The sequence below is a fragment of the Prionailurus bengalensis genome, chromosome B2 (assembly GCF_016509475.1).
Source record: "Prionailurus bengalensis isolate Pbe53 chromosome B2, Fcat_Pben_1.1_paternal_pri, whole genome shotgun sequence".
NCBI classification, from domain to species: Eukaryota; Metazoa; Chordata; class Mammalia; order Carnivora; family Felidae; genus Prionailurus; species Prionailurus bengalensis.
Window position 1 is genome coordinate 130,030,298 of NC_057349.1, and position 72,089 is coordinate 130,102,386.

General features: G+C 41.8%; 1 protein-coding gene and 2 non-coding genes across 4 annotated transcripts; all 3 read left to right on the top strand.

The window, feature by feature from the left end:
* The first annotated feature begins 582 nt into the window (after window positions 1–582).
* On the top strand, window positions 583–37,483 carry STX11 (syntaxin 11). Of its 2 annotated transcripts, none has more exons than XM_043592528.1 (2): window positions 583–720; window positions 35,443–37,483. In XM_043592528.1, the coding sequence occupies exon 2, from the start codon at window positions 35,448–35,450 to the stop codon at window positions 36,309–36,311; it is 864 nt and encodes a 287-aa protein (XP_043448463.1). In that variant the 5' UTR covers window positions 583–720; window positions 35,443–35,447; the 3' UTR covers window positions 36,312–37,483. The 2 variants fall into 2 exon arrangements, with proteins under 2 accessions (XP_043448463.1, XP_043448462.1); XM_043592527.1 differs by lacking the exon at window positions 583–720 and adding an exon at window positions 874–1,077.
* Window positions 20,639–20,741, top strand: LOC122490718. The gene has a single exon (XR_006299249.1). It is a non-coding gene; the product is annotated as a small nucleolar RNA U13 (small nucleolar RNA).
* A 19,798-nt stretch (window positions 37,484–57,281) lies between the features above and the next one.
* TRNAL-UAA lies at window positions 57,282–57,363 on the top strand. Its single transcript has one exon. It is a non-coding gene; the product is annotated as a tRNA-Leu (tRNA).
* Window positions 57,364–72,089: the final 14,726 nt, after the last annotated feature.

The following is a 72,089-nucleotide window of genomic DNA, read 5'->3' on the forward strand; positions in this document are numbered from 1 at the left end:
TACACTTTATGTGTTTGTCTTTCCCCACTGGAATGCCAGGTCTTCGAAGTCACGGTCTCGGTATTTTTTTTTTTTAATTTTTTTTCAACGTTTATTTATTTTTGGGACAGAGAGAGACAGAGCATGAACGGGGGAGGGGCAGAGAGAGAGAGGGAGACACAGAATGGGAAGCAGGCTCCAAGCCATCAGCCCAGAGCCCGACGCGGGGCTCGAACTCACGGACCGCGAGATCGTGACCTGGCTGAAGTCGGACGCTTAACCGACTGCGCCACCCAGGCGCCCCGACGGTCTCGGTATTTTTAACCACCGTGAGTATCCTCAGCCCTTGGGTGGACGCTCATTTGGTACTGAATGAATGAATGAATGAATGAATGAATGAATGAAGCCGGCTGGGGTTCTAGCTGGGCTTCTGGCCCACTTGAGGCGGGTGAGTCCAAGAGGGATCTGACTTGGCGGTGCTCAGCCTCGCTGTATACGCTCAGGCTCGCGGCCCGCCGCCTCGCGGGTCGCCGCAGGTGCACGGCTGGGGGCCACACCCACACTCAGAAACCAAGCACGCGGCCGCGCCCCACGGAACGCAGCGGCCGGCAAACGTCACCGGCGCGAGGGGGATTCCTGGGGAAAGTCCGGCGCCCCCGGGCCCCTCCCCGCGAGGAGGGTCGGGGAGCAGGTGAGGCGCCTCGGGCCGCCGCGGAGACCGTCCGCGGGCGCACAGGCGAGGTGAGGCTGCAGGAGCGGCGCGGCCCCGGGCTGCCGGACCCCGGCGCTCTCGCACTCCGGGCGGGGCGGGGACGGGCGCGCGGGCGGCCGGCGCCGTCGTCCCGGGGCGGGGCCTGCTCCCCCAGCTGTGGGTGCTGCCGACGCTGCTGGGGGCTGGGTCTGCGGCGCCCTGATGCGGCGGCAGCGGCGCGGTGCTCGCGGGGCCGCGGAGGACCCCGGCCTGGGCCGCGGGAGGCGCCGGGATCCCCGCCGCCAGGAGTCGCGCGACAGGTTTCCTTCCTTCTCACGACGCCCAGCGTGGGACCGGCGCCCGCGCAGGACGTAGCTTCTCGGTTCGCACGCTCGGTCCCGTACCTGGTTCGTTTTTTCCCCTTGTGCCTCTTTTTCCCTCCCTAAGCGCCCCAGGAGGAGCGAGGACGCGCCCCGCTGAGTTCTGCGCCGAGAGCTGCGGGGGGGGGGGGGCGTCGGGGTGGCCTCGCTGGATGGGGCGTCGAGGGATGTCCCGGGGGAGGGATTTCGGGTCTGGCCCCGGTGCTCACGCCGCCTTTTCGCGCCTCGAGAAACACGGCCTTGGGTTTCTTATGCACATCGGAGTGATTTTTTTTTTTTTTTTTCTCCCAGTGGGCAAGGGACTGTGCATTTAGGGCTTCACAGAAATTCTTTCAGATACCTGTTGATAGGCTTCTGGCGCAAAGTCTCTAAGTAAGACTACTTTTGTTTTAAGTCGAAAGGCTGAGGTTGTTTGGAATTACTGGGGACATTACTTCGTTGTGATCGTCTGTTCACTCCCTATTTTAGCTTGCGCTTTCTCAAAAACACCCGAATGGGTGCTTCTTGACTTGAACTTGACATAATGACTCAGGAGCCAGGAAATACGAAGAAATTGATATTGCCTTGAAATAGTTCCTTCCAAGCCCACATAAGGCTTTTTTTTTTTTTTTTTTAGAAGAATGAAGACAAGAAGTAGTAGCAATGTGACTTCAAGAAACACACCGTGCCGGGTGGGAATTCTAGACTTCGCTGACACTAGCTGAGATCTGTTATTACTTCCTGTGGTTCTCATGCACTTGTTTAAGCCGTTTCTCAGCAAAGGGAGGAGTTGTTATTTCCACCCGGGTATCCAAAGATGAGTCACAGGGCTGCTCTTTTAAGTTGAGTCTTTGTTAATGAACTTTTGAAAAGCGAGGTTTGCTCTGGGTGTGTGTAAAGGAAGGTTCAGATGCGAAATGCGAAATGCTCAGTGTTAAACTCGAGCTAGTGGTGTCGGAAGTAACAGTTCAAGTTTTCAGTTTCCTAAAGTGCCTGATGGTACAGCATACCAGCTAGGGTCACTAGGCTGATGTCAGATAACCATTGAAGTCATGTGCTTTGCCACAGAGGCCCAAGAGAAAATGAAGTTCATTATTCAATAACTGTATGTTATTACTTTCAATGGTATGGTATGGTAGAAATAGGCCATTATACAAAGTGATTGAACGTCACTCTCTGAATCCAAATAATTTGGACAGTTTGTCTTTAGTAAGTTAGTGCCCCGTGAAAATTTTTGAAGACGGTGGATACCAGTTGGAGCTGAGAAATTAAAATATTTAAGCTGAGAGGCCCCATGGCTCTTGGGAAGGAACTGTACTGTCTCCGTGCTTAGTAGAGAAGAGGACAGCATCTCTGTTGGAGGCGAGTTGAGCTGAGGTCAGCGCAACAAACAGTTCTCAGGCACCTTCTTTGTGCCACACTCTTCACAGAGCTCTGGTTATGTAATTGTGAATACGACAGGATGTTGCTGAAAAGGGCCATAAAGACTAGTGTGGAGGGGCGCCTGGGTGGCGCAGTCGGTTAAGCGTCCGACTTCAGCCAGGTCACGATCTTGCGGTCCGTGAGTTCGAGCCCCGCGTCGGGCTCTGGGCTGATGGCTCAGAGCCTGGAGCCTGTTTCCAATTCTGTGTCTCCCTCTCTCTCTGCCCCTCCCCCGTTCATGCTCTGTCTCTCTCTGTCCCAAAAATAAATAAATGTTGAAAAAAAAAAATTAAAAAAAAAAAAAAAAAAAAAAAAAAAAAAAAAAAAAAAAGACTAGTGTGGAAGGCTGGAAGAGCCAACGAGGGAGATGGGAGCTATGACCAATCTATGCCCACAGTAGAGCTTCTGTCCCAATACGACTGGTGTTTGTGCAGATCTGAGATTTTGAATGAACAGATTTTTGATGTTTCCTCATTGCTGAAAGAATGAGTGAAGTTTTAAATTTAATCACTTATTTTGTTGACAGTCTGTTGTGCTTATTCAGTAAGCATTTCATTCAGTGAATGATTTAAAAATGTATTCATTGGAAAGGCATGATTTTTAAAGTGTTTGATAACCATATTTCATATTATTTTGTGGGTAAAAAGAAACCCAGCCTGGTATTACCCCTAGACAATCACAGGTACTTATAATTTACTCACCTTTTAAAAATAAAGTAGTGGGGTGCCTAGGTGGCTGAGTTGGTTAAGCATCCAACTTTGGCTCAGGTTGTGATCTCACAGTTTGTGGGTTTGAGCCCCATGTCAGCTCTGTGTTGACAGCTTAGAGGCCTGGAGCCTGCTTTGGATTCTGTGTCTCCCTCTCTCTCTGCCCCTCCCCTGCTCACGCTCTGTTTCTGTATCTCAAAAATAAACGTTAAAAAAATTTTTTTTAAGTGAAAACAGAGTAGCTAATTAATGGCTTATAATTTTATAACACCATATTGAAGCAACCTACTGATCATTGTTTTTTACAGTTCAAATCAATCTTTTCTAACACACTATTGCCGCACAAGTCAAAATGACTAAACCCACTGCGTCACAGTTTACTGTTGAGACTGAAATCTCCTGAGATACTTTTGGACTTGATGCCAAAATCTGTTCAATTTCTACAAGTCTGTAAGGTATGCAGCTAGTGAGGGAAACAATACAAATTTGAGATAACTCTAATTTCCATATTTCTTTTCTCTCTTGAGGGCCTCAAAGTTACTTTATCTATGGGGAAGAAAGGGTTGAGTGTGTTCTTCATCACTGTACTCCCTGGCCTTGGTACAGGCATTACTCGTGGCAGGTGTTAGGAAGTATTTATTAATTGAATAATGAGCCTTAATGTAAAAGGGGGAGTTTTCAGGTGGAGGGAGGGATAGTCAGCCCAGCAGAAGGATCAACATTGTGTTGTCAGGGAACACCAGCCTGGTCAGTGTGGGCACGGGGTGAGAGCTGGGGAGACAGATTGGGCCGCATCACAAAGGCCCATGTGCCATGCTGGACCTGTGACTTTATCCTATGGAAGACTTCAGCAGGTGAATGATATCGTCAGATATGTGTTTTGGAAAGACAATTTAGAATCAAGATGGAGAACAGATTGGATGAACACAACTCTAGCCTTAGGGCACACACAGGAGATTACTATAATATTTGAGAAGAGAAATTGGAGAAGGCTTGAGTCAGGCAGTGATGGTGAGGAGTGGAAAAGAGGGAAGGAGCTGACGTGTTTAATAGGCAGAACTTGGCTACATCTTTAGAGGTGGGCAGTGAGGGGAAGGAGTTTAGGATGACTCCTACATTCCTAGTTAATGACTAAGAGTGGGATGTAAGTGAAAGAATAGGTGTGCTAAATGAGGGCCTCATTCAGTGCTTGACACATAATCAGCGCTCATTAACTTTTTGAATGAATTAATTAATAACAAAAACAACAACAACAATAGCTAAAATGCTTATCGGTGCCAGGCACAATTCTAGGCTCATTACATGAACTCAGTCTTTTCCTCCTCACTGAAATCCTGTGAGATGGGTGCTATAATTGACTGCTTTTGACAGGTGAATGAAGTGTAATGCTAGTAATTGATAGAGGTAGGAATTGATCCCAAGCGCTTAGCTCCAGAACTTACATTCTGAACCACACTGCTTTGCTATGGTATCTCCAAGAATGAATGAATGAATGAGTGAACGAATGAAGTCTCAGACACTGTGGCAAACTCAAACTGGAGTCACTGTCTTGACACCAACAATTGTTCCTCATTCAGGGTTAGCCCGATATATAAGATGGGCCCTCAGAGGCTCTGTTGTGCTGCATGGCACCCCTCCCCCTTGGTTCACCCCAAGGAGTATCTGGTTGATCTAGGAATAGACCTAGAATAATCAGAAAATTTCTCCTGGGAATTAAAACACTTTTATGAAGACTCACTCTCGCTGAAAGTTCCCAGAGCTTCCACAACTACGTCTTCCGAGCTGCCTTGGTTACTACTCTCCCTAGACACTGAATGTTCACTGCTTTGTGTTTCTTAGAGGCAGTCAATGATCTGTTGCTAAAATCTGTAGTATTCCTCTGGGGATACTAGAAAGGCTGAAATAGAAAGGGGAAATAGAAAGGCTGGCCCGGGGGTATTAATCTACAGAGCAGGGTCCAATGGTACAAGAATTACTAACAAATTCAGGCAGGTGCATAACTCAAGTCTTACACTCCTGTTTTGTGGTCTGCCTTCTAGGGCCTGTTTTGTTCTGGTTTCACCCTGAAGCTTACCTGCCCCTCTTGTCTCTAACTTCCAGAATCTTATTAAGTGAAGCTGGCCGGCAGTGTCCCTGTCCTCTTGACTTTAACTGAGCAAAATAGCTCGTACCTCTAGGGATTAGGGCCTGTTTTCTTTCTTTTTATTTTTAATGTTTATTAATTTTTGAGAGAGAGAGAGAGACAGAGCACAGGCAGGGGAGGGGCAGAGAGAAGGAGACACAGAATCCGAAGCAGACTCCAGGCTTCTAGCTGTTAGCACAGAGCCCTACGTGGGGCCTAAACTTACAAACTGTGAGATCATGACCTGAGCCAAAGTTGGACACTTAACCGCCTGAGCCACCAAGTGCCCCACAGGGCTTGTGTTCTGTTTTCAGCATTCAGGTAGATTCCTTTGGTCTTGATAAGGGTATTTTTGATAAACAACCCCAACTCCCTCCTTCCCCTCAAAACCTGGCCTCAGCTCTTCACCATTCCCATTGTTTCACAAGTTGGATCAAGACTATGATTTTTGTTCAGGAATCAAGGTCTAATTATCTGCTCCTCACAAGCCTCACTTTGGACTATTTAAAGATTGTAAACACTGAATTATTATTCTACCTAAACTGAATCAGCAAACTCTAAGTTTGAAGTTTTAAAATATTTTCTCCATGCATGAAGGAAATGTTTCATGCAGCATTTCTTCAGATTTAACAGGAAATCAAGGTATTTATAGCTTCTCATTATATGAGACTGACATGAAGCCTTCTGGATTGATCTAGCCCACGTGTTTACCCCTTGGTCTGAATCCCTGTATACCTGTCTGTAATTCATTCAGTGCTCAAATAATAAGAAAGGGAAGAGTTTGGGTTAATATTTTACGTGGGTCTGTCTTGCTTCTTCTTTTTGATTGTGGTTTCTCTGCGAGCAGAGAATCACTGGGGCTGGGGGCTTTCATAGGTCTGTCAGCTTCCTTCCAGTTTTAACCATTCCGTGACTTTTGCTGATAATAAAACCATCTGTCAGATGAAGTCATTTGTTAACCACGCCTTCTACATCTGTAAATACTAGACGTTATTTGTATATCTCATGTAAGTTCTTGGTAACATTCAATAATTTGGTAACTTTTAACATAAAGCATAGTTTTAGAATTGGTAATTTCTTATTATCCTCCTTGAGCTAACTCAATGTTTTCAACTTGATTTGTGTACTGTTTTGTTTTGTTGTTTCTTTTCAGTGGCTACAGTATCCAGGTAATGCAGAAAATACTAAGTGGCCTGGAAAAGTATTCCTCATTTTGTATACCCAGCTGTTTTACTTGTTTCTCTGCTCAAGGATGTAAAGTGATACTCCATTACTCATTGCGTAACTTATTGGGCAAAAATGTGAATTCCGACTTTACAGAGTAGTGGAAATTGCTCTGTTGCTATCTTCATATGGAAACACTCTGTTTCCAATAAACAGAGTATTATTCTGTCTTCTGTTTCAGTTTCAGGATTGCAGCAACGCATGTGTCACCTGGTTTTACTTCTAATTTTTTTTATTACGTGCCCAGGTGTATTGATTAGTGACACAGATCTGTTGATTTGAGAAAGTAGGACACAGTGTGTAAGCTGAATCATATCATGTCGGTAAATCCCTCCTGCCTTCCCTGATTACTGCATGGTAAACCAGGGCCTAGCTGATAATACATACAGCTCTTCATTAGTTACAAAATACTCTCATATATATTTCCTCTTTTCCTTCTCATAAAAGCCTGGCAAAAAATATTATTGTTGTTATCTGTATTTGAGGTCTATACATGAGGAGGGACACTCTTGGAGAAATTAAGTGACCACCTGATTTCTCTAGAAGTAAGGTACAGACGCCCACTCCCCTGTGCTGTCGCTACCTGACTGAAAAGGCAACTTCACTCTCTTAGTTCACGTTTCCTGAAAATAGACTGTGAGATTTGCGTACAGGGGGTTTACTGAGAGGTGCTGTGGGAACAGCACTTGTCAGGGAGAGAGCGCAGCAGGATTATGCAGAGGGAGGAACTGAACCGCCGTGCAGGTACAGTGGTGGGCCCAGCCTTGGAGCTGGAATGGCCCTTCAGAATTGCTCTGCCTGCACACGAGCTGGTCATCTGAATTCCCTGCCTCAACAGGTTGCAGGCCACACCAGGCAGAAGGTGCCGTCTTGGAGCGAGCAGCTTTCCTTCAGTCAGGGCAGTTCCTAGAGCTGTGAGCCTTCGGTAGTCAACATTTCTGGCAACTGGGAGAATGAGGGCCTTGGTCCTAAAGGGATCAGAGTATCACATCGTCCACAACTGTTGTACGGAAGGGAATGTTTTTCTCTGCAAGGGCCTCGCTTGTGTCTTTCTGGCCCAGACGGTTGCCCTGCTGAGTGGAGCCCAGAAAGTTGGCATTTTTTCCAAGGCCCTTAAAGATTTAGAATGGCTGACCGGGCAGCAGGAAGGTAAAGTAGCCTTAATCCCAGGAAGGTTAGGAGCCTGGTGAAGGAGGGCCGGGATGGGCGGAGTGGTGGTACCTGGTAGAGAAGTAACCTCTGACGCCACAGCTAACGGGAAGCCCTTGTCTGTCTGGACCCAGAACAGAAGTGGAATGCATGCTAGTCTTTGCTGTAATTCAGGGCTGTAACATTGTTGAATGGATATTAAGCTACGTTTTCTCTCTTTTTTCTTCCTTCTTCCCTTTCTCATTTTTCTGTGCCTTTGAAAAACCCCAGAACAGTCCAGTGACTCTCAACATGTAGCCTGTAGATGATAATCACCAGAATTACCTGGGATCTCTAAAAACAACACCCCCCCCCAACCAAACAACAAAATAGAAGACAGAGAGTCCAGGCCCACATTTGATATCTATTGGAACAGAATATTTAAGAGTGGAGCCTATGAATTGATATTTTCAAAAAACTCCCCCACCTGATTTTTATACATGTTATAGTTTGAGAACCATAGACCCAAACTCTTATGCTTTTGCTGGTGACCAAGCCTATTGAGATGTTTCAAATTAGCAAGAAGTTAATGAAAACCAGGGGGCCGCCTGGCAGGCTTCATATAATGACACTCACCCCCAATCTTTCATAGCAAAATCCTGGTGTGGCCAAGAGAGCCTGCCCCAAATTCTTTGGCTGGCGTCTGCCCCAGATTGCTGGAAAGAGAGTGATGATTCTGACTTGGCCTTTTACTAGCTGGGTGAGAGATGCCAAATTCCTTGAATAGTCACAGGGGGGAAATCAGTGAATTTATAGGAATCAGAAAACTTTCTAGGAGAATAAGAAGGTTCCAAGAAGTTTTAGGTCAGATAAAGCTTTGAGGTACTGTCTGCTAACTTTAAATGACCATACAGGGGCACCTGGGTGGCTCAGCGCGTTGAGCATCTGACTCTTGATTTCGGCGCAGGTCATGATCCCAGGGTTGTGGAATCAAGCCCCACATTGGACTCTATGCTGAGCATGGAGCCTGCCTAAGATTCTCTCTCTTTCTCTCTCTCGGTACCTGGATGACTCAGTTGGTTAAGTGTCTGACTGGCTCAGGTTATGATTTCATGATTCATGGGTTCAAGCCCCCCGTTGGGCTCTGTGCTGACAGCTCAGAGCCTGGAACCTGCTTGGCATTCTGTGTCTCCCTCTCTTTCTGTCCCTCCCCTGCTCATGTTCTGTTTCTCTCCATCTCTCAAAAATAAATAAACATTTATAAAATTAAAAGGAAAAAAGATTCTCTCTCTCTCAATCCCTCTGCTCCCTCTGCCCCTCTCCCACTCTTGCATGGGCATGCACACATGCTCTCTTAAAAAAAATTTTTTTTAAATTAAATGACCATACAAAAGGATGAGAGAGAGAGAACTATGAACAGGAAAATATATTATCTTATTCATTGAAATTGGGAATAATTATTGTTCTTCAAAGGGAAAAGCACTTTTAAACCTACTGATTCTGAGTCCGGTCATTGCAGGAAGTATTAGTCACCTAAAGAAGAGTCTGATAAATTCCTAGGACAATATGATGCTATATGCTGGGCACTTGGGGGTACATGGCAAACACAGCAGGCATAGCCCCTGACCCCCTGGAACTTATGGGCGAGCAGACAGGATAGGCAGTAAAACAATTAACAATAGAATACAGTAAATATCAGGAAAGAGGAAGTGCCACAAAGTGTGAGATCATAGAATCAGTCCTCCAGCTTAGTCTAAGGTCACAGAGTTTCCCATTCTTGTGAAACATACAAGAATAGAAGCTATGAGGCTGGCTTTGGTGATAAGACAAAGGACCTCTTTTTAACAAAGGAAAATCTTTCGGTCTGTCTAATTCAAAATCGGCCGATCCTTCACACATGTGTGTGTGTGTGTGTGTGTGTGTATGTATGTGTGTGCGTGTGCGCGTGTGTGTCTGTGTCTTTCTGCCTGTCCAGTGTGTAAGCACACGTGTTGACGAAGAGAGATCAAGAAAATCACTCCTTCATTTAATGACTAAAATAGATAGCAAAGAACAGAGAAGGAAGTCGGTTTGCATTTCATTCGATGTGCCATTGCCCAAAGTTAACTAATATTTTAATATGTAGTAAAAGAAAATAAATTTAGAGCTCTGAAAATCATGAGCTTTATATCACAACTTTTTAAAAGTTAATTTTAAGATTCTGAGGATTCTGGCCCAGGAGGGTGCTTGACAGATTTGTCTTGGGTTCTGTTACAGACCCAGTTTGAGGCACATTTGCTCAGTGGTCAGTGTCTGTTCTTCTCTTCTTCCTGCAACAGTGGTTTTTGTAGTATGTGGCCTCTGCCTGGTGTGGGAGCTCCTACTGGGCTCTTCTGCCTTTTTCTGGCCCATTCTTTCCCTTGTATTATTTCTGTACCTGCTTGTTTTTCCCCATAACTTACAGACTTAGTTGAGGGCAGGGATTGTGATTTCTGGATTTTTCAATCTTTGAATCTCCTGCAGCTCTTCTATTATAATTTATTTACATTAATTACATTTAATAAACAACCTTGAATGTGGTATCTGAGTTAAGAGGGGATCCTTGGGTTGAGAAAGTAACCAGATTGGTTCTCTATTGAGAACATATTTCTTGTTTAACCTGACATCGCAAAGCAAAGACACCAAGGGCTAACATGGGCATATTTATCTTGTGAATGTCTACTTTAAGTACTAAAAATGCCAGTCACTTGACTAACGGCAGGGAGGGGAGGATTAAGTCATCATGAAGCAGCACTTACTAGATGTAGACAAAAGTGTAGAATGTTCTGCTGGGTCTCACCTAAGTCAACTTAAACACATGTCTACACCATCCAACATCTTAGAATAACATTGATACTAAAAATCAGAATTAAAAATCATTGTGCAAGTGACAACATAATTCAGGCTCAAAATATGACTCTGACGGCATGTGATGTCCTGTGATGACCATTTACCATGTTTTCTTATGTCTTTCTTCCCATGCCTTGGCATGTTCCTTGGTTTATTTCAAGTATGACTTAATTTATGTTCTAATTTTTTGTCTTGCTTTTACAGTGAATATTATATATAGGGAGTGTCTGAGTGGCTGGAAATAATTCTTGACATTCGTTCTTTTGCTTCTATTTTGTATAGTTCAAACTTAGTTTATTGCTGAAGTATAGGTTATAAGTTAGGCCAGTATGAATTTTGTGGAATACTTTGTTAACTGTAAATTCGTTCAACTTTGATATTTTCCTTAAGAATTGGAATTTTTAAATAAAAGGTTAGGGTGGTGAAATGAAATATTTTTCTCCTTTAGAAAATGGAGAACTCTAGAAGATGAAACTCTTTACAACTTGTTTCCTAAAGAATCAAAATTATAATAGTGTCAACTCATCTGAAAAGAGGAACATTCCATCCTGTCAGTGTATATTTATTGTTGTTTAGTTGGAAAATTTGTCAAGTTATTAATTGCCCTTTGCCGAAACTTAGAGTGCTATAGACATTTTCTCCTTTTTGTTGATATCTAGATACCTATACATACCATGGATAACAGCGTGAGCACAGCATAAGGGTTTTTAAATTTTTATTTTTAATTGAACCATAGTACGTGAAATATCATATTCGTTTCAGGTGTGCAACATAGTGACTTGACATTTATATACATTACAGTGCTCACCACAATAAGTGTAGTTACCATCCGTCACTGTACAATGTTATTACAGTGTTATTGACTCCATCCTCTATGCTGTTCTTTACATTCCTGTGGCTTATTTATTTCATAACTAGAAGTTTGTAGATCTTAATCCCCTTCACCCACGTCTTCCATCCCAGCACCTCCCAGGCTTCTGGCACCACCAGTTTGCTCTCTGTATTTATGAGCATGTTTCTGTTTTGTTTTTGTTTTTTCATCTGTTTGGTTTTCTAGATTCCACATGCAAGTGAAATCATGTGCTATTTGTCTTTCTGTGTTTGACTTATTTCGCTTAATATACTGCCTGCTAGGGCCATCCACGAACACAATATGTTTTTTCATTTGTATTCTTTCCATCTAGTCCTAGTAGCTAAAGCATAGATAAATCTTATATTCTGATTTTCCCACTCATTTCTGGCTAAATTAATAAGTCTAATGTATTATTTTTAATGTGCATATATTTTCCAAATAGCAGATAATAAATATTTCATATTTTTATTGAGAATATTTTATCTCCTGTGAAATGTCTTTCTATATACTTTACTCGATAATTTATTTGCCATGTTATTTTACCAGTTGGGGTGTCTCCGCATACAATGCCGAGTACCTACACAATGTCTGTTATGTTTTGTGCAAATATTTTCTTCCAATCTCTTGCTTTAATCCTTAGTATTTGTTACTCCTTTTTGTTGCAGAGAGATTTCACATTTTATTTAGTCAAATTTGGTTATCTTTTTCTCTGAGATTTCTTCCATAGCCTCACATCTCATGGAAAGTTATCATTTTCAGGGCGCCTGGGTGGCTCAGTCGGTTGAGCATCCGACTCTTGATTTGGGCTCAGGCCATGATCTCACAATTTGTGAGACTGAGCTTCGAGTCAGTCTCTGTGCTGACAGTGCAGAACCTGCTTGGGATTTTCTCTCTCTCTCTCTCTCTCTCTCTCTCTCTCTCTGCCTCTCCCTTGCATGTATGTTCTCTCTGCTCTCTCCCTCTCTCTCTCTCAAAATAAATAAATAAAATAAACTTAAAAAAAAAGAAATTTAAAAAAAAAGAAAATTATCATTTTCCCAGAGTACTGATATTCAACTTCACTTTCTGTTAGTGTTTCTGTTATTGATTTTGCATTTTTAATTCTTTAATGTCCCTAAGGTGTATCGTAGGGTCTCCAGTAAGTATTAGAGAGGAATAAATTCTTTTTTTGTATGAATATAATTTATTGTCAAGTTAGCTTACATATAACACCCAGTGCTCATCCCAACAAGTGCTCTCCTCAATGACCATCACCCAATTAAGAGAGGAATCAATTCTTACTAGTCAATTATACCAGCCTAGTTGCTTATTTTTTTTCCTCCACTATTACTTCTTGATGGCTTCTTTCCATATACTAAGATTTTGTATAAAATTGGTCTATTTCTTAGTGTTGTATTCATGTCCATTAATCTAATTTTTATGTTTGCAAAATTATTATGCTTTTAACTATGGTCTTATTCAAGTGGTAATATCAGCAAGAGCTTTCCTCTTTTTACCAGTGCTATATTCTTTTCAATTTATAAAAAACTTTAATCATTTATTATTTGAACTTTATTTAAGGATCATTTTATTTTTTAGAATTTTTTTTAAACCTTGGTCAGAATTTTGGATTTAGTGCAATCAAAAAATTAACTTGGGGAGAATTCCAGATTCCACTAATACATGTGTCTAAGTGCTCATTCTCAAGTGGAATCTGTAAAGAGGTGGTTGTGTGAGAAAGACAGGAAGAAAGAAGTACGCAGGCAGGATGGAGAGCTCCTGGTTACCTGCTCAGGGCACAGCATTGCCCTGTAGGTGGTGTTTTGGATTTCCAGAAAGCCTATATCGTTCTTTTTTCCTGCTTGCTTCCCTTCCTTCCTTCCTTCCTTCCTTCCTTCCTTCCTTCCTTCCTTCTTTCCTTTCTCTAGTTTTTAATTGTATCAAACATGCACACATAATTGAAGAGTAATGAAAAATGAAAGTCTGATAAAAAAAAAAAAAGTCTGTCCCTTTCTATTTCGTTTATTTCCCTCTCCCCAAAGGCAACCACTTTCAACTACATTTACTTATTCTTTTGGTGTTTATATTTGTATCTCTAAATAATATGCTTCTATTACTATTTCTTGATTTTTCCATTTTGGGCATCATCCATTGATTTCATTGTGCAGAAGGTGATGATTTAGCTCATTTTCAGCCCTTGCTGCCAGAGACAGGCACCACTCTTGTTCCTTCAAGAACTGTATTCATCCTCCCAGTACAGCTGAATCCTAATTTGAGTTACATCAATATGTAACGATTATATGCTTGTGGTTATGGAAATACCAATTACAGCAGATCCATGTTTTATATCAGGATTACTCTCCTATAACTACATAATTGTTTGGGGTTGTTGTTGTTAGTTTAATTTATACTTACAACCTATTCAATCCCAAATTGTCTAAATCTCCTCCCAAGAAATTTGGACCCATCAGGAATTCTGAGTTTCATGTTTCTGAAGAAATCTGTCCTATAGCCTACTATACCTAGTCTAGACAGATGGCCTCCCAGTCCAGTGCACAGCTGTCATCACAGAATTTCCCTTTGCTGTTATTCGGGGGTGCTCTCTGCCTCTCCCCTCTGTTGAATTTCAGGTTAGGATTCTAGAGTCTGTATCTTTTTCGCTTGACTTCCTTGTTTTGTTGTAAGGCATTTCCCTGTCTCTTTCTGAGAAAGATTATAGGAAATATTTTTTTTTTAACTTTTATTTATTTTTGAGACAGAGAGAGACAGAGCATGAACGGGGGAGGGGCAGAGAGAGAGGGAGACACAGAATGGGAAGCAGGCTCCAGGCTCTGAGCCATCAGCCCAGAGCCTGACGCGGGGCTCGAACTCACAGACCGCGAGATCGTGACCTGAGCTGAAGTCGGCCGCTCAACTGACTGAGCCACCCAGGCGCCCCAATATAGGAAAATTTTTTTAAGACTTTGTATATCCAAAAAAATGTCTTTATTCTGCCTCATATTTGATTGATGATTTGGCTTGAGTATAGAATTCTGGGTTGAAAATACATTTTCCCCAAAAGTTTAAAGGTACTGTTCCGTTATTTTTTAGTTTCCAGTGTTGCTGTTTAGAAGTCCAAAGCTTTTTTGACCTTAGATACTTTGTAGATGATCTGTTTCTATTACCCCTACCCCCAACCACCACAGTATGATGTCTTCTCTCTGAAATTTCTGTTATTCAGAATTTGAATTTAAAGTACTGGACTTCCAAATTCCTTTTTAAAATTGTTTTTCACCTCTTTCTTTCTTCTTTAAAAAAAAAAATGTTTGTTTATTTTTTCAGGCAGTGGGGAGAGTGGCAGAGATAGAGACAGAGAGAGAGAGAGAGAGAGAGAGAGAGAGAGAGAGCGCCCCAAGCAGGCTCCACGCTCAGTGTGAAGCCCGACATAGGGCTTGAACTCATGACCATGAGATCATGACCTGAGCCAAAATCAAGAGTCAGATGCTTAACTGACTGAGTCACCCAGGCACCCCTGTTTCTTCTTTTGTACTTTATGGAAAAAGGTTTTTCATCCTCCTGCCTATGATATGGGTCCGTGTGCTGGACAGTAGGTGAAGGAAGAGGACTTGGAGGTCCACATTCCATATAAAAACATTAATCTCATCCTCCTCTTTACAGATAAAGTACCTCTCACCTGGTATAGATTCAGAGTCTAGCCTGTCTAATGACCTGCTAAGGAAGGACAAAGGATGATAGGTCCTCTCCCTTCTTAAAAAGGCTTTAACCAAACTCTGTTTTTAGCCCCTACCATCACCTCCTTTTTCACAGGTACTCAGGCTTTAATTCTGATTCCTGGGTATTTATCAAATGGTGTAATTTAGGTTGTTTCTTGGCATTCTCTACTGTTAGCTTAAGATTCGATGTTTTAACTCCTTGCTAGGTTAGTAATCCCTTGTCCACTTGCTTTACAATTTCCAGAATTGTATTGTTGCTCTGTTCTCTCTGATCTTCTTCCTTGTCAGTGTATGCCTTTGTGTAAGTTCTTTGGGTAGGATTTTGGAAAGGAGCAGAAATGATGTTTACTTTGCCATTTTGTCCAGAATATAGGGGTCATCTTTGAAAACAGAAATGTGTTTTCTGGAATAAGTGGTAGATTAAGCTAAAAGCACGTAACAGCAGATATATTCATCAAAATAGCTACCTTTGCCTTAAAAAATAGAGACTGGAACATAAGACTGGGCTGTTTAAGCGGGCAAGTTTGGATTTGCATAGGGGAAGGGGGGGGGCAAGGGTCATCTCTGATTGGAGAGCATGTCTAGAAGGAGGACAGGATAAAATGGCCATAGTGTAGTTTCTTTAGGCCGCAATAAGTTAAAAGCAAACATCTCAGTTCTCATCTACAAATGTTCCTATTGATGTTCACGGAAAGCATGTATGTTCCCCACCAGGAGTAAAAGCCTAAGCATTGCCTTGGTTGAGCATTCACTCACTGTGTGTCAGACATCTTACCGAGTGCTCCTTGAGATTGCTGGTGTTATTCCAATTTGCTTAGAGCTGGGAGTCCAGTGCAGGCTTATTTGACTTTGCAACCTCTTTTAAATGTACAGCTATTATATCTTTGTGTCATAGTTGATACCAAGTGTTGAAACTAAGAAAATTTTTGTCATCGCACAGAAAACTGAAGACGTGTCTCCCTTATCATCTTCATAGTCCTGTCTTTAAATGTGTCAAAAATCAGGAAGTTGCCTAAGTCAGTTTTGGTTTCAGCTTTAAATATTTCAGGGGTCTATTTCACATGTCTGGATTTTCATGTCTTTCTTTAAAAGTGCTTTCTATAAGCTTTTTATGTTGCCGTTGTTGCTTATCTTAAAAAATACTTTTAAGGAACTGAGACCACGTCTCTTTTGCTCATTGGGCTAACCTTGTCCTCTCATATTGCCTGGCACATAGTAGGTGCTCACTAAACACTTGTTGAAGAAACGTGTAAGTCTGTCACAGTAGCCCATGCAAACGCACGTGTCTTGATTGATGTGCACAAGAACAGCAATCATAGCCTATTTTATGAATGTTACTTCAAAGCTAGCTAACAGGATGCCCGACTTGTTTCACACAAATAAAATAAGCCTAACGTGCCATCATTTGTATGCTGACATATGTATTTTAGCTAATAAGATTGAGATATTTTATTATAATGTTAAAATCGAATTATCATGAATGCTCAACAGAAAGTTAGGATATTTAAAATTCTACGCATTTTATGGTTGTTGAAATTATTCTACGTGGGTATTGACAGTCTCTGCATAGGAGAATAGACCCAGTTATTCTTCAGTATAGAATTTTCTGCAATTTTGGACAGGTAGGAGTTTATCTCTTGATTCCAATTATGACTGTTACCAATATCACTGTAAAGATTCAACTTTCCTTTTATCCAAAATAGAAGCTCTGAAATAAGGGGAACTTTAAATTCTGTTAATATTAAAAGGTCAACACCTTTAGCTGTTGATTCTTCATAGCAATAAGCAGCATGGCTTTTTTGTGGAAGAGTTTATATTGGGGTAAATGTGTAAGAAATTTGATCAGATCCTGCTTTTTATTTTGTTAGTTTTGTTTTGCAAGGAGCCGCTGTTTGTCTTCTTTGATAGGCAAAATGTAAGATACTCACCATGAAATAAAAACTTTCATTGTAAATGAGTTTGTTTCCTTGGCCCTCCTTCATACAGTGAATGAAAAACATCTGGGGTGCCTGGGTGGCTCAGTTGTTTAAGCGTCTGACTTCAGCTCAGGTCATGATCTCTCAGTCTGTGAGTTCGAGCCCCAGGTCAGGCACTGTGCTGACAGCTCAGAGCCAGGAGCCTGCTTGGATTCTGTGTGTCCCTTGCTCTCTCTGCCCCTCCCTTGCTTGTGCTCTGCCACTCTCTCTCTCTCTCTCTCTCTTTCTCAAAAATAAATATTAAAAATAAAAAAGAAAAACATCTAATTCATACTTTCTTGTGGTTCTGAGTAAAATTAGGGCATTAATATTCTATCTCCTGAGTAATCAGAATAATACAGAAACTGGTGATAGAATAGTTGTGTGGTTTTATAGGATGGTTTTAGATCACGTGGTCTGTATATGTTTTCTAAGGAGGAGTACTTATAGTATTTTGAATAAATAATCTGGTGAAATAAACTATGCATGGCAATGGTGCAAAATAATAATGTCTAATACCATGTTTGTAAAATAGTTAAAAAATTTATAGAGTGATTTTGCATGTATTATTTACATCATTTAATGATCCCCCCACAAAGACCCTTATGAGGCAGGTAGTGTCATAACCATTTTATAGGTGAGGAACCTGACACTGGGAGTCATGAGATGTTTTGCTCAACTTTGTACAGCTGGGGATGGATGTTGGCATAAGTCCTCTGACAGTTGGCTGAGTACCCTCTCTCCCACACCACATTTGCCGTCAGGACTCATATCAGTGAGCTGAAGAGCCAGACTTTTCCCTACATGTTCCTGTATCCAACTGAAAGCCAAAACAAAGCCCACCACTACTAAGAACAAAATTTTACTAGTGGGGTGGGGAATAGGGCTTACCTTTCTGAGACATACATGAGGGAGATGTTCCATGGATGTTTACTGAATTAAAATTGTTAATCTGGAACACCTGTGTGGCTCAGTCAGTTAAGCGTCCAACATTGGCTCAAGTCATGATCTCCCGATTCACGAGTTTGAGCCCCATGTCAGGCTCTGTGTTGACAGCTCAGAGCCTGGAGCCTTCTTCAGATCTGTGTCTCCCGCTGTGATTCTGCCCCTCCCCTGGTCATGCTCTGTATGTGTGTGTCTCTCTCTCAAAATAAATAAACAAATAAATACATTAAAAAAATTTTTTAATTGGTAATCTGCTCCCAAAAGAAAACCTGGTCACTGACTTTATAAACACTAAATCTTGAAGATGTCAGTCCTCAGACCGACTTAGTCACCTCTAGACTCTTTCACAATCTCTGGGGTATGTGAAGTTGGGGAAACCATTTTGAGACTCTTAAATGTGAAAGCAAAACAGGAGGATTCTCTTTCTTTTTAGAACTTCCTTCCTGTTTCCAAGTTGTCTTCATTGTTCCTGATTTCACCTGCACAGAAGTGGTGGTGGTACAGAGTATAGCAGGACCTTCTTGTGGGCCTGTATCCCTGAGGGAGGCCCCAGGTGGGAAGAAACCCCAGGCGCTCCTATGGTTTAGCAAGAAGCCATTGCATATGCCACAGGGTCAGGGTCAGTGCTGAAGCCTGCATCTTAAGTATTTACGACTCTAAATAGAGAAGAGTCTGGAAGAAAATGTTTTAGACTTATCCCTGGTTATTTTATAGAGTTACATATAGTAGCATTAGAGGATATGAATTCTTAAATTTCCATTCTGTATCATTTGACTTCTCTTCCTCCTCCTCCTTTAAAAGAAAGAGCATGTGTTGCTTTCATACTCAGAAAAAAGAGATTTTACAGTGAAAGAATCGCAACAAAAATTATTTAACACCCTAAATAACACAGTAATGCACAGATATTAATGTTTACTTACGACTGTAGGTGAGATGGGTAATAAACTATTGATAGTGTATCAGTAAATGCACTGTTTATACTAATGGTTGCTGAACATCCTTTGGGTTTTTGAGTGAATTAAAAATCACAGAAGAGACAATAGCAAGTAGCATATGCAGAGAGCTTACTCGACCTGGCACTCTTTGAAGAGCTTTATGTGGATTGTCTCGTTTAATTCTGTCCACCATCCCATGCAGAAGATATTTCTACCTGGGGAAGATAAGGTGGAGAGAATAAATGTGACATAAGCGGAGGTTTGAAAAGCACTCATCTATTAGGTGTTGCCCTCTCTCACTGCTGGGAATCCTGAAGGCAGTGAGGCAGTCCAGGCTAGACCCAGGGGCGGATTGCCAGTCTCCTACATTTCCCTGAGTGTCTGTGGAATTCGGAGCAGATTCTACAACTCTGAAAAGAAATAAACTGATTGCCTTTAACACGCTGAGAGATTAATAGGGTCATCATCAGTTTCCGATGCTCCTTAGAAACCTCGCGCACTAATTTTTATTCTTTGTAGCATGATAGCCAGAAACGTCTCCGGTCCCAGATGACAAAGGAAGGTGTGGGAAATGGCAGTAAAGTCATGTTTGGAAGGTGCATTTTGTCTGCCCAGTGTTCTTTATGTTGGCATTCTGAACGGCAGACTTGTGATACACTTGAAACCATCTACCTCCATTTCAGAACTGGCTCTTCAAGTTCTCAGAATCTCTTATCAGACTGAAACTCAGCCAAGGTTAAAAGTGCCTGGTCTCTTTGCACTGTCCTACCCCACTGTTCAAGAACTCCTACTTAGCACCCTTCATTACTAAACGGTTTCTGCAGGCCCTTTCTTGCAGAGGCTGCTTGTGTGTGAGATAACCTTTTTTTAGCATCTTTTTTTTCTCTCTCTCTTTACTATGATTATGACCACAGTCTTCAAAAGGAAAGAAAGGCTGTCCTCAGACATGGTAAGAGACACATGCTCCTTTCTGAGTATGCTTTATATTAATGTCTGTGTACAATATGAACAGAATATTGTAAATGTGCACTGCATTAAAATCCAAGTAGGCAAGGGAGCCACGATCACCAAGTAGGGGACATACACTATCAGGACAGTCCGTTGGTCCATGCTACTTATGTTTGTATTTTATTTTATTTTTTTTTAATTTTTTTTCAACGTTTTTATTTATTTTTGGGACAGAGAGAGACAGAGCATGAACGAGGGAGGGGCAGAGAGAGAGGGAGACACAGAATCGGAAAGAGGCTCCAGGCTCCGAGCCATCAGCCCAGAGCCTGACGCGGGGCTTGAACTCACAGACCGCGAGATCGTGACCTGGCTGAAGTCGGACGCTTAACCGACTGCGCCACCCAGGCGCCCCTTATGTTTGTATTTTAAAACTCAGAGCAACAAACTTTCATTTTATTTTATTTTATTTTATTTTATTTTATTTTATTTTTAAATTTTTGTTTAATGTTTATTTATTTTTGAGATAGAGAGAGACAGAGCATGAGCAGGGAAGGGGCAGAGAGAGAGGGAGACACAGAATCCGAAGCAGGCTCCAGGCTCTGAGCTGTCAGCGCAGAGCCAGACGCGGGGCTAGAACTCACGAACTGTGAGATCATGACCTGAGCTGAAGTCGGACGCTTAACCTACTGAGCCACCCAGGCACCCCCAAACTTTCATTTTAATGCCTGAACATTTGCTTTTTAAAAATTATGATTTATCCAGGATTCATGTCATTCTCTTAGGTTCTCTTTAGAGGAGAGGTGGTTTGAAATCCTCTTGTAGGTCATAAGCATGATGATTGGGTGCTCACGCTGTTTTGTGACATGCACCACCTTAAACCTTGTTACGACGTCAGCACATTACCTGTCTGATGTGAAAAGAAAGAAGAGATGGTTTGTCAGTATAACGAACCACCCCCCAAATCATACTGTGATTTCTTATAGTCATAGGATTAGATGAGATAATTCATATAAAGCTTCCAGAGTACTGTGTGGCAGAGAGTAAGTACTGGGTGTTTCTCTCACTCGGGTCACCTGAGCTCAGTCATATAGAGGCAGTGGTGTGTGAGCTGGGGGCTGCCTCTCTCTCCGTGTGGTCCTCATCCTCCAGGAGGCTGGCCTGAGCCTCCACGTGGCGGCTTCCATGTTCCCCACAGCAAGAGAGGGCAAGCCCCAGTGTGCTATGCTCTTCAAGCCTCTGTTTGCATCATGATTTCTACTGTTCTACTGTCCTCTTTCTTTCTTTCTTTCTTTCTTTCTTTCTTTCTTTCTTTCTTTCTTTCTTTTTCTTTTTTTATTTTTTCAATATATGAAATTTATTCTCAAATTGGCTTCCATACAACACCCAGTGCTCATCCCAAAAGGTGCCCTCTTCAATACCCATCACACACCCTCCCCTCCCTCCCACCCCCCATCAACCCTCAGTTTGTTCTCAGTTTTTAAGAGTCTCTTATGCTTTGACTCTCTCCCACTCTAACCTTTTTATTTCCTTCCCCTCCCCCATGGGTTTCTGTTAAGTTTCTCAGGATCCACATAAGAGTGAAAACATATGGTATCTGTCTTTCTCTGTATGGCTTATTTCACTTAGCATCACACTCTCCAGTTCCATCCACGTTGCTACAAAGGGCCATATTTCATTCTTTCTCTTTGCCACATTCTACTGTCTTTTTTTTTTTATTCTTTTTTTTAATTTTTTTTATTTTTGGGGACAGAGAGACACAGAGCATGAACGGGGGAGGGGCAGAGAGAGAAGGAGACACAGAATCGGAAACAGGTTCCAGGCTCTGAGCCATCAGCCCAGAGCCCGACGCGGGGCTCGAACCCATGGACCGCGAGATCGTGACCTGGCTGAAGTCGGACGCCTAACCGACTGCGCCACCCAGGCGCCCCTACTGTCTTCTTGATCAGAGCAAGTCTCATGGCCAAGTCCACATTCAAAAGGTAGAGAAATAGACACAACTTCTTGCTGAGAAGTACAGCTAAGAATCTGTGGCCCTTTTTGTACAATCATGTGTAGTCTGCCTCTGGCAAAGTTTGTTCACGTTTCTCCTATGCTCCCCTTCACCCTGGGATTCCCAGGAGTCTCCTATTATGGCACCAGCTTCTAAGTCGAGGCTTATCCATGATCTGCGTTAATCTGGACACAGATGGGACCCCTGCAGGTACAGCTCTTTCAATGTTTCCCCATACACACCTAACCTATAGTGATGAAATAGGGAAAGGACAACCAAAATACGTAATCTATTAAAACAAAACCAGAAGCACATTAACAGGATACACAACACTCGCAGTTTCACGGCAATTCTGTCCGGGTCCATGTTGCTAGGTCCCTCCATTGCTGGGCCAGGGGGTGGTTGATTAAGACCCAGTTCTGCTTCTCAGGACTAGTTCACTGGTCTCTATTTTCTCCCCTGCTCTCGGCTCCACCTTCTGAAACATTCCTCTTTTCCCATGAGAAATGGCTTATTTCTGCTTCTAAATAGATTCTTTAGCCTACTTTCTGCTCATAGAAAAGCAGGCACCCAGAGGCCTCTTTCCTCTGAATGATCTCTGTCTTGTTTCTGTATTTATCAGTAAAACTCTCTTTAAAACCTGGATTTCCCATGGGGCGCCTGGGTGGCTCAGTCGGTTAAGCGTCTGACTTTGGCTCAGGTCATGATCTCGCGGTCTGTGAGTTTGAGTCCCGCATCGGGCTCTGGGCTGACAGCTCAGAGCCTGGAGCCTGTTTTACATTCTGTGTCTCCCTCTCTCTCTCTGACCCTCCCCCACTCATGCTCTGTCTCAAAAGTAAATTAACGTTAAAAAAAAAAAAAAAAAAAACAAACCTGGATTTCCCAAGAATCCCATAGAGTCCATGCCCCTAAAACCACTTCCCCATTTGTTTTCAAGACAGATCTCTGTTTACTTTGGGCTGAGTGTCAGGCTGCCATGAGGTAATAACACCTTTGGGAGTCTCAGAGCCCTTCTCTTGCCCAGCTGAGAAGGCCTTCTAGGCACCACATTAAATTTTACAAAGGTCTTTACTCTGAAGCCACTTCTTACTATAAAAATCTTTTCTTCCAGCTGAAGAGACTAGAGGTAAACGGTTTTATTTTCCAAACTCATGAATTCTGGCTCTTCTCTGTTTGCTCTACATAATGCTTACTAATTAGATCACTCTGTTTTCTTGGTTTTTTGTTTTTTTAAGCTCATGTCTCCCTTGCAGAACCTTATATGCAGCTAGAAGCACTCAACGAACATTTTCAGCCTTCTGCCTGGAGAGCTTTGCAGCTGGATCCAACATTCACTGTGTGCATTTTCGATCTTTTGTGCTGCCACAGACAGTGGCTTTGCCTATTGTCTTGCTGCTACGTCGTAATGTGTGCTGTCTTTCCCCTGACTGCTGCAGTTTCCTCATCACCTTCCCCACCTCCACTAACATTTTGCATGCCATTTTCCCAGTTTTTGCTAAATGCTACCTCACTGCTTTTCACCCACTGTCTGGTCCCAAAGCCATTGCTGAATGTTTTAGGTTTTTGTTATCGCAGTGTGCTACTTCTAGGTACCAGTTTCTGTATCAGGTAGTTATTGCTGTGTTGCACTGGGGCTCCCCATGGCAAAGCCCTTTTGCACAATGCTTTCCAAGACGCTACTTACATCATCATATTTGCTCATGTCCCAGTGGCCAAAGCAAGTCCCATAGCCACAAATTTGAGGAGTTGAGAAATAGTCTATACGTCTTGACTGGAAGAGCTGCACAGAATGTGCAGTGAATTTTTGTTTCAATCTTCCACAAAGAATATGTACAAATTTGGAGAAAGAGAATGGGGCACTTGGGAGGTGGGGTCAGGAAAACAGCATGTGAACGGACAGTCATCACATCATAGAAATGATGACTATGTGGTGTTAGTAAAATTAATAGCAATTATTTATCAAGTTTCCTTTATTGAGGTTCCAGTGTATGCCAGGCTCATGAAAATGCTTTATATATGGTAGAATCTTTTTGCTATCAGTGGAAATGTCTATTCCATAAGAGTTTCCCCCCACCCCCCCCCTTGCTAACAGCCATCTCTTCACCATTATTTGTAGGTTACTTAAATACAATGAGCGTTTCTTTCCTTATCTTTAAAACTAAGGTGTGGTGCAAGATAGTCACTAAAGTCTTTTTCTGCTTCTCTGATTTTATCTGACATAATTATGGGGTTGATTGAGGAGGAAACACAAATCACTTCCCTTTATCCATCTGATTTCCATACCAGTGGAAATAGAAGGAAAAAGCACCCAGAGGCCAAAGTGTTACTTCTGTTATCAATAAAGACCAGGTTGGAGGAAGTGGCTTCATTGGTGGGGAACTCTGCTGTATGTCCTTGAATCTAGAATTAGATGGACTTGCCCTCCGCAGCAGCTGACCTCTGCACTCCCACCCAGGAGCAGAGCAAAAGAGGACACCAGTTCTCGGTTCTCGGTGGTAAGCCGACTTTCAAAAGGAAGAAGGAAGAAAAGCTTGGGCTACCATGGGCAGCTTCTCCTTCCAGATTCACCAACTGGATAAGCAACTCTGTGCCTCTTGGCTGGCGGAGTTGGAGAGAGATGTCTACAGGGAGGGAAATGTCCAAGTGATGACACATGTTTCTTCTTAACAACACTTATACCACATACCCTCCCTCAACCCCTTTTTATTTATTTATTTAAATTCAAGTTAGTTAACATACAGTGTAGTCTTGGCCTCAGGAGTAGAACCCAGTGATGCATCCCTTACGTATGATACCCAGCTCTCATCCTTAATGCCCATCACCCATTTAACCACCCCCCTCCGCCTTCAGGAACCCTCAGGTTGTTCTCTGTATTAAGAGTCTCTTATGGTTTGCCTCCCTCTCTGTTTTTATCTTATTTTTCCTTCCCTTCCTTTATTTTCACACAGCTTCAGCACAGGATTGAGTGGACAGAACATGAACATAGGATCTGGACAGATGTGGGCTTAAATCCCAGCCTTCTTAACTTACCGATGGGCTGAATTGGATAAGGAACTTAACTTTTCTGGGATCCAGTTCCTAGTCAACTGAAAATTTTGTTACCTTCTTCACAAAGTTATTGTGAAGATTGTTGATGGACTGCGTATCAGTTGTCTGGTACGCAGACTGACTCATATTGGACACTCAGTTTGTCACTGACATTAGTTTTTCCTTCCTTCCTTTCTTTACTTAGTAGGTTTGCTTCCAGAGGGCTGCTGACCCACGTGTAGCTTACCGTTGCTAAATGCTTGGCTTTTATCTAATTTCTTACCAAATTTCTGCTATAACCTGTAAAGGGAATGAGAGGAATATCAGTGGCAGTATATATATGGAAATACCTGAGGAAAGGTTTGACATTTTAACCCTGAGGCAAGAGAAACATTTGGAAACAAATGAAAGTGTATCACCACAGAGTTCAAAGATGTTAATAATGACAATCTGAGTCATCAATAAATTGTATCCAGTATCCTCTCTTTAAGGAATGAAATACATCAATGCATTTTTTACAAATGTATATTTATTTTTGAGAGAGTGCGCACACGCGAGCACACATGCGAGCAAGTAGAGGAGGGGTAGGGAGACAGGAGACACAGAATCCCAAACAGGCTCCAGGCTCTGAGACATCAGCAAAGAGCCAGACGTGGGGCTTGAACCCACAAACTGAGATCATGACCTCATGACCCAAGCCCAAGTCAGATGCTCAGTGGACTGAACCACCTAGACACCCCTATCAATGCATGTTAGAAGAGGATTTCCAACAAAAAAATGAGTGAGCACCTTTCACATTTGAGGGGAGAGTTTCAATTAAGTAAATGTCACTTACGTGGAAAAACCTGCATTGATGATGTTGGATAACTGAGATTTTTCTGTGCGGGTGTAAAAACTGTCAACTAAAAATAACGATTTGTTTCCTTGAAGAATTGAAGAGGAGTAGACAGCCAACAGGATTAGAATCAGTGGCTCATAGGACTTTGTCTACGAGAAAGAGAATATGAAAGAAACATGTAAAAATTCTGTGAGCTTGTCCTTTAACCATCATTATGAGTTGGGAAAGAAAAGGTCATTAATGATTCTCAAAAACTCGGTCGGTTTTCCTTTTTTAAAAAATACCCCATGGAATAGCTATAAAATATGAAAGTTTAATCAAAGATATATTGGACTCAGCATTTATTCCCCTTGATGTTTTCTTTGGTCTTTCCTAAAGGCACAAGTTTGGTTCACATTCCAGGGCCAAAGCCAAATCAGTCATAGGATACAGCAGCTGTTTTTGTTTGTAAATGCTAATACAGATAAGACTGGAAAAACGTGTATCGGTGATTTGAACCTTGATCCTGGAGTGCTCTTCTCTTCACTCCCTCCCTTACCAAACTCATTCGTTAGCTTTTCCTCTGTTATCACTTTCATGCTCCTGACTGTAAAACTCGTATTTCCAAGTATCAGTGCTTTGTTATTTCAAGCACTTATGTCAGCCCTAACTACAGTGAATCAGTTATAAGAGAATTATCTACGAATGTTAATTCTGTGGACTTTTGGCAAGTTGTGATGAGTTACTCCTGCCTGATAGAGTAACAGAGGCTCTAACAGCCAAAACATTGCAGTGTTGTTGGGGAAACTCTTGATGTAAGGACATTATTATGAGAAAGAAGGTGATGGTTCTAATGGTGAAAAGATTTTCATGTGTTCATTCAGATCTAGGTTATTAGATGCGGATAATTGTTGCAGCTACAAAACCTCAACTAGGGAAGGGGATACGGTCTGAATGCTCGTGTCCTTCAAAATTCACCTGTTGAAATCCTAATCCCCAGTGGGACTTTGGAAGGCAGTTAGGTCATGAGGATGAGGTCTTAATGAATGGGATTAATGCCCTTTTAAAATTAGCCCCAGAGAGTTTGCTTGGCCCTACTGTATTGTGAGGACTCAGCGAGAAGACAGCCATTTATGAACCGGGAAGCAGGCCACACCAGGAGCCTTGCTGGCCCCCTGATCTCAGACTTCCAGCCTCCAAAGCTGTGAGAAATAAATTTCTGTTGTTTATAAGCCACCCTGTTTGTGGTATGTGATAGCAGTTCAAACGCACTAAGACAGGAAACAGTTCCCAGAAGATTAAAGATTTCAAAGCGTTCACTATAAGTCTCTGGAAAAAGAAGCTAGTGTAGCTTTTGTGGTCACATTTTCTGGATTCAGGCCTCAGCTCCACATTTATGAAATTTGTGATTTTAAGCAAGTTGTTTAACTCATTAGGCCTCAAGTTTCCTCCTCACCTGTAAAAACAGGGATGACAATAGGGCCTCACAGGGATTGCACGGTGCTTGGTGCTGTGTTGGGCACTCTACAAATACCTGATAAATGTTAGCCATAGAGCAGAATGCAGATGCAGATTTGAACACAGGAGTGGCTGCTTTGATGTACAGTGTGTATCTGCAGAATGCATTCAAAAGCATATTGCAGTAAGTAAAATCCCCACTGGCTGTTTATTGGCCATGCATATCAGACTGCCCTCGCTTCAGACACTGGCCAAAAAGTATGATTGAGGGAACTGAAAAGCAAAGATTTCAGGGAGCATCAAATGAGTAGAGTGATTGAAAAGTAGAGACTATCTGCTCTTTTAGATTACATTCTCCCAAAATGCTTTGGAAAAACTCTTGGCTTTGCTTTAGAGAGGAAACACGACATTTATTATTATTTCTTCTAGCCTCAGAGTTTTATAATTGTAATCCATCTTGACTCCCACTCCCCAGACTCTGAAATTGTGCTTTGAGTGAACCCCAAGAAATTAAATAATTGTGTTCTTGCCAATGCACTTTGGATCCAACGCAACTTTTTGTTTTAGAGCAGCAGCAAAAAGATAAGACCTTTTAGGAACTCTTTCTATTTTAGCCTATAATTTTCAGAAGTTCAAAGAATGATCTTTACCTCTTAGATGTGCCATTTTTTTTAAAAATCAGGAAACAGAGCAGAATACCAGGTTTTACTCGTTTGAGTGAAATTATTTGTGGATCTGAATCCACCTGTTTGGGAAAGTACACTTGTTGCTGGTTAAGGGTTGTGTTCTTATGGTGTGTCTGGAAAGGTGACTGCTAATTTACTGTGACATAGGACCTATGGGACTCCTGGCCCCACCAGATGTCTGTGGTGCCGCTTAGACAGGAGGGACTGGACAAGGTGGCCAAGAAAGGAGTGTTCAAGGCAACCATACAGGGCTGTGCAGATTGCACCCCATACCCAGATGATTCGCCACAGAGAGAGACTAGAAATCCATCCCATGCCCAGTTTGCCAGATGCTGTGCCCTGGTATAGGGCTGCATCACTCAGAGAAGGGGCACTCTTCTAGCATTCACAAGGATGTCATATGGTCCCTCCGCAAAGGCTCATGAAGGTGCCATATGGAGCAGTGGTGGGCCTAGGCATAAAGACACATTCTGATTTGTAATCATCACTTTATGTTTACAAGACTTAAAAAATTGCTCTAAAACCAGGACTTAGGAGCTATAGATTGTACAATCTGAAAATAAGACCATGGGCACTTCATTATTGCAGTAAGGAGTCATTACTCAAAAGTCCTCATTTGGAACATCTATCTTGGGGCAGGATCTTTTTAGTTTCATTAATAGCTATAACTGTATACAAAGCCTAGGTGTGCGTATGTCTCTCTCTCTCTCTAAATGTGTTTTATTTAGTTCCTATTGAAACAAGAATCCTAAACTTTCTGAACTCAAGTAAAGAGAAATAAAGTCTCTAAAACATTTCTTTGTCATAAATACAGAAAGGATGGCCCTTCTGTGCTTTTGGATTTGTTCCTCTCCTGAAATCTACAAGTTGAGTTTCATAATAAACCTCACATGGTCGGTACATTGCCCTGCATGGAATTGTGTATCCCCATGTCTGAAGTTTCTCACTGCTTGCAAAGATACTTTAACATATTGCTGTGAAACAAAGAAAGGTTTTGTTTTTTGGTAATAGGCGAAATTTGCTTAATGTATGTATTGCTTAATGTATAATGTATAGATTATATAAAGACCTTAAAAAAATTTTTTTAATGTTTATTTATTTTTGAGAGAGAGAGATAGAGCACAAGCAGGGGAAGGGCAAAGAGAGAGGGAGGCACAGAATCCAGAGCAGGTCCAGGCTCCGAGCTGTCAGCACAGAGCCCAATGTGGGGCTTGAACCTACAAACTGTGTATAGTCCTGAGATCAGGACTTGAGCCGAAGTCAGACACCGACTGAGCCACCCAGGTACCCCTATAGAGCCCTTTTAAATCGACTCCCTCTTTAAAGTTCTTATCTCCAAATACAATTGCATTCTGAGGTGCTGGGGTTAGGGCTTCAATATGTGAATTTGGGTGGGTTATACAATTTAGCTGTAACCATGTATGAACGGGTTTGTTCTTGTTCCCCTTAGAATAAGTAGGCGTAAAGTTTTTCTTTTATGATCAGAAATATAACCCTGTTGTGTTTACAGAAATATGACCATGTGTTGTGCTGACAACGGTTCCCTTACAGGCAAGTAGGAACTTTCATAGTTGTTCTTTGTAGCATCGAGTATACAGACTATGTATGTATTATACCCCCCACTCATTGACCTTCGGAGGTATGCAGAGACCTACCTTCTGAATCTTTCATTTCCTGTCTTTCTGAATCTTTCTCTATTGAGTTTGTTCAAGATTGCCCCCAACCTGCTATTCTAAGTTGTCCAGAACTGCATTATATTCATGAATAAAAAACTGCCATGATAATTATCTATGGAATGGGTCACAAGTTTGGGTGTGCACTGGCATCACCTGGAGATCAACCTAAATGTACTGAGTCAGAAACTTCAGGGGACCAGGCATCTGTACTGTTTGCGGCTCTCCAGAAGAGTCTATCGCTTCCTAAAGTGTGAGAACTACTGAGCTACCACCACTTCTCTGTTCCTATATATTTTTGTACATAAGTTCTATCTAATTGCCCAATGAAAGAAGGCTTAGGAAACTTCCCCTTCCTTCCCTGTGGGATCTTGTTCTCCAGACAGATGATATGCATGCCTGAAAAAATTAGAAGACATAAGCAGATTTCTGGTAGTTGGTCATAAAATTTCTTTTGAATTCTTCATCTCTTTGTGAATCAAAGCACATTTTAGCATTATTTTAGCAACTTTATGAATACAGTTTACTAAAATTTATTACGTTATTCTTCGTCACAGTGAGATAGGACAGTCAATAGAATTGTTTGATTTTCCCTTCTTGTTTTCCCTAGTTTCATTTTTAGGATCTCACAGTACAGAATCAAGCCACTGGATGTGTAGGTCAGTTTGAAGTTCTTTCTGTACCTGCTTCTATATTTTGGTGTGACTACAGCAAGGAATACATTTTAACCTTTTGGGGGACAGTCTTAGAAATAGCTTCTTGGTTGACATTTTTTTCTATTTTTGTTTTTTTCTAATTTTTTTTTAATTTATCGGTTTTGAGAGAGAGAGAGAGGAAGCATATGAGTGGCGAAGGGGCAGATAGAGAGGGGGACAGAGGGTCCGAATCGGGTTCTGTGCTGACAGCAGAGAGCCCCCTGTGGGGCTCGAACTCACTAATCGTGAAATCATGGCCTGGGCCAGAGTCAGATGCTCAACTGACTGAGCCACCAAGGTGCCCCGTATTTTTGTGTTTTTTAAATTTCTTTTTTCTTTTTAATTTTTCCAAGTTTTTATTTAAATTCGAGTCAGTTAACATAGTCAGTGTAATATTAGTTTCAGGTGTAGAATTTAGTGATTCATCACTTATGTTTGCCACCCACTGCTCATCACAAGTGCCCTCCTTAATACCCATCACCTGTTTTACCCATCCCCCTGCCCACCTTCCCTCCAACCCTCTGTTGTCTGTCGTTAAGAAGCTGTTTCCTGGTTTGCCTCTCTCTTTCCGCCCACCCCACGTTCATCTATTTTGTTTCTTAAATTTCACATATGAGGGAAATAGCATGATATTTGTTTTTCTCTGACTTGTTTTGTTTAGCATAATACTCTCTAGCTCCATTCACGTTGTTGCAAAAGGCAAGATTTCATTCTTTTTGATGGCTGAGTAATACTCCACTGTGTACATAGGCCACATCTTTTTTATCCATTCACCAGTCGATAGATACGTGGGCTCTTTCCATAATTTGGCTATTGTTGATTGTGCTGCTGTAAACATTGGGGTACATGTATGCCTTCAAATCAGCATTTTTGCATTCTTTGGGTAAATACCTAGTAGTGCGATTGCTGGATCATAGGATAGTTCTATTTTTAACTTTTTTCGGGCACCTCCATACTGTTTTCCAGAGCGACTACACCAGTTTGCATTCCCACCAACAGTGTAAAAGGGTTCCCCTTTCTCTGCATCCCCACCGATACCTGTTGTGTCCTGTGTTGTTGCTTTTAGCCATTCTGACTAGTGTGAGGTGATATCTCATTGTAGTTTTCATTTGTATTTCCCTATTGATGAGTGATTAGCATCTTTCTTTGTGTCTGTTAACCATCTGTATGTCTTCTTTGGAAAGATGTCTATTCATATCTTCTTCCTATTTTAAACTGGGTTATTTGCTTTTTGGCTATTCAGTTTTATAAGTTCTTTGTATGCTTTGGATACTAACCCTTTACCGGATATGTCATTTCCAAATATCGTCTCTCCTTCCAAAGGTTGCCTTCTAGTTTTGTTGTTTCTTTCCTTTGCTGTGCAGAAGATTTTTATTTTTATGAAGTCCCAATAGGTAATTGTTGCTTTAGTTTCTCTGCCTCAGGAGTCATATCTAATAAGAAGTTGCTATGGCCAATGTCAAACAGGTTACTGCTTGTGTTCTCTGCTAGGATTTTGGTTGACTTCCTTGTAGTTTTCCTAATGCTTGCTCCCTGGCAGAAGACCTCTGGGTCAGTGGGAGTAACTCATCTGGGGTGGGTTGGGTCAGGCCAGGTGGGCAGGAAGGCAAGGTAAAGACCTTCTTGTCTACACCCCCATAGAGAATGTTTAATTCTCCACACTGTTTCTTTCTGTCTCCTTACCTGATTATGGACTTGAGCGTTCAGATGAACTCAGGCCTTCACTTGATTTAGAATCCATGCCTTTATGGTTTTGAGGTCTTGAGAAGGAATGACTACCTCTAAACATCTTCCTCCAAGGCCATTTTCTGTGTGATCAAAGTGTGTTTTTCTCTTCATATTATGAATGAGATGATTCCCCCCCCAGTAGCTTTTTACTGGCTTTAGGGTAGTAATACAGAGCATGGGACCTGTCTAGGACTAGTGGGAAACCAACAAACAGATTCCTGATGTTGTGGTGTGTGTTGCTTTACCTTAACCACCCAATTACCTTCTACAGTAGTGCCAACCAATTTTTGGCCAGAAAGCAAGGATGACACCTATTATTACCTTGGTCATCAAAAATCATCCGTTCTCTGTACTGTCTACCTGTTGCATAGTAGACTGTATTAGATACTAACTTAAGCAGATAGATACATCTTAACTCCACACCTTCTAGCTGAAGCACTTTTCCCAGGTCACATCAGGTGTTAACTGATTGCAATGCATGTGTCTTAAAGAAGGACCTTAAGGAATTAATCCTTCAAGCAAATAATATTTATAGTCTTGTGGGATTTTATTTAATTATAAAATCTACACGGGCATCGTAAAAATTTTGGAAAACACAGAAAAGCACAAGGGAGTAATTAAAATCTTTCATGATGCCACAATTCAAAGAAAACAACTATTAACATTTTGACATATATTACGTAAGTCTTTGTTTCAGGATGTGTGTGTGGTTGTGCACAGGCTCTTCCCTTTACCTACCTTGTCTACCTGAGATGGTATTTACACTCCCATACTGTTAGACAGCCTCCTGAACTGCCGTCGTTTATCAGCCAATAGCTCATTTTTACACATTTAAAATATTTCTGAATTTCTGTAAAAACTGCATGGTGAGGGAGATACTTGCAGCAATGAGCTTCACACACTCTTGCATGTAGCCTTAGAATAAATGTATATATGACAGAACAAATACACATTTTAAAAGCTTTGATACAATTGCTAACCTCCCCTCCAGAAAGATTCTATCAGTTTTCTCTCCTACCAGCATTTTTTCGGAGTTCCCAGAATCCTCACCAATTTTTAAACATCATCATCATTTTTTTTTTTTTAAATCCTGCCAACTTGGTGGGGAAAAAAAATCTCAGTGGTTTAATTTGCATTTCCTTGTTTAGTAGTAAAGTCCATCCTGATTCACTTTTATATATTTCCTGAAGAAGTTTCATGTAGTTGTTAAGTGGGACTGCTCTTGGGCCCAGCTGTTCACTTCCTGGCACCCAAGGGTAGGTTCCTTAATCTCCCTGCGCTCACTTACCATCTCTGATAATGACAACACTTAGTTCATGGAGTCTGTATGAAGAGTGAAGAGAGTATCATGTGACAAGTGCCTAGAAAGCACTTGGCATTACAGTAAGCACCTGATACATATCAGCGCCTCTTATGTTCTCGAGCATTTGTATTTCTTCATGTAGGAGTTGCCTTTTCATTTTCTTTGTCTGGGCAAGTGGTTTGGTTTTGTTTGGTTATGGCAGAAGGTTTTAATGTATTAAGTAGGTTAACCCATTACCTGCCATATATTACAATTTCCCCCAATTTGTGGTTTGTTTTTAAATTTTGTTCAAAGTGAGGAAATATTTGGATATTAGGAAATTCAAACTATGGGATGGCATCGTTTTGGTTCAGCCTAGGTCTTTTTTCTGCCCCTCAGTCCTACTTCTGGAAGAGTCACTCACCTATCACTGGGGAGATCGGGTATTGACTTTTGTCACCAGATAGCAGAAATGGCATTTTAAGCAGGATAATTTGTTACATTAAAAATCACCATCTTAGGGGCGCCTGGGTGGCTCAGTCGGTTGAGCGTCCGACTTCGGCTCAGGTCACGATCTCGCGGTCCACGAGTTCGAGCCCCGCATCGGGCTCTGGGCTGATGGCTCAGAGCCTGGGGCCTGCTTCCGATTCTGTGCCTCCCTCTGTCTCTGCCCCTCCCCCGTTCATGCTCTGTCTCTCTCTGTCTCAAAAATAAATAAACGTTAAAAAAAATTTTTTTAAAAATCACCATCTTGGAATAAAACTTCTGCTTAATTTGTGTAAATAATGCTTATGGAAGATGAGAGGCTATGGTTAATATTTCACCCATTTCCCATTTATCACTAAATCCAACTTGTCAGCATTCCATGGCGAAATAAAATTAATTACTTCAATTTGGGAGAAGCTTTTAATTTGAGATCAAGATGCCTCAGAGATGGAGTATACATTACATGCTACTATGTTTTCCTTCTTTTCTGCAGATTATACAGCAGAAAGAATCTTTGTAGCCACAAAATCTTGTCCATGAGGGGAAAATGTTCATTATTTTGGCATATATACATGCAACTAAAAATTAAAATTTTTCACTTCCTGGAAAAAAATGTGGACATAGAGAACATTATTTTAACTTGCTAAGTAGAAAAATAATCAGAACCACCCTATGAACACATGGAAATTCTGCTTGAGCTGCTGACTTGTTTCAAAAAGCCATTTAAAGTGGCAAATACTGCTACTGTGTGATCGTTAAATGGGAGTGTGTTATATTATTGCTACGAGGGTTATGTATGATTGAAATTTCCCATATAAAAAAATTTTAAGTAGTTGTGTTAATGACGCTTAACCACTAAGGACCTTGGGGAAAACTGAATGTCTTTCATTTCTGACTCTTCATCTGGTTACGCTATGTGATTGCTGTCTAGATGTGTGTCGTCTTTCTGCTCACCTCTCTACTTATTAAACTTACATTAAACACTTAACTGCTTCCTTATCTCTTCACTTTTAATATCTTCCATCAGAATATATTCTCAGATTTTTTCCTCCCAAACACTCAAACTGAAGTATGTATCAATGAACAGAGGAGCAAGGGAATTTCAACTCTCAAATTCTATACTGCCTTATTAGATTTTAGTCTTTATTTTGTTGTTTTACTCAAGTGTGTTTTACTTTTATAACATTTTTAAGAGAAAAAAATTTAAGTCATGATTTATATGGTAACTGTTTTAAGAATTGTCATGATGTATGGGATTGGGGATGCTTACTGGTGCTGAAAAAGGCAACAAACAAACATCAAACAAACAAAAAACCAGAGGGCACTTAGAGCTAGCCCCACAGCCTTGTAAGTAACCTTGATTGTCCTTATTTAAACATTTTTATCCTTCCAAATCTTTTCTTCTTATTTTTCCTTATTCTCTGTTTTGATTTGCAATTATTGGAAAACATAAAGCAAGAAAAAGTGATTGGTTCTCAATGCAATCTAAAATTGTAAATTGCTGATTGAGTTCTGGGCACCTGTAATAATGAACTGCACATGCTTTATGGGCTATAAAGTATGACCGTGTTCATGCCTGTCTGTCATATTAGTCCTTTACTTGTAAGCAACATGTCAGAGAATATTTAGCTCCTTTAGTGTGTTAGTTACCTACACCCAGCAATAAAGAATTGGAAGTGCTGTGCAGAACATTTCTTTATTTTAAGCTTCAGTTCTCTCGATGCAAATATTGGACTCCTCTGGAGGAATTTAACCCCAGTCTCTACTTGCAGGCAAAATGAAGGACCGGCTGGCCGAACTTCTGGAGGTAACCAAGAACTATGACCAGCAGTTCCCAGACGAGGACGACGAATTTGACCCGCTCCGTGAGGACATCGTGTTCGAGACGGACCACATCCTGCAGTCCTTGTACGGAAACATCCAGGACCTTCAGGATGAAAACCAGCAGCTGATGACCGACGTGAAGCGGCTGGGGAAGCAGAACGCCCGCTTCCTCACGTCCATGCGGCGTCTCAGCAGCATCAAGCGGGACACCAACACGATCGCCAAGGACATCAAGGCGCGGGGCGAGAACATCCACCGCAAGCTGTGCGCGATGAAGGCACTGAGCGAGGAGGCCGAGGCCCAGCACGGCGCGCACTCGGCGGTGGCGCGCATCGCGCGCGCGCAGTACAGCGCCCTCATGCGCACCTTCCAGCGCGCCATGTACGAGTACAACCAGGCCGAGATGAAGCAGCGCGACAACTGCAAGATCCGCATCCAGCGCCAGCTGGAGATCATGGGCAAGGACGTCTCCGGCGACCAGATCGAGGACATGTTCGAGCAGGGCAAGTGGGACGTGTTCTCCGAGAACTTGCTGGCCGACGTGAAGGGCGCGCGGGCGGCCCTCAACGAGATCGAGAGCCGCCACCGCGAGCTGCTGCGGCTGGAGAACCGCATCCGTGACGTGCACGAGCTCTTCTTGCAGATGGCGGTGCTGGTGGAAGAGCAGGCCGACACGCTGAACGTCATCGAGCTCAACGTGCAGAAGACCGTCGACTACACCGGCCAGGCCAAGGTGCAGGTGCGCAAAGCCGTGCAGCACACCAAGAAAAAGCCCTGCCGGACCGTCTGCTGCTTCTGCTGCCCCTGCCTCAACTAGCAGGTCGGCCCCGGCCACCACACCACACCGCCGACCGAAATGGCTGGGAAGCACACTGGGGGAGATTTGGGGGCCCTCTGCACCGGCGTGAGTTGCCCCAATCCTTCTGGACCTCTGTCCTCAGAGGAGGAAAAAATCTTGAGGTGCGAGAATTCCAGCCCAGCTTGTGTTTGGCAGGATGGCTGATGCCATCCAGTGTTTCTTCAGTAAAGCAGATCCCTACTGAAGTTGGGTGAGGTCATTATATGGCACATGGCACGCTTTTCCTCTTAACGGAAGCCAAATAAGGAACTGACGTTGCAGCTTACCGTGTAGGCTAAATGTCCACGGCACGAACGCTTCCTAATGAAACTCCAGGAGGAAGTCGGTTCTGCATCGGCTGGTGATGCGGCTGGTGATGGCATGAACTCATTGTCGAAACTTAAAATTCATTTACCTTATCCTGAAAGTCCCTTGGTTCTGTCCAGTTTCACAGGACATCGATCTTGGGGAAGACCGTACATCTTTCATTTCTGATTCTTCGTCTGGTTTATCCTGTGCGGTTCCTGCCTAGATGTATATCTTCTTTCTGTCCACCTTCCCTACTTACTAAAATCATATTTAACACTCATTATTTCCTTATGTTTTTCACTTTTAATATCTCCTGTCAGGATATATTTTGGATATTTTTAAGCACTGAGTTTTGAACAGGCACTCAAATGGAAGTATGTATCACTCACATTTTATATATTTTTCATAAATAATTTAAAACGTATCTTTTTACTTGATAATACAAATACACATAAATATATAAATGTAAAGGACTAATATTAATGCGTGTACACAATGACCAATTAGTTTAACTTGACTTTTGTAAATATGGTCTATAAGTATCCAGAGCAGCACTTTTACTGGTCGTTGGTATTGGTTTGCTTGCTTGAGTTTACCTGACTCCCATCTCTGTGATCTAGTTTGTGTCACAATTTTCTTTTGAACCCCTCTGCGTTGGTTATGGTGGTAGAGACAGGCATCAAAGGCTAAAATGCATACAGAACTACAGATAATAAAACAACATTCTTGAAACTATTACTTTTGTTTTACTGTGGACCATTTCTTTTGTGTACTGAAATGGAGTAACTTAAAATAAAATAATCTTTTTTCAATTTAGTTTAATAAACATTACATTATAATAACCCCTTTGTGTGTTTGTACCTTGACCGTTTAAATCTTTTTCAATTATTATTCTTAAGAATTCTTCTATTGGCTGCATTAGGCTGCAACATCTGGCTGGAACTCTGATTCAAAGGGGACAAAATGAAAAAGAATTAGCTTGTGGGTGTCTAGCTTTCTCTCCTGAGTTACTTAAAATAGCTTAGCAAATCGTCATGTTTTAGAAATTTGGTTTTGTTGGCAAACTTTGTAATGCCCTTACCCACATTTGCCATGTTTCCTGTTTCTCTTCGGAGTCAACTCTTAACTGTTTTTACGTCATTATTTTTTTTTTTTAATTTTTTTTTCAACGTTTATTTATTTTTGGGACAGAGAGAGACAGAGCATGAACGGGGGAGGGGCAGAGAGAGAGGGAAACACAGAATCGGAAACAGGCTCCAGGCTCTGAGCCATCAGCCCAGAGCCTGACGCGGGGCTCGAACTCACGGACCGCGAGATCATGACCTGGCTGAAGTCGGACGCTTAACCGACTGCACCACCCAGGCGCCCCTTTACGTCATTACTTAATACAGGAGCAAGTTTACTCAGCAACCAAAACTCTCAGGTCCTGCAGACAGTGAAATTTTTAAAGGAATAGAAAGAAGAGTGTGTGAACTCTTTGAAACTCGCTGACTAACCTGCAGATGCCTGTGAAAATCTAGCCCTGCGCCTAATTTTAATTTCGTGGTTAAATATGAGAATTGTGGAAACCAAGTTCCGCTGGGTTCCTCTCAGATGCCTCCAACTTTCTTTCTCAGCTCACCCAGGGATATGTTTCACCTTTAACTGAATTTCCTTTCCCTAAGGGAAAAAAGTCTTCACGCAGCTCCATTGCTCTGTCTTTCATTGTAAAGACATGATATTATGAATACAAACCGCCAGCTAGTTTTCTCAAGACAGAATAGTTCATGAATTTGACTTGTTTAAACCCATAAAGCATTTCCTTTGCCTAGAACTAGTGATAAAAGTAAACGAGTTTGCAGGCTGTGTGTCTTTTTTAATTCCCCAAATTTCACATTGGAAAATTAGGTAAAAAATACAGTTTCATATACTAAGAGATTAGTGAACTGTTGCTTATGACAAGGTAAGAATTTTTCTTCCTGCTTATTAGTAACTCTCTGAGTGTCACATAGTAGTTAAGAGCACTGATTCATGACCCCACTCGCTCAGTTTAAATCCTGACCCTGTCGCACACTAGCTGTTAAGACTTGGGCACATTACTTAACCTCCTTGTGCTTCAGTTTCCTCATCTGTAAAATGGACATCATAGGAGCTACTTCATACAGTTGTTGTACAAAGTAAACGCTATTTATGTTAATTATTGTTATGATATAACTTTCTGGTAGACTAGGAGAGCTGATACTGACTTAATAAATTAATAGTTTTTCACTTCTGAGGGGAAATAACTTTGTATTTTTCTGTTGGTAGTCTTTAATAAAATGGAATAAAGAAACCAAGACCTATCTTTTTTGAATATTAGGGCTTTTTTTCCTACAACAAAACACCATTTTCACAATGCATTTATATTCCTTCTTATATCGAAACACTTTCTGAAAAAGTAGTAGATGTTCCGCTCGAAAAACAGTTAAGCAGGAAGCAGCTGCTCTGCTCTGATCTTCCCAAGCTGTGAGTCAGAAAGCCCCAGAAAGCGTTCGCTTGTGGAGGCCAGGTCACAACAGACTAAAGGGAAGGGATTTGTTGGCTTTCTCCACATCCTGTCCTGTTTCCCTGCAGCCCTTCGTGGCTCTGACTGCCATGCCCAACAGTGTATGCAATGCTGGCCTTTTCCCTTGGAAAGGGTGCTCCAGTGCCACCAACAGGTGCATAGAGTTCGCTTTACCCAATCCCATGATGCTCTCTTGGTGAACTCTGAATGCTGACCTTGGGCAAGAAGAAAAGTTTGTGGCAAAGCTGCTAATTTTCATCCACTCACGCCATTTAATGTATAAAATGAAAGAACCAATCACAAAGAGCAACAGATCCTCCAGCGGCTGAAGGTGGAAATCTTTTTCTAAAGCTATTTTAACATATGCGCTGACACCTCCTTACCAGCCAAATGACAAACCTTACAGTCATGGCCACAGATTAGAGGTGGTGACAACTCCAGAAATACCATAAATAGGAGAGATGCTCACTAGGATGCGTTAGTATCCAGGATAACATAAGTTTGAATTTTTTAAAAGCTGATCAATAACTCAAAAGCGTCTGCACCGTGACATCATGGGAGGAAATTTATGGCCTTTCAAGGTAATGGCCTTGAAAAAAAACTCTGTTCTTGTACCAGTGCTTCATGCTTCTTGAAAAGCAGTCCCGGTGCTCTGTAGTTGAACGTCACATGCACATATGTTTCCAACTTTACAATGTAAAGTTTCTATCTTGACAGGAAACTACTGAAGATTGTGTGTAGGTTAAAAATAATAAAAGAGGGGCAGCTGTAGTCTTGGATTTTATGTATAAATCCCACCACTCTATTTTCCACCATAAGACATATTTCTACACCTCTCTTTGAAATATGCAAGGTGCCTCTAAGTGCAGCATGCAGTTCACTCATTTGTAGTCAGGATGATGGTTTGAAACATCCAGTTGCCATCAAAGTAACAGTTAACTTGCTTTTGATAGCAAGAATTAAAGACCTTGCAATTAATACAAAGGGGCTATTAGAAATGGGAAATGGGTAGGATCTGGAATGCAACCTCACCATCATATGACTATTGAGCATCTTTATTACCAACATTTGTTATAAAGGATGGATGTGACGTCCTGATATACACTAGAAGCTTTTGTTGTAAAGATTACGTGTATACTGGTGAGAAACAGCTTTCTGACCTGATGATCTGGGTGAGACTACATACAATGCTTTAAAACCAATGATATCTTGAAAAGTGAGGAGTAGGAAACAACTCCCCAACACCATCATTTTCTCATTGTTGGTATTTTGAAAATATTTTTATATCCCATTTTAATTAAAAGCATCTTTAAGCCACTTCTTGGACCTTTTTCACTTTTCCGAATCTGTATCTATACATTTTCAAGGCCTTATGGCCAACTCTTTAGACATATCCTTTCTTCTGCATCCAAGCATCTCATAATATTCTATAGTGGATACAAATAACAGAGCATGAAAATTAGATATAGCCTTATCTCTGCGTTTTCAGATGGGCCCAGTGCTTCGCATGTGCTTAGTTTTGCTATCCCAAACGGGAGAGCGCTAAGAGCCATTTAACAGGAACAGACATGTAATGCATGTGTTTCTAAATTTCTATGTCAGGATCTTTACGCTCCTCCATCAGTGTGGTCTCCAGTTATGTGTCCCTTTTTCCTGATATCTCCTACAGACCCTGTCACACTTGGGAATTTCTTCTAAGCCGCTATAAATGTATTATGGAAGGAGGCAGGGAAAGAAGGAGTGAGTATCCACACCTACCACAAAGCTCACTGGCTGAGGCTGAGCAGTGCTTGTTTTCTAAGCGTTCTTGGGAGACAGATGGTGCCTCATATCTGTTCTACACTCAATCCCCCGCTGTTTCCATGTTTTGTCCACTGTGTGTGTGGGTTTTACACCTTGCCTAACTCTCCACTATTCATGCATTCCTATCTGATCGTCTAGTTTCTGTTCAGCGGCTTGCTCTGACTTCGCAACCTGACTGCTGTTCGTCTGCAAGCCTTCCTGGCTGACTTTTTCCCCCTGACCTTCAACTTATGTACACTTCTGGCACGAGTCTGAATCCAACCACACTTTGCTCAAAAGTGGTGCCATCCCACAACAGGTAGACCTAATATCCATCAGTATAACACCTTTCAGTTTACAGCCAGTGTGAAGTAGTATTACTAACACTTTATTTTTTCTAAGAGGTGGGAACTAAGAATTCAGTCCTCTAATATTTGACAGTTACGTATTTGCAAGGGTCTATTTCTTACTCTCATATTACTAAGCTTCTCTGTGCATGTTCATTTCGATGTCAGTCTAGAAGTACAAACTGCATGAAGAGAGGAATCATTTTCCTTGACTGATCTCCGTAACATTAGTAAAATAAGCTCTTTCTTGGCCTTCTGGCTCTGCATTTTTTCTTCTACCTTTGGCTCTCCCTTTTTAGTCTCCTTCACGGGTGTCTCTCCTTCTTCCCAGCTGTGTCATTGCTGAGTCTGCATCCAAGGCCAAATTCCCGGAGCTATTTCTTTCACTCCGAGGGTCTCAAATACCACCTTTCTAAGCGCTAGGGGTTTACGGATCTGTATCTCCAGCCCCGACTTTTCAGCTGAGGCTTGAGTCTGTACGTCCAACCACCTAGCAAACATCAGCAGTTAGATGTCCGACTGGAGCTTCTAATGCTACGGATCCTGCCATCTTCCCCGCTCCCTGACCCCCACCTCTTCCTGTTCACCCTATCATGCAGGCAGCAGGTGGCATCATCGATCACTTTCTACCCACTGCTCAAGCCAGCACCCTTGCTGCAGCAGCCTGTCTCTCTCCCACTTTGGCTCTCTTGGAAGCCACACACTTCACTTATGCACACCAGCACTTGCCCAGATCAGACAACCGTCCCCTCTTGCCTCAGTTACTTTAGCAGCTTCTAACTGGTCTCTAGCTTCCAGTCTTGCCTTCCTAATCCAGTCTGTACATTATAGCCATAGTGCTTTTTCTTTTTCTTTTTTTCCTCTCTCTCTCTCTCTCTTTTTGTCATTACTATGTTGGGTTTTTTTTTTTAGTTGTGGCAAAATATCCCTAACCCAAAATTTACCACTTTCGCCATTTTAAAGTAGATAGTTTCAGCAGTGGGAAGTATACGTATGTTGTTGTGCATCTAATCTCCAGAACTCTTCTCATCTTGCAAAACTAAAACTCTGTACCCGTTAAACAACGTATCCCCATTCCCTTTCCCTCAACCCCTGGCAACCACGGTTCTCCTTTCTGTCTCTATGAGTTTGACTACTCAACATACCTCATTTGTCTTTTTGTGAATGGATAATTTCTCCTAGCATAACATCCTCAAAGTTCCTCCACGTTGTAGCCTGTGTCGGAATTTCCTTCCTTTTCATGGCTGAATAATACTCCATTGTCTACGTAGACCACATTTTTGTTTATGCATTCATCCGTTCATGTCCTTAGTCTGCTTAAAACTCTCTGATGGTTGTGCTTTGCTGTTGGGATAAGCATTCAGGCCCCAGCCGCTTCTTTAGCCTCACCTTCTCACCCTTCATTATATCCACTCTCTTCTCCAGCTCTGACTGTTCCTGCGGGCTGTTTCTCTGCCTGGACCACTTCCCAGGACTTGCCCCCTGTGTAAGTGTGATGCTCTGAGAAACTGACTCCAGGGAGGGATTACACATGCAAAACTTTTATATGGGGAAATGTGTTAGAGAGGAACAGAGAAAATCACACCTGCCTCGGTGTCCCTGCAGTACTTAGTCATGGAGCGGGCAGAGGGGCTCTGCAGAAATGGATGGTTTTCAGCGCCCATCCCTCATTATGCTGGTGTGCTCACAGAGGGGCATTCTTCTGGCCAATGTTGTCCCTCTCTTCACCAAGCAGCCTGTGCTTCCTCTGCTAGACTGCTTTTTGATTTTTTTTTAAGTTTATTTATATATTTTGAAGAAGAGAGAGAGAGTGAGCCAGAGAGGGGCAGAGAGAGAGAGAGGGAGAGAGAGAATTCCCAAGGAGGCTCCTCACTGTCAGCACAGAGCCCAATGTGGGACTGAATCTCATGAACCATGAGATCATGACCTGAGCTGAAACCAAGAGCTGGATGCTTAACCAACTGAGCCATCCAGGCGCCCCTGCTTTTTGATTTTTAAGAGCAGACCATGTCATCTTATTTGTGTTTTGATCTTAGTGTTTTGCATAGTATCTGGCTTCATAGGTATTCAAATGCTTGTAGTTTAAATGCAGAAATAGAAATATTCAGAATTTGCTTTCTGTTACGAATGAATTTGTGTCTACTTTTTAAAAACTGCATTTATTTTATAGCATAAAGCCCAATATCTAGTCCCCGCTGCCCACAGTGCTGGGAGCAAGGTGCTGGGCCCACCGTGGAGGCGCAGTGTCCTCGGAGTAGGGGGAGGACTTGGTGGGGAGGGGGAGGCAATGGGATTGGAAAAAAACTACATGGGAGGAAGCAGATCATCCAAGATAATGGTCAATCTGAAAGGGCTGCGCAGAGAGAGAATGAAGGTCTGAGTCACAGGGAGTGAAGGCAGCGGGATGGATGGCAAACTGTGGCCAGGACTGAATATTTTGAGGCAAAGCCTTATTCAAGGTACAGATTCTGGCTGGATGCAAAGAAACTTGTAAAAGTAAGTTTTCTTTGGAAGGCATTATTTTCTTTTTATTCTTTCAGCCATAGAAAACAAACAGTATTTTTTAAATTTTGTGACAAAATGTATTGGCTCAAGTTTCACCTGTACACCTTCCTCTCCACTGTGGTTTCTAGTAGGGTAATTGAAACAAAATACCTAGTTCCTGATTCCTGGTCATTGAAGGCTGTTTCAGGGTGATGGCTTTGGTCATCAGCCCTGAACTGTCCTCAGCCACCGAATCTCTCTATATATGAGGATACCTTGAAATGGCTCAGTCCATTCTAAGTATTTTAGGAGACATACATACAGACTCCTTTGGAATCTATGATGCTTATCCAGTACAAAAAATGTTCAACTACGCGTACATTGTGAGAGAAATAACTGTGAGCCTCTCCTTTCCCTGCAGAGTTGAAGAGCGAGAAGAGACTGCGATGACCCTAAACTACCCTTCCTTTTATCCGAGAGCTCGGCCAGGCTGCAAGGCCCCGCTCTGCCCTTGCTGAAGCCGACCTCGCAGATCTAGGCCTGCGGTTGCGGGGCTGAGGTGCCTTCCAGCCGACAGCCGCTGGTGCTCGAGCTCTTTCCAAATACAGTTGGGGACCAATCAAGAAGAGAGCCTCCAGGGGTAGAGAGGATATACAAGGAATGCCACCCCTAGATAAAAGGAAGTTATTTAACCACCATGTGACAAAGAGAGGAATTTCTCTTGCCGCTAGGAATGTTCAACTGGCTCATTCTTTGGCCCGGCCCTGCGGTTTACCCTGGTCCAACGCACCCTTAAAAGGGCAGCGATGAGGTAACAGCGTTTCTCTTCGTAATCTTCGTCTCATTTTGTAATCCGGTTCATGGAAGAAACCTGTCAAACAAGAAGTGGGACTCAGGGGCAGATGTTAAAACATGCACTCCTCCAGGAGAGAGTAAAAACTGTCTGGGAAATGAAAGTGCCTGTTCTCTTAATGTTACAGACTCATCACGAGGGAAACTTCTTGTGTTTGACACCCTGCATTGGCCATGATCAATATTGGACGGCGCGCTGCAAAGGGTTCTCTCATTTCCACAAAGCTTAATTAGCAAAAGTTGCCTCTCTTCACACCGTGAAGAGTTTCAGTGCTACATAAAAATGGCCTGGCTGAACACACTGGACGTTGGGAATGTGGTGATGAGCAACCTTTTCCTCCTTGATAAGAAAACAAGAGGCTTACGGGACAGATTTTTGGAAGGAATAATCTAGTAGTGTGAATGAGTTTTACATTTAAAATAAAAAGAAAGGGAGAAAGGATGACCTCTGTCTAGATGGAAGGTCGGTCAGAAAGCAAGTTAACCCTGGACATTCAGAAGTGCAGAATGGAATTAGCAGACATGTCAGAAGGGGACCAAAAGTTAGACGGGGGAGGCTGCAAATACTAAAAGTAGACTTTCCTGTGAACTAACCCAATTCACTTTCACCGATGTGCTAACAAAGAGAAATTCTGCATCAAGGACTTGCTTGGCTGGCAGTGGTTAAAACTGGAGGTTGGTAGGCTTTCCTTTTTTTCCCTCTGTGTATGCCTGGTGAGTATATCATGGTAAAATTGTGTATTATGGTATCCTCTAATATAATTTGTTTGGGCTTAACTTCAATGTGATAAATGGGATGAAAATTTCAGAAATTTGTCTTAACACCTAAAAGTCTTTGCAGATTTCTGATAATTCAAAGCTTTTTTTTTTTTTAATTTTTTTTTTCAACATTTATTTATTTTTGGGACAGAGAGAGACAGAGCATGAACGGGGGAGGGGGAGGGGCAGAGAGAGAGGGAGACACAGAATCGGAAACAGGCTCCAGGCTCTGAGCCATCAGCCCAGAGCCTGACGCGGGGCTCGAACTCACGGACCGCGAGATCGTGACCTGGCTGAAGTCGGACGCTTAACCGACTGCGCCACCCAGGCGCCCCCAAAGCTTTTATATTCATTTGCATATTAATTTCTTTTCCTGTTCCTTTTTTCTTTTTTACAAAAAGCCCATTCTCGGGGCGCCTGGGTGGCTCAGTCGCTTAAGCATCCGACTTCGGCTCAGGTCTTGGAGTCCGTGAGTTCGAGCCCCGCATCGGGCTCTGTGCTGACAGCTCAGAGCCTGGAGCCTGCTTCCAATTCTGTGTCTCCCTCTCTCTCTGCCCCCTGCCCTGCTCACACTCTGTCTCTGTCTCTCAAAAAGTGAATAAACATTAACAAAAAATAAAAATAAAAAATAAAATAAAATGAAAAGCCCATTCTCACAGTTTGATAGAATAAAAGTGCCAACCCTGTCTTCATCTTACTCTTGCATTATTCTTTAACAAAAAATAAAACAGAAGGATACTATTAAAGCCATTTAGCCTATTGTTTCTTCGTTTGGTCTACTATTTTACTCAGAAGAAACATTGAAACATATATTTCCATTTTCAAAACTTTTACAAAGTCTCTCTCTTTTTTTTTTTAAAGATTATGTCTTTTCTTTTAAGTTTTATTTGTTTTGAGAGAGACAGAGAGAGTGGGGGGGGGGGAGGGGAGGGGCAGTGAGGGAGGGAGACAGAGAATCCCAAGCACTGTCAGCGCAGACCCCACCGTGGGGCTCAAACTCACCAAATCTGAGATCGTTACCTGAGCCAAAAGCAAGAGTCAGACACTTAGCCGACTGAGCCACCCAGGCGCCCCCAAATTTTCACAAAGTCTTAAAGTCGATACTTGCAGTTTATGCCTCAGATGAAAACGCATGGAATTAAAGGTACGTCACGTAGCAACTGAACAACTGAGTTACCTCCTTCAACGGTATTGCAGAAATGAAAGGGAAAATTCATGCATTTAGATTTATATTACCAACCCCTTTGATTTCTTTGACAAGAGAAAGAGGCAACAATTTGCCAAAGGCCACACGCCCCATGTGGGCTGCTTGACGGTATTGGCCTTCTCCACCCCTGCACCTGCCCACCACACAGCTCTAATAAATCATCCCTGTGGTTAAGGCAACTGAGGAAAAGGGGGAGGGAAGTTATTGCTCCCCAGTGCCTGGTAGCACAAAAACACAGTTACCTCGTATGTCTCAGGATACTGGGTCAGCTGAGTTAGCCCACACGCTGACATGTGAAATGGCCAAGAATTCTGCCCTTGAGTCTCTCTTCTCTGTACATTCTTTGGGGGCTGTCTCATCCATCCCAAGGTTTTGCTATCTTACGGTAATAATTTCCAAACCTTCTGGAGAGAAGACTGACCACCATTGGCTCCAGCAGCTCCCTTTAATTTGTCTAACAAGGAGCAAGTGCACAGGCTCAGCCTGACCCAAGGGTCCCCAGTGCTGTTGGCGTGAGTAGGCAACTCCCCCGCCCCCCGCGCCACCCCCCCAGCAGCTGGCACCCAAGCTAGGCTCTTGTTCTCTTGCTTGCCAGACCGCTCTCATTCTCACCTTTGAAAAGTATTGTGTTTGAGTGTGTGTGTGTGTGTGTGTGTATGTGTGTGCAGTAGGGCTCGGCTCATACTGTATCCGATGCATCCTGCAGACTACACTATGGGGTGGTGCAAGAGGACAGGGGCATCTTCGTGGGGCCCCACCTTTGCCCGCAAGTCCATCCTGCACCACGTGACCCTGGGACATTTGCCAAAGCCATTCACTCAATAATCTGTACCGTTAGTCTAGATCTGTCACCTGAGCTCCAGATTTTAATATCTTATTGTCTACTTGCCCTCTCTTCGTGGATGTCCCACGGGTTCCTCAGACTCTGCCTTCTGTTCTTCTTCCCGTGGGCCTTCTTCAGCTAATGGGATCGTTATCCTCCCAGATCCAGAGGCAAACATCAGGATCACCTTCACTGTTCACAACCCAGTGAAATGAAACTTAAATTGTTGCCAGTACTAAGAAGAGGAGGAAAGAGAGATTAGTATTTGTGGGCTATTTTGTGGTTAGTGTAATCCAAAATGTGCACTGGATACTTGAGGCATGGTGTTAAAGCTGCTACAATTTCCTGTCTGGACTTTCTTAATCGACCCAGCAAGAAAGTGTTTCGCATATCAGGAACTGTTTCTTTGATTTCCATTTTTTTTTTAAGTTTATTTATTTAATTTTTGGAGAGAGAGAGCAAAAGAGGGGCAGAGAGAGTAGAGATTCCCAAGCAGGCTCGATGCCGTCAGCACAGAGCCCGTCACAGGGTTCAGTCTCACGAACTCTAAGATCATGACCTAAGCCCAAATCACGAGTTGAAAGCTTAACCGACTCATCCACCCAGACATCCCTAGATTTTTATTTACATTTAAACTGGTGTAATTTCTCATATTCATGTGGTTGATCATTCAGTAAATATCTATCAGGTAAGAGCTGATATTAATTATTTTGGTTTGAACTTTCACACATATTTCTTTTACATATGTCAGCTACTCAGGATAGCTTCTGCAGGCCTGGTGTCCCAGTATCATGTTTCTGTTTTTTTTTTTTTTATAAGTTTATTTATTTAATTTTGAGAGAAAGAGTGCAGAAGAGGGGTAGAGGGGCAAGAGAAAGAGAATCCCAAGCAGGCTCCACACTGTCAGCACAGATCCCAACGTAGGGCTCGAATTTACTAACCGTGAAATCATGACTGGAGTTGAAATCAAGAGTCGGACACTTAACTGATGGAGTGACACAGCCCCCCCCCGCCCCAGCATCATCTTTAATGGCTCCTTCTTTCATTTTCACAAGTGTCTGGGTTTGGATGACAAATTATATGGTCACCCAACACATATGTTATGTATACTTCGGATGTACCGTTGTTGAACACTTTCTAAGCTTGTTCTGCCCTGTAATATCTAACCAATCTAGTCTGAGCCCTCATCCTGAGCGGCTGCTGGAAGACCCTGCCTTTTGTAAGATTGTCCCTCTCCTTGATGTGAAGCCCATGGAGACTGAGGATGTGTCCTTTCTTTCTTCACTGCCTCTTCCTGAGGCCATATTTCTTACTAGCCAAAAACGCAAAGGAAAATAAATATTCCTAAGGACAGTGAAAAATTTGAAGTAAAATAACACAAGAAAGAGAGAAAAAGAAACGAAAATGTCGAAATTAAAATATAAGGGTTAAAATACAAATGTAATTAAAACAATCTGTTAGAAGATCCAATGATCACATTTAATTACAAAACAAAAATGAGAAGCTACAATATGTAAAGTAAAATAAAAATATGAACACAGCTGTAAAAACAATTCTCAACTAAACTAGAAATAAGTATAAATTCTAAAGGACAGAAAAATAATATTTTTTAAAGGGAATATAAAATAAAGACACTGGAAGGCAAACAAGATAGAGGCTGAACACGTAAAGAATGAAGAACTAAACTAGGAATGGGGACGTTAGATAAAATGAATTCAATGAGGTAACACATGTAAAGTGCTTCTCATAATGACATGAGGTTGAGACACCCTAAAACAAAATTTGTCTCTAATAATAAAGTTGGAAAACAAAAGATGAGGTGCAAAAGAGGAGAGGGAGTAAAGAGCCCCACTGAAAGCAAGATACGAGTCTTTGGCAAAATTCCCCCAGAGACTTCTCAGTAGTTGACTTCCGGTTCACTGGGAAATAGGAGGTACAGGCAACACAAGCTCCTTTCCCCCTGCTCCTTGTGCCATGTTCCCTGTCAACTCACATGTCTTTGTGGTAACTTTGACCCAGAGCTGTCCGAAAAAGCCTCACCACAAACAATTTTGGGAGAGAGTCAATTTTGGGGTTGACTTCATACCTGCACAGCCAGTCTGTTCTTTGGAATCCAGAAGAATAGTAGGCTTAGGTATCTAAAACTGTTCAGAAAGTATTTGGTAATCCCCAATGTAAGCAAACAGATGGCTTTTCATTCTTACCTTTAGATGAGAAAAATATCCTAGTGCTGATGGTGTTTAGTGATAACATTTTATGATCACTAATTTAAATAATAATAATGAAAATCTCTATTTCTTAATAATCTAATTGAGACAAAGAATGGGTTTAAAAGTAAACTGGATGTTGAAGCATCTAACTCAACTTAAAGGGTATTAGGACAATGGTATGCAATCAAAACGGTTTGGCATGGCACAAAAACAGACACATAGATCAGTGGAACAGAATAAAAAGCCCAGAAATAAACCCATGAATATTTGGTCAATTAATCTGTGACAAAGGAGGCAAGAGTAGGCAATGGGAAAAAGACAGTCTGTTCAACAAATAGTGCCGGTAAAGCCGGACAACTACATGCAAAAGACTAAAACTGGACCACTTTCTTACACCACACACAAAAAGTAAACTCAAAATGGATTAAAGGTCCAAATGTGAGACCTGAATTTATAAAACTCCTAGAAGAAAACATAGGCTATCATTTCTCTGACATTGGCCGTGGAGGCACTTTTCTAGATATGTCTTCTCGGGCAGGGAAACCAAAGCAAAATTCAACTATTGTTACTATACCAAAATTAAAAGCCTTTGCATAGCGAAGGAAACCACCAACAAAATGACAAGGCAATCTGCTGAATGGGAGAAGATATTTGCAAATGACATATTCAATAAGGGGTTAATATCCAAAATATATAAAGAACGTCTACAACTTAATGCCAAATAATTCAAATAATCTAATGAAGAATGAGCAGAAGAACTGAATAGACATTTTTCCAAAGAAAACATACAAATGGTCAACAGATGCATGAAAAGTTGCTTAATATCACTAGTCATCAGAGAAATGCAAATCCAAATCACAATGACATATCCTTTCACACCTGTCAGAATGGCCAAAATCAAGAAGATAATAAATGAAGTGTTGGCAAGGATGTGAAGAAAAAGGAACTCTTGTGTGCTGTTGGTGGGAATGTAAACTGGTACGGCCACTGTGGAAAACAGTTTAGAGCTTCCTCAAAAAATTAAAAATAGAATTTCCATAGGACCCAGTAATTCTACTACTGGGTATTTACCCAAAGAATATGAAAACACTAATTTGAAAAGATATATGCACCCCTATGTTTATTGAAGCGTGATTTACAATAGCCAGGATATAGAAGCAACCCACAGATGAATGGATAAAGATGGAGTATATATACAATGCAATATTGCTCAGCCATAAAAGAGAATGAGATCTTGCCGTTTGCAACAGCATGGATGGATCTAGAGGTATAATGCTAAAGGAAGTAAGTCAGAGGAAGATAAATACCGTATGATTTCACTTACATGTGGCATTTAAGAAACAAAACAAATGAACAAAGAAATTTAAAAAGAGACGAACAAAAAAGCAGATTCTTAAATACGGAGGACTAACTGGTAGCTGCCAGAGGGGTGGTGGATGGGGGAACGGGTGGAATAGATGAAAGAGATTAAGAGTACGCCTATCATGATGAGCACTGAGTTACGTATAGAATTGTTGACTCATTATTCAGCTAATATCACTGCATGTTAATTATACTTCAATAAAACATAAAATGAAATAAGACAAAAGAAATAAAAGGAAAAAAAAAAAGAATGTGTTTAGAAGTAACCTGGAGGGGCGCCTGAGTGGCTCAGTCAGTTAAGCATTTGACTCGGTTTTGGCTCTGGCCATACCTCATGGTTCATGAGATCAAGCCCCATGTTGGGCTCTGTGCTGAGTGTGCAGCTTGGGATTCTCCCTCTCCCTCTCTCTGCCCCTCCCCCACACTGTCTTTCAAAATAAATTAATAAACTTAAAAAAAGAAGAAGTAACCTGGACATTGAAGCATTCAACTGATGTCGAAATAAAAGGGTGTTAGCATGATGCTAGGAAGTGAGAGATTTCTGGTAAAGTCAAAGTAAAGATTCTATTAAGGATGACACACCTTAGGAGAAGGCAGCTGTAGGTTTCCACACAATTAATTTACACACCTTTTTAAATACAGGAATACAGCAAGTACACCCTCAGGAGAACGACTTACTTAAGAGAAAGAGGTAGATGATAAGAAATCAAGCCGACGGTGGGGAATCAATTGAGGAAGCGACTTCCAGGGAAAACCGTGGAGCCCTTCATCCATCCCACACATACTGTGTGAGCCTTCAGGGATGCTTTGGCAGAAACCCTACTGTGATAAAGGAGACTCTAAAACCCTAGCCTGCCTCAGATTACCCGATTCAGGTGTGCATTCAAGGAGAAGTTGGGGTGAGGCTCCAGAATTTGCATTTCCAACAAGTTCCCAGGTGGTTCTGACTCTCTGAGAACCACTGGCTTATATTTAAAAGACATGTTAATTTTCTTGTATAAGAAGCAGATTTCTGGTTGGCTGTGGCTCATAAGGTCTTTAAGGGCAAGGTCGCTTTCTAATTTGTCCCTCTGACATCTTTGGGCATTAGCTGCTTATCCCTAGGCTTGTCTCCTCATGGTCACAGAGTGGCTACCGCAGCTCCAATAATTTCACCTTCACACCATCTCATTGAAGGCACAGAGGCAAAGGGAAGAAATAGCACAAGTTTGCACTTCCCAACCTTCGTGTTTTTTTTATCCAGAAAGAGCATCTTTTTCAGAACTCCCAAGCAAATTTCTTATCTCTCATTGGCCAGAACTGGATCACTTACCCACTCTCCCCCTCACCCTGTTCCAGATTCATTCTTGGTGTAATGGATGACAAATAATAATTTGACAAATAATAATTGACAAATAATAATTTGTCCCCTGGGATGGGGGCAATGTCTACCTTGCCTGAATTCAAAATGGGAATGGCTGTTCAAAAAGTAACAAATACTGACTACCATACCCCAGGAGCCTACCTCCGGCCAATCACACTGCTAGATATTTGCATATATTAATTCACTGAATTCTCACATTTCTTGAAGTAGACATTATTATTCTCATTTTACAGGTGAGGAAACTAAGACTTGATGAGGTTAAGTATTTTGCCTACATAGCTAAGAAAAAATTAGAATTTGAACTAGGTCTATTGATTCCACAGTCTAAATAGTACCTTTACGTTATGATGTCCTGCTAACTCTTGTTTTATCTAAGACTCAGATAAATTGTTGCTGTCATAATGACAACACTTGCTTATGGACCAAAAAAAAGCTATTTTTTTTAAAAATGTTTTATTTGTTTTTGAGATAGAGAGAGACAGAGCATGAACAGGGGAGGGGCAGAGAGAGAGAGGGAGACACAGAATCTGAAGCAGGCTCCAGGCTCCGAGCTGTCAGCACAGAGCCCGACGTGGGGCTCGAACTCACGGACTGCGAGATTGTGACCTGAGCCAAAGTCGGACGCTCAACCGACTGAGCCACCCAGGCGCCCCCCCCCCCAAAAAAAAGCTATTTTATATTCTGCTTACTATATAGAATATATGTGTACTATATTTCATGAGATTTGAGGCAAAAAATTTAAATGTATGAGTACTTAGAAAATCCTGGGGACGCCTGGGTGGCTCAGTTGGTTAAGCGTCCGACTTCAGCTCAGGTCATGGTCTCAGGGCTCCTGAGTTCAAGCCCTGCATCGGGCTCCTGTGCTGACACCTCAGAGCCTGGAGCCTTCTTCAGATTCTGTATCTCCCTCTCTCTCTCCCATCCTCTGCTCCCTCTCTCTCTCTCTCAAAAATAAATAAATGTTAAAAAAAAAAGAAACAGAAAATCTTGTCACCAAGAATAATCTATTCCTAAAAACATACCTTAGTTTTCATTATAATAAACAAGATTAGACAGGGTGAGAAGGATGCTTTTAAAGTCTAATTTGGAACTTCCCAAATTTTGTACACTCATGTTTGCAGGTAAGTCTAACTTACACTTACTCATTTCACTTTACAATTATATGTGCGGTGGGAAGGGAGGAGTTATGTGGAGCCATGGAGAAGAATAAGGCAGATAAAAGCAGCATGGGAAAGGCAGGAGAGAGACAGAAAAAGGCTTAGCATCGTCAAGGGACAAGGGGTCCCAACTTAGTATGGCTGGGATTTCAAAGGTTGTGGAATGGGGTTTTAACTTTAACTTTTACAATGTGAGTCTGTTTTAGGCATGATATCTTCATTCTGCAAAGAGAAATAGAAAGAGAGAAGTAAGAGTAGAAGCCACCCATCAGGACTCTGGGGAAAAGGGAAAGTAAATGGGTGCCCTTGGCAAGTACGGGTGATCCCATGCAAGAGGTTACCAACAAATGGGAAAAGGAACTCCAACTGCAGTGTTTGCATAGGGGTCAGCAAGATTATTCTTTTACAATATCTATGTAAAAACAAAATATACGCTCATGAATACGTCATCAAAGCCAGAAAAACTAACTTTGGGTAGTCTATTAGTCATCTGTACCTGCATAAAAATAACATAAAACGTAGCTGCTGAAAGCAATAAATATTTATTATCTTACATAGTTTCCGAGGGTCAGGAAATGAGGGCTTGGCTGGTGGTTCTGGTTCAGGGTCTCTCATAAAGTTGTAGTCAAGATGTTGGCAGGACTGCAGTTATTGCAAGGTTCGACTGGGGGGGGGGGGTATCCATTTCCAAGCTCACTCGTGTGGGACTTCAGTACCTTGCTGGCTGCTGCCTTTCAAAGGGCGGCTCATGACACGACAGCTGGTTTCCTCCAAAGGGACTGATCCAAGAGAAAGAAACCAAGACAACGGCAGCAGTGACTTTTGATGACCTAGTCTCTTAGGTTGCATATAAAACCTCTTCTGTTTTATTCTATTTGTTAGAAATGAGTCGGTAGATTCAGCCCACACTGAAAGGGAAGGGACTTAAGCTCCATCTCTTGAAGGGAGGAGTGTCGAAACATTTGTGAACATTATTTTTGAATCATCAAAAAACACGTAAAGAATATCATGGCATAAATAAACACACGCACAGTGAAACATTTGCCCATAAGAAGTATGTCAAATGCAATTTCTTGAACATGAAGCCACTTCAGTGTTGCAAAATTTGCCTTAATATTGTCACTTGCTCTCTAATATTCAGTTATTACAGACATCACTGCACAGTGCTTTTCACATTTTGTTCCAGCGCTCAAGTGGGTATTTGCAGATGCCAGCATCTTTTGAACACCCTTCTCATGTTTGGGGAATTTCCTCCATTTTAAGACCTGCTTCCTAAGATAGAAGCTAGAACTTTCCTTCTTAACCTCCCTTGTGGCTAGGATTTGGGGAATGGAACTTGTCCTCTACCCAGAGAGCCCCATGTAGGATGTCAATTTGGCAAAGGGGCAGCACAGCCCAGAATCTAGTTTCCAGTAAGGGAGTAGGAAAGGACTTCAATGGTGGACTCACACCTTGGGCTCCTCATCTCGGGATTCTGCTTTCTTGTGTTGGCTTTATTCCCAGACAGCCTATCTCTGTGTAGTGCTCCTAGTGCTCCATAACAGTATTCCAGTTTATTAGTCTCAGGCTTTTTATTAACTATTTATTAACTATTAACTATTTTTATTAACTATTAATTATTAACTATTAACTATTCATTAAAAGAAAAAACCCCCCACACTTAAACAGTAACATTTTTATTCTGCCCATAGATTTTGTGAGTCAGAAATTGGGAAAGGATACAGTAGGGATAGCTTGTTCCTGCTCCATGATCTCAGTGCTTAGCTGGGAAGATTCAATGGCGAGGTCACTTGATGGTTAGGTGCTGGAATCAACTGAAGGCTTGCTCGCTTCTATTTGCAGCAATTAATATTGACCGTTGGTTGGGGCTGTTGGCTGGAAAAAGTACATGTGGCTACTTGGGCTTTGTCACAGTATGGCGTCTGGGTTCCCAGAGCAAGCATTGTAAGAGAACAAGGTGAATGACCTCAGAAGTCACATAGCATCTGTCTGCCACAGACACAAGGCTTCCCTGATTTAGCGAGGAAGAACACAGACTCCATGTATTGATGGTACGGGTGTCAAAATCACAGTGGAGGAAGATAAAATAACACGTGGGATGGGAGGTCCTGTCGTGGTCCTCTTTGGAAAAATACCATGTGTCCCACCGCAGACTGAAATTTTCTCTTCTCCAATAGCTCTGAGTGATCTGTAACTCTGACTAGACTAACTTGTGTTCCAGGCCCATCCTTAAACAGTGGCCACAGAAATTTAATACAGTCTTGAGGCTGCAGAAGAGGCACTGCTAAGGGGTACCCTGTAATGAAAACAGTTCAGAACGGTTTTATACTAGAGGCCATTGGGAGGCTAAGTCTGGGGTTGAATGAAAATATCATTCAGATAGTATATTGCCATGTTCCAGAAGATCGTGGAGGATTTAATGGCTAGATTGGTGGTAAGAAATCTCTGTAATGGCCTTGAGGTGCAGGCTGTAAGTCTAGGAGGCCTCTTACATTGGAGTGAGTTTGTAACTGGGCCTCTCAACTTGAAAATGGTGATATAAACGCTTGCCATATAGAGTTGTTTTTGTTTTTTGTTTTAAATCAAACTAGATAATATATGTAAAGAGCTTAGAGCAATGCCAAGGGTTATGTGGCAAAGTGCGGAGGGGGCAGTTCCACCAGTCGTTACCCTCAGGGCCTCTCAGGGGCAGTCAGTGTTCTCGACTGGGACTCAGAGGCTGGGGGAGAGCCTCCCCAGGTCACGGCAATGTCCCCGGGGGGCTCACAGGAATTCCAGGAGGTAGCAGGACAATGCGTTTCTCACAATGTGACCTAGCCGGTGAAGAGCCAGTCGGTGAGGTGCCACACAGGTGAGTCTGCGCAGTCTCCAGGCTGATAGAAGTTCTCGGGCAAAGAGTGCCGCCTGCACTGCAGGAGCAAGGGCGTGGCTGCCTGGCCGTCCTCGGTTCCCAGGCTCCCGAGCCGTGGCTCTGTGGTAGTTTCGAGGTCCTGGGGTGGCGCGGGGAATGCAATGGCCGTCCTGGTAAAGGAAGTGAGAGGACAAGCCGAATCTCCTGTGCACAGAACGAAGGGAGAGCAGTGAACGGTGAAGAGAACGCAAACTTCCAAGCGCACGGGTGGGTCGTGGGAACAGAGGGAGAGCCCTCAGAGGTGCAGCGGCCGTGGTGTTGGCAGCCAGCGGGGAGGGCCACTTGTGCCACACTCCCCGCCCGTGGTACAGACACAAATTTCTACAAAACTTCCTTCCTGTGTGACTTGTTAAGAAGAAACGCGGCCCACAAGCACAGGGGTCCGAGAACTCTGCTGCTGCCCGTGCAACTCATTCCTTGAAGTTTATTCACTTTGGAATAAAACGAACGAAACCCCACCCTGTGGGCTCCGTCCCTGCCGCGCCAGGCCCCCGCGCCTCCAAACTGTGCTCCTGGGAAACCAGAAGTTTACTAGTGTGTTTGTTTCCCGCGCCCGCGCACCTCGAAACCGAAAGCACCACTGGCTGGGCCCGAGTCCTGCTCGGAGCTACCAGCCGAGCGTCCCCGCCGCCAGCGCGCCGAACTCGGATGCAGTTGCCTTCCCTGCCGCGCCGGGCCGGGGGCAACAGTGAGCTGCGGCGGCGGCGGGAAACCGAGGCCCTGGCGGGGAGGTCGCTCCAGCTCGGGGTGGGAAAACCGGGAAAACAGCGGCAAAATCTCCTCAGAAACTCTTCCGGGAGGGTTCGAGGACGGTGGAATACGGCTTGTAGGAAGAGTGAAATGCAGACCGTTCGCCTGTACCAGGATGGCCGAGTGGTTAAGGCGTTGGACTTAAGATCCAATGGACAATGTCCGCGTGGGTTCGAACCCCACTCCTGGTAGATGTTTGCTTTTACGGTTTTTTTAACTTAAAAAATTTATTTCTTTTTAAAGTATACATTTCACTGAGCACACCACGCCTGGGGCCCAAGAATTCTGTCTTCTGGCTGGGAGAGACGCACCCTTCTTCCACCTCCCTCCGACTCGCATAACGCTCGGCGTCGCTTCCCGCGGGCGGAAGACGACTTGGCGCGCGGGGTGGGCGGGGGCTGGAGGGCGTCTCCCCGGCCGGGGCTGCGCGGCGGGGCTCGCGGGGCCGAGGCGGGGTCGGGACTCGGGCCTCGGGCCTCGGCTGCGGAGGCCCGCTGCGGAGCCGGGGCGGGCGCCTCCGATGGGAGAGCACAGTTAGCCCCCTCCGCCGAAAAGTCAAGGCTAAACCACCTTTTTCCGTTTCGCCAAAATGAATTGTGTGCGCACAATTCTTCCATTAGATCCTTGAAGGCGGAGACAGTGGGCACCCGGCTCTAAAATGGACTCTAGCTTGCATCCGGCTTAGAATTTTAAAATACCAATGGCATGGTCTCGTTGTTTTCTTCCTTCCTTTTTTTTTTTTTTCTCAAGACTTTTTAAAATAATCTCAAACCTAGATTTAAAGTAGATTAAAGTAATCTAAAACCTAGAGGAAAAAGTTGCAACTACAGTGCAAAGAACACTTTAAAAAAAATCATTGGTTAGTAAGATACCGACTAGATGCTCCAATACAACCATTAAAATAAGGAAATTAATATTGATAATTTACTACATCTAGTCCCTGAACCTCTTTCAGTCACCACTTGGCGTGTATAGTAAATTCTCCTGTTCAGAGCAATGTACTGAATTTACTTGTCACACCTCCTTAGGCTTCTTGAATCTGTAACAATTTCACAGTGTCTCCCAACTGCCATGATCTTGACACTTGTGAAGATGACAGGCCAGTCACTGTGGAGAATGTCCCTTTGTCAGCTTGGGTTTGTCGGATTAGATTCAGGTTGTGCTTCTGGAGCAAGAGTATGGCAGAAGTGATGCGGTGTTCACACTCCATCAGGGGGGGGAGTGATTTTGATGTGTCCTGTTAACTGAACTTAATTCACTTGATTAAGCCTCTCTGCCAACTTTCACCACTATAAATTCACTCTTTCCCCCTTTGTAATTAATATGTATTTGGGGGAAACGTTTTGAAGCTATAAAAATATCCTCTTACTCATCAAACTTTCCATTTGATTCAGTTATTTCTGGAATCATAAGTAATGTAAGTATGCACTTATGGTGCATACTATTTTAATAAATGGTTGCAATCCATTCTATATTTGTTCAATGATCAGTGTCCCAGATTTGGCCAGTGGAAATCCATCGGAGCTGACCTTTAACATGTCTCCATCATTCTTTAGCACTTCCATCCTTCCTGGTCCAAGATATTCCATGCTTACCTTCTATTTTCTGTGACCCAGCCCCAGAGTCAGCCCTTTTCAAAAGATCCCTGATTCCCTTTTCCCAGGAGAAAAGTCATTAGAAACCAAGATCTTAGTGCTAGACAAGCTCATTGTTTTGATGTGTTACTGTTCCCAGGCCCTCTGAGTGGACAGAATTAGGAAGCATGTGTGTATACACATCTATATTTGTCTATTTACAGCCAGGAGTTTATACTAATACCTCCAATTCTGATGCAACATTACAGATTTTGTTTTAGTTTTTCTATCCATATTTGTAATTCCCTAAACTTGCGACCTGCCAAAGTAAAATTTACCTTGCTTGAGCCTATCAACAGCTTTAGAATTGAATTGTTCAAGAAGGGAAGGAAAGAGGTAAAGAAAGAGTGTCTAAGTAGTTTAGAAATGAGCATCCTGCCAGCATCTGAGAACTGGCTATAAACCAGTCACTGTTAGACACCTGGGATGTGCAGATAAATAGCTCAGCATCTGTCTCAAGGAGCTCAGTTAGTGAGAGAGAGATTTTAATGAATCACGCTTATAATGAGAAAACATGAATTATGTCCTAGATGCTAAAAGAGCAGTGTGGGAAGCCCTAACTCTTTACCAGAAGAGTCAGCTTTAGTTGGGAACTGAAGGAAGAGAAGTAGGGCTTTGGGAGGGGAAGGAGAGAGGTGCAGGTGGGGTAAGCCATCTTGAGACCATGCTAAGTATGGTCTCTGCAGTCCACTGAAGGATTCGAAACAAGAAGCAACCTGATTAGTGTTGCCTTTGGAAGTATCTCTATCAACATGGAAACTCTTGGTCCATCTATATAGGTTTGGGAGAGGGGGGCATATTGAATTGGAAAGAAATATTTTTGGGTGAAAATTATTTAATTCAGTCAATAGCCAGGTCAGCTGAACTCAGTCTACCTCTTTCTTCCACCATAAAGGCCAAGCAAGAGATAAACTATATTGATTTGAAACTTTTCCAGCCTGAACATAAGGACCTGTGCTTATTTAAGTGCTTGTATTACTATGTTCAAGCACAAATATAGAACAGTAGTGGCAAGAATAGGCAAAAAGCAGTGTGGAGTTTATTTTGTTTCTTTAAAACTATATTGTAAATCAGGCTTCTAGTTTGTATTAACCAGTTACTGTGCATTAGCTGAGATGGTAAAAAACTCGTGAATATTCTTCTATGAGACTGCTGAGATTCTGCCAGATTACTCTGAGATGCCACAAAGTTGGATGAAAGGATGCTGAAAGACTGCTGGTCTAGAAACAAGAGAATCTATCAGATAGACCCTAGCGCACTGCACAAGTTTTCTACTGATTAGTTGTATGGCCTACTCAGCCATAATCTTCACATGCCAATTTAGATGGAATCTTTTGCTTTACTATTTTCTTCTCTACAAAATGTTTTATCACTGGTTTTCTCTGATTAGCAGGATTCTCTAACTGAATTTAAAATTTTGTTTTAATGTTGATTTATTTATTTTGAGGGGGTGGGGAGGAGCTGTGGGAAAGGGAGAAAGAGAATCCCAAGCAGGATCCGTGCTGAGCACAGAACCGGACTCGGGGCTCAATCTCAGGAAACGTGAGATCATGGACTGAGCCGAAATCATCAGACACCTAACCACCTGAGCCACCCAGGCGCCCCACTAACTGAATTTTGATTTAATGCAGCAAACATTGAGAATGCGATTCAATTTATAAAAGTTCAAATCGTGTGGTGACTCAGTAGAAAGAATCAGGGCTTTGGGGTAAGACAGGTTTGCCAATTTTCTTAGGGTACTAGTCTCCCTTTTCTCATTCAAAATTGGGAAGATAATAATTACCCCCACTGGGTAGTTGTAAGGCTGAATTAACTATAATAATGCCTTATTAATTATAATAATCATAATAAGTATTATTAATAATATTACTAATGTTAGTTAATATTGTTCTCATAATATTGCCTTCTCACAAAAGTAGGTGTTTCAAATCTCTCAGTTGTCTTCCCTTTTCTGAAGCCATCCACTGTGGGAGGTACAGAAGAACTACATTGTGCAAGTTGGAAGGAGTCTTACCTTGCATGTAAAGACCACTTTACAATTTTTCAAAAACACTTCTACATTCACAATCTCCTTTGACAGACAAGATCATACAAGACTCATTGTACCTAGGTGGTAGATACAATTATACACCAGCTTCTTCAACAGATGTAAAAAAGTAAAGTTTTCTTTCACTCAAAATTACACATATAGAGCCAGAGAACATCAGTAGCTCTTAAAAATTGAAATCCTGTCTTACAGTGTAGCAGAATCTTTACTTTCCTTTGAAACATAGACTTGTTATATTAGACTCTTTTTTTTTAATTCTTAAAAGATTTTGAATTTAAATTTGAGCAATTTGTAGGTTTACCACCACTAAGCCTAGACTGATTTTCCGATAATTATTTTAATAATAAGAAATTAAGTCATTACTTAATTTGGGTTATAAATTACGGGTATGGATTTGTAAGCATTCTCTTTATTGGTTTGAACTAGTTGTAACTTATTCAAAACTGATTATTTCCTTTTGGGTTTAACACAGGACTCTGGAAGACTGTTGCCAATATATTTAAACAGTGACACCTACTGGTTAATTTGAGGCACATTTATGTGTTAAATTCTGTCTGCCTTATAGGGACTATAAAATCCTGATAAATTGTTGTTCATAGTCACTGTGTTTAGGAGCACATTAAGGCTATGTCTAATCCAGCCAGTATTCTGACTTTCTTTTTTCTCTTTCAATCACTGATAATAAATCTTCCACTGAAAAGATTCGTGAATCACTGACACAATTTGCATGAGCCATTCATTATTTTCATTGTGTGAATATGGCCTTTATCTCATCATATCCATCATATTTAGTTCAATATAATATTTATTTTCAAACTCAGAAACTATGAAGTTGAAGTGGAATAAAGATTTGGGTTAGCCACTAACTTTAAAACACAGAAGTCATGCCCAATTTGAGAAATCCTGAAGAAGAAGCTTTCTTTGTCCTTAGTACCAAGTTGGAATTTGGAGATCTTGATTATTCCTTTTGTGTCACATTTTGCTTTTAGATACAATTGCAGCTAATTAATGAACAAGTTGAATGCACATTTGCTAATTGTTCGGGTGAGATAAATGACAATGCCTTGAATTTTCATGAGTCTGTTCCGTTACAAAGATGCCATGTAAGAGTCAGAGAACATAATTCCAGGTTCTCTGTATCTTCGCTACTGCTGGATAGAAGGCCATTATGACCCACTTGGTCCATTTGTGAACTACCTGGTTTCATTTTCATCTAAATAGATTTTGATGTCTCTGAACCACTTATCGGAATGCTGAGCAGAGAGGCAGTGATTGTACCGGATCGTTACTGAAGCACAAACTGTGCCTAACAGTGTAGCTCTAGCACATTGGATGCACTATATAAATGCCCATGGAAGAAACAACCAACCTTGAAACCCGCAGGAGTATATTTCACTGTTCATCTATTAATTGTACACGTTAACTCTCAGGATATGTGTTTTATTTTTTTAAACTAATTAATTAATTAATTTTTAAATTTGCATCCAAGTTAGTTAGCATACCATACAACAATGATTTCAGGAGTAGATTCCTTCATGCCCCTTACCCATTTAGCCCATCTTCCCTCCCACAACCCCCCCACCCAAGCAACCCTTTGTTTGTTCTCTGTATTTAAGAGTCTTTTATGTTTGTTCCCCTCCCTGTTTTTATATTATTTTTGCTTCCCTTCCCTTATGTTCATCTGTTTTGTATCTTAAATTCCTCATGAGTGAAGTCATATATTTGTCTTTCTCTGACTAATTTCACTTAGCATAATACCCTCTAGTTCCATCCATGTAGTTGCAAATGGCAAGATTTCATTCTTTTGATGTGTATATATGTATATATATATGTGTGTGTGTATATATATATATACATATATATACACACATACATATATGACTGTATATATATATATATATATATATGTATACACACACACACACACACACACACACACACACACACAACAGCTTCTTTATCCATTCATCAGTCAATGAACATTTGGGCTCTTTCCATACTTTAACTATTGTTGATAGTGCTGCTATAAACATGGGGGTGCATATGCCCCTTTGAAACAGCACACCTGTATAGGATATGTGTTTTAAAATGTACCCAGGATTTGTTTTAATCAAGTATGGTTAGACACACAGGAATGACTGACATAAAGGAATGACTGACATAAAGGAATAATTTTTGATACTCACAAATTCCTAGAAACAAGAGTCACGGCCTGCCGTATAGGTAGGTCAAGAAGCAGAAGAAACAAGGGAAAGCATGGGCAAAAACCTTTATTGTGGTTTTCACAGGAAGGCATTCATGAGGCAGCATAAGCAGGCTTAGGATTGGCTAGTTTGAATAATTTGAACAGACTCTGAAGTTGTAGGAGCTATTCTGAGTTATACAAGGTCTCTAGGAATTAACTAACCCTGGGAGAGGCAGTTCCTCCATGATCAGCAAGGTCCCAGATGCCAAAATGTCAGAAATAACAGAAAATAGGAAAAAAACAGTTAATTTAGTATGGGTTCGGGCATTCTCACATCTCCTTTCTTCTCGTTCTCCTTCTTTTGCAGCTAGGGTCAATCTTATCTGATTAGAAGAATCAGGATCCAGAAGCCCAAAGAGGCAAACATGTAAGTAGTTTTTGAGTCATTTCCATCTGAGTGTGGCTATACAACATACTTGTGCAAATCATATCTCAAATTTATCTTTGGGTTTATGTTGTCTTTTCAGCCATCTTATTCATGGCTGTAGTATAGTAAGACTCATAGTTACTGAAAAAGGTAGCTTTTTAAATTGCATTGAAAAGAGGAATCATTAAGTTGAATATCTGTCTCAGTTCTACAATCTACTTTGTACATACACATAGAAGTATGTGTATTTGTGAAATACACAGCACAGGTCTAAGAGGCAACACAGAGGCAACTCAGAACTGTGAATAGAAGTCAGCCAGTCCAAATTTCAATCCCAGCTCCAACCCTGATTAGCAATGTGACTTTGGAGTGGTTATTTAGCTTCTCCAAGTCTTTTGTTTTCTCATCTATAAAATGGGGGTGATAATAGAAATACCTATCAAATGATGTCCTGTGAGAGTTATATGTACCGTTGACAAAGTGCTTAGAAATTGCCTGGCATTTGGATGATTGATAGATTAAACTATTGCTATACTTTAGTGATTCTTGCAAAGTGTGCTTATGGATTGACTACAAGACCAGTTTTGCTACAACGGTAAAAGTTGTTCATGGAATTGATTCTGTTAGATATACATTGTATTTGCCATAGCAATTGTAGCCAAGTAAGATCATTAGCAAATGATACAATTTTTAAAAGACATGAAATTTGGGAGAGGGGCATAGAGGCATAGATTGCATTTTTCAGATTTGTTCATTAAACTTTTTTCCTTTTAAAAGTCTTTAAATGCCTAGCTTTCCATCATCAGTAATCTTTTCTTAAACAAAATGAGTAGATCCTTGAATAATTTTTATGTTCAAAAAATAGCACTGAGTTCTGAACTCTAACTTTTCAAATTCACGATAAGTGAGCTTATTGTTTTCTCCTGGGTGTTACACCCACTGGGTTAGTCACAAACAGCTATATTAAGGATGTTGTTCACATTTTTTAAACGCTAGCCTTCTGGCCCACCCAGTCCTGCTTCAATTTTAAATGCAACCTGACTTAACTTTTTTTTTTTTAATTTCACATAAAGAAAAAATAAAGACTCCTATTACTTGGAAGATGTTTAGAACAAGACATAATGTCATACTTTTAAGTGAGGCAAAGTGCTTCATACCGTGTAGATGGGCCTTGGAGTCTGTGATTATGTGGAAGGGTCCTTTTACTATGACTCAGTGCAATGCCTAATTCTATTAGTGCACTACAAAGAACAACATGTAGAAAGATACATGGAACCAAAATGAAATTTTAAAGTGGCCTAATGAGTTGAAATGACCTCAGTTATATGCTAATAGAATCAATTAGTCAACTTCTTTAATGCTGATTTTATTCTTCTTTGAGGAATCCTCAGACCAAAGTATGAAGGGGATGAACTTGGGTAATTCTAGATGGGAAAGCTCCATGGATAGATCTGGAGTAAAGACGATGTTTCCCACTGGGTTTTTCCTGTTCTGCTTCTACATCTCTGCATCATAAGCCAGTCTAATGCCTGCTTAGAGAACACGCAACCACTGCTGCCTTTTACCCATGTTTTCAAAGTGTCCAGGAAAGTCTCAGAGAGAAACACCAGCACTGAAACGTGGGCAATCTCTAGTTCCAACTGAACAATTCATTCATTCATTCATTCATTCAGTCATTCATTCATCCATCTATTCATTCAGTATTTTTTAAGTGACTGAAATGAGCAATGCTATGCTGGTTGCTCAGATATGGCAACAAATAGGAAAAACAAACAACTAATCATAATGTTCATACTTTATGTTCATACATACATAGTACATAATACATAATACATAATGTTAATACTTGTAGTTCTCTTCTGGAAGTATGGGGCATGGTTTGGAGCAGGGGAGAAGCAGAGGCCTTTCACAGAACAGATAGAATGTGAATGGACAGCGGCCATCTGCCCATCACCAGGGGAGAGACTGGACTCAGCCCACAGAAAGAGAAAGGGAGAGAAAGAGGGAGAAAGGGAGAGAAAGGAAGGGGAGGGGAGGAAGGAAGAAAGAGAGAAAGAGGAATAGAGAGAGAGAGAGAACTCAAGACCTCACCCAGATCCCGGGAGCCAGGTGTTCTGGAATCAGCTCCACCCTTGTATTTCCAAGTTAAAACAGTAAATTCCTCTTTTGTGTGTGGCTTCTTATCTGAAGCTAAAGGAGTCCTGTCCTCAATAACATAGCCTGGTTAGTATTGGTAGAAAGTTGAGTGTCTTCTTGAATATCAAAGGAGTTAAAAAAAATTGTTATATTCCAGAAGGAAAACAAGTGATGGCTTCATGAGCTTTAATCATGGGCTTGTTGAATGTTAGAGTTGGAAGGGATTTACTTACACAAAGCTTCCAATAAAGCAGAAGTAACCCACTGACCACTCCTGGCAGAGGCGAACTCGTCTCTAAGCTAGTGATCATTAATAGGGATAGCACTTCCCTTGGGAAGCACTCTGGAAGAATGTGGGGCACTTTGGGCTTGCCATAATAATTTGGAGGGTGGTTATTGCCATTAAAGAGGGGCCTGGGATGCCGGGCATGCTGCAGTATATGGGAGTCCCACATAATAAAGAATTATCCTTCATCCTGCAGGAGTTTAGATTGTCCAGCAGGATATTCCCATAGGTTAAAAGCCTGTTTGTCTAAACCCACAGCCTAACTGCATTTTCTCGTGTTAAACACAAAATATTTTTGCAAGCTTTCAGTATGCAGTGAATTTTCCAAGTACACAACTCCCATGTAGATCAAGGAAAAATTGGACTTCATTTTATTCAGAATTTCATCAAGAGCTAGTTTCCGTGTTAGAAAACTCACGTCACTCACAGCTGCAGCACTATTTGAGTATTTGGTATTTGACTCACTAGTTCAACACACCTGCATCAGCATACATTTGTTGCTGTGGTATTCCTGACGATTCGATGGGCTCCGTATTCTCTGGTCATGCTCTAGCACTTACATATTGAGCTATCCTGTAGAACCAGATGTCTTCAACCTTCTCACTCATCAAGCTGGGCCTTTCATCCAACTCTGGCTCATTTGTTCTTTTGCTGAGATAGGCACAGCCTGCCTGCTCGTGCCTCTTCTTGAAACATCTGCTTCCCACATTCTCCTGAGGCCAAGTGGGCAGGATTACATCACCCCCGCCTCCCTGCATCAGCTCACCCAGCCAGGGCTGGGTACCTGACTCAACAGGGCCAATTATGTTCTCTCCCAACAATTTGCAGGCCTACATAGGGCCATTTTCTGCTATGTCCACAGAGAAGCATGGCAATCCCATGTGCAGAGAGAGAAAAAGGATGAAGCAAATGCAGGGAAAAGCAGAGATGAGTGGCCATGTGGCCAGAGAGTGAAAAAGGCTCCAGTGAGCAGCTGCTTTGGCTCCCCCGGTGCATTTCTTAATGCAAGTTTGACTTCAGGAAGCCTGGCTGAGAGCTCTTCTGCTTGTTTTGTAATCGAATGATTCCTGACACAGAAGGCTGCCTTTCACCTGGCCCTATCGATGCACCAACAATTCAAGACCTAAGAGTCAAGTAGAGTGAGCCTTGAGCTACTCTAAGGTTTCAATTTCTCCTCTAACACTTTGCTAGTTCATATGTCTCATTTGAACTTATGTAATTGATCTTTAAAACTTTTATTTGAAAGTATTTAAGGCACAATAGATTATATTACAAAAAATGAAATTATTTAAGGCTTTCTGAAAGCTGCAGAAACAGTGCCTCCTTCACTCAGATTCCCCCAAATCTTAACATTTTACCCCATTTGTTTCAGCTTTTTCCCATTCTCATTGTCTTTAATTCTCTGAATCATTTGAAAATAAGTTGTAGATATGATGCCCATGACTCCTCCATGTTTCTCAAAATAAAAGGATCCTCTCCTATATTACTACAGTATAATTATCAAAATTAGGATGCTGATATTAATATAATATTACCACCCAATAAACACATCCCATTCAAATTTTGTTGATTTCTTCAATAGCATCCTTAATACACACCTTTCCTTTTTGCTTCGTGTCTCTGGTTGAGCCTCTTCAATCTAGATAATTCCTCAGTCTTTTTTTGACCTCTGTGACCTTGACTCTTTTGAAGGGACAGACCAGTTATTTTGATAGGATTCTCCCCAATTTATATTTGTCTTCTATTTCCTCCTGATTAGATCCCAGTGGTTAACTTTTGACAGGAATGCCATGAACGTGATGCCATGTTTTTAGTACATCGTATCAGGACGCACATGATGTCAATTTGTCCTATTTCTGCTGATACTGACTTTCACAACTCAGATAAATTGATGTTGGACAGGTTTCCCCACTGTAAAGTTAATTACTAAGTGTTTTGTACTTCCACCCACTAGTATTAACCTCCTTTGATGATTTTGGTCTGAAACAATTATTACTATGATTTTTTGCCAAATGGTGATTTTTTTCTATGTCCATCATTCTTTCCTCATTTCTTAGGTTAGCCACCTACTGTAAGGTAGACTTTTTCTCTTCTTCCTCACATATTAATTCAATTGCTCAATATAAGCACATGGAGTCCTATTTTATTCAATTGGTTATAACCCATACAATCACTAAAATTTGGCTGTTCAAATTGTCCCACATTTGGCCAGTGGAACCCCTTTCAAGCCGGTCATTTCTTCTCTCGGACTCTCTCTGTACGTACCAGCCAAGTGGGTCTTATCCAGTTCCTCTGGTCATGCTGACCTGACACTATCCCCAACCCTGTACCAATCCTCATATGCCAAGTAGCTATGAATCTAAATGCTGAACTTGACACAGCTCTTAATGGCCTTTATTTTAGCTACTCTTTTAGGTTATTGAGACCATTTTGGAATTTTGATTCTGTCACCCATGCATTCACTGTCCCTCCTACTTTTAAGCTACCCAAACTTTTAATGTTTTTATTCAAGGTGTTGATAAAATCTTGAATACAATAGGAACCAACACTTTCCTGCTATCAGAGATACATTTTTTTCAGGTAGAATTGATACATTAATACATGCTTTTTGCATGTTGTTCAACCAGCTCCAAACTTATGTATAATGACTATCCATTTTGCATTTATTCACTGTGACCACAAGCATATGTTGAGATTTTTTTTCTAATAGTGTACCAAAATGAAAATGCATTCTGTCTACACAAAGTGTAGTAACCTTATAAAAAATAAAATTATGTTCGTTTGACCTAAGATGTAATAAATGAACCCATGCTGGCTTCTACTGCTCATTGCCTTCTTATCAGAGGGGTTAAGTAACTTGCTCAAAGTATAGCTAAGTGAAGACCTGGAATTTGAACCCAGGCTGGGATATCTCTAAAGCTTTGTTTTTTTCACAATGCCTCCATCAGTTTACATGGGGATAGAGAAGGACTTCCTCTTTCTGTTTTGACATTTTATGTTACTTTAATGACTCTGACATTGTCAGAGTGCAAGTCTGAGCACTTAGATATGCTGAAAGGCAAGACAAAGGTTAACCTGGTAGGGCCCAGGAGTTACCACTACCTCAGTTGTCTTCATGGTTTCTTGAATCCCTTCCCCAGATGTCCTACTACACTGCCTACTTGATGTATAGATTGAAACCTAACTTAGAAAAGCAGGCATGAATCTCTGATTAAGAGCGAAGCATTTCTAAAACACAATTATGAAATTCAATTATTTGTACACGTGAAACATTTACCTCACATAATTTTATCTCTCAGAACATCAGTATTTCAAATATCATGGGTTTAGGTTCAGGGTAAGTTAAGAATTTTGCTGTTGTTTCTTCTTTTTTTAGCCCCTTTAATCTAAGGCTCACTATAGCTTAAAAATGCCACAAAAGTGATGAAAAGCATACCCACGTACCCAGTGAAGGTGGCTTTGCTAGACAAAGAAAGAAGAGGAAACAAACAAAAATCTCCTTAAGTGCTAGGAATGGTCTACTGAGGCTATTTTGCTGGATTTGGTGGATGTTGTGTGCAAAGATCACATTCTTGTGGTTGTGGTCATGTTGAAGGGATAAGAACCCAGGAAGAGAAAAGATTCTGAACAAAGGAAGATTTAAGTTCACTAGCAGGGAGAAAAATCCTCATGGGGGAGTCTGTAAATTCAAGAGAAGTGGTGGGAGTCCTCATTTCAATACTTAGAGATGGACTGCACAAAATAACAAAAGACACTTCTGTGGGGAACAATACCAAGCTGGCAGCCACTCAGACAAGTCCACCCACCAGGATTTGGCCACTTATGGCTCTACAGCTCTCTAAGTTCCTGGGATAAGGGCTCCCTGCCTACCATCCCTCAGGAAAATGGCCTGTGGGCCCTGAAGTCCTTGTGGTGATGAGATGCCCGTCCACCCTGTGATGTGCCTGAAGCTGAGGCACGAGGACCCTTGAAAAGAACTCTGCACGCCCACTGATTTTCCATACAAATATCTTTTTTTCACTACAGAATCTTCCTGAAGGAGTAACATTTCCATCGCCTGTTGTCATCAAATAAATCTAGATATTTTCTCCTGGCTTTATTCATTGTTTGAACACAATATTGTTGAGACTTCTGGTTGCCGACCTCCCCCCATCTCTTCTCCACTGCACCCATAGTAATTGAACACAATATTTGACAGGATGCAGAGCTACCTGGAATAAAGACCACATTGTACAGCTTTTCTGTTAGCTGCAAGCAGCAACGTAAGATTTGGCCAGTGACATAGGTAGAAGTGCTACTGGAAAACTTCCGGGAAATATCCTTAAAGGACTGTGTGAGCACGCCCTTTGTCTGCTCCTGAGAATATGGATATGATGACCGGTCACATTAGAGCACAGAGAAGGAGGCCACAGCCTGGGATTGGAAGAAAAGAAAACTAAAAAGAGCTTTTTTCTGAGGTCTTAGTAAAGCAAAGCTACCATCCCAACTCAGGGCTACCAAACTTCAGACATCCATGAAGACTGAAATAAACTGTTACTTGGGGAGGGTTTCTTTTATCTTCAGCCACTAGTCCTACCTGATAATAGCACAAATTAGTATAAATATTAATATTAGTATAAGAAATGCAAGACAGAAGTCACTGACCATTGCTCTGTACTATACTCAACTTTTTTTCTTTTTAACACATGTCCTCTCAGTCTTGCCCTGAAACCCTGACATATAATTTAAGGGAATTGTCAAATTTCCAACCTGTCTACCCAAATATCAACGCAAGGAAAAAAAAAAAAGCTCACATGCTTATTTATTTATTTATTTCTATTCTAAGTGAAATTACACCCAATTATACCAACATTCAGATTCAGATGCGAGGCAAAGTGGAGAGCATCCTTACATACTTTCTTTCTTTCTTTCTTTTCTTTTCTTTTTTCTTTTTAAGTTTCTTTAGGACACTAAAGTATGAAAAGAGTTTCTTTTTTCTTTTTTTTTAGACAAAGGAGGGAGTGTGAGTGGGGGAGGGGGGCAGAGGGAGAATCTTTTTTTTTTTTTTTTAATGTTTATTTATTTTGAGAGAGAGAGAGAGAGAGAGAACGTGAGTAGAGGAGGGGCAGAGAGAGGTAGAGACTCCCAAGCAGGCTCGATGCTCAGAGCAGAGCCTGACTCAGGGCTCAATCCCATATCCCACAGCTGTGAGATCATGACCTGAGCCAAAATTAAGAGTCAGTCACTTAACCAACTGAGCCACCACGTGCTCTGAGAGAGAGAATCTTAAGCAGGTTCCATGCTCAGCATGAAGCCTGACATGGGGCTAGATCCCACAACCCTGGGATCATGACCTGATCTGAAGTCAAGAGTCAGATGCTCAATTGACTGAGCCATCCAGGCACCCCAGGAGGAAAAGAGTTTCTGAAACTGAAGGCTCTGGTCCCATTTATGTGTTCCCCCTTTTTGGATCCTTCCATTCTCTGCCTCCCCAAGGACCTGCAGATATATAAGGTTAAAACTCAGGAGACAGACAAGCTAGAAATATAAGATGGGAGCCACCAACCTAAAGGTGACAAGGAAAGCAAAGGAATGAATAACATAACACAAGAAAAAGGAGATGAGTAAGAAAAGAATCCCTAATAGATTTTTGCAGAGAGTTCACATTTAAGTAGTGCATAGCGAAAGAGATCCTCCTCATGAAGACTGTGAAGGCATGGTCAGAGATGCTGAAGAAAAACAAAACAAAACATTATTCAATGACTTCTATTGATCAACTTGTAAATAGCATTAACTTTCTCTGATCTGGAAAATAAAACTTGAATGGATAGATAGTCACTTGGATCTAGCAACTAGGAGGTCCTCAGTGTTGACCAACACATGAGCAGTTTCAGGTGGCAGGAATGGGGTCTGGGGAGAAGTTCAGGCAAGGGGGGGGGCGGGGCAGGGCAAGATTTTGTGCATAAACATCTCCAAGGCTATTTCCAGCACACAAACTATTGGGCTGCTTTTTGTTTGCATTCAGTGGCAAAGTCAGTTAAAAAGTCAGTTGTTTGATTGATTGGACCATTCAAGTCCTTTGAAGCAAATTAATATTTGCCTGCAAACTTAGCCTATGTTAAAAGAAAGGGAAAACTGGAAAGCAGCCTTTCTTTGAGGGTAAAATCTCCTTTATGGCACCGCAGTCCTGCCACGCGGGCATCTGCCACACGGGCTTCCGCCC

Excerpts from the sequence above, each read along its gene's own strand:
- STX11 (XM_043592528.1), top strand. The coding sequence starts at position 35,448 with ATGAAGGACCGGCTGGCCGAACTTCTGGAGGTAACCAAGAACTATGAC.